This window comes from Cervus elaphus, chromosome 32, assembly GCF_910594005.1.
Source record: "Cervus elaphus chromosome 32, mCerEla1.1, whole genome shotgun sequence".
Lineage (NCBI taxonomy): Eukaryota > Metazoa > Chordata > Mammalia > Artiodactyla > Cervidae > Cervus > Cervus elaphus.
Genome location: NC_057846.1, coordinates 2,832,076 through 2,903,996, shown reverse-complemented (window position 1 = coordinate 2,903,996; position 71,921 = coordinate 2,832,076).

The window sequence follows — 71,921 nt, the reverse complement described above, 5'->3', positions numbered from 1 at the left end:
GGACACCGCGATGCCCTGACTCGAAATAAGGCCGGATATCCCTGCAGTGACTTCAATGCAGGCTCGTCTTGCATCTCCCAGGACGAAAGGATGTCTGAATCCCCTGTGGAGACAACAGAGAAAGACCTAGTTCCCCACCTCATCGCGACCGGAGGCCTCACATCCTTTGAAAAATCCAGAGGTACGGGGAGATCAGTGCCTCCAAAGGAGACGATGCCTGACTCCTCGTGAAACTTGATAGGAGTCCCAGGATTCCTGTGGCACGTGGAAAGGGACCCTTGGTCTCCCGTCTCAGGTGGAGAGGCGTCCCTATTGCCTTGCCAAGCCTCGAGGAGAATCCCGAGTTGTGTCTCGCAACTAGGCAAGAGTCCTGACATGGCTGAACAAACACGTGGGTGGAAGGCCCATCCCCGTCGTAACTCGAGAATATACCCCAGGTTCCCGCCGCAACTCGAGAAAAACCATGAGACTTCCCCCTCGCCGCGAGATGAGGCCCGATTCCCCTGCACTGTGTGCAGAGCAATTCTGTGTTGCACATCACACATGAAAGGAGCCTTGATTTCCTTCATGGCACTCCAGAGAAACCCCAAGAACACTGTTTCAAGGCTAGAGGGATCCTGAGGTCACTGTAGCAACACGAAAGAGCTCCGTGGACCAAAAATCAACTCGAGATGAGAGGTTAGTCCCTGGATTCGACTCCAGAGGAATACCACCTTACCACAAGCACCTCAAGAGGAGGCTTCTCTCAGCTCTAGGTATGTGAGAGGGACCCTGAGTTTGCGGCCTCAAGTGGAATGGACACCGCGATGCCCTGACTCGAAATAAGGCTGGATATCCCTGCAGTGACTGGAATGCAGGCTCGTCTTGCATCTCCCAAGAAGAAAGGGTGTCTGAATCCCCTGTGGAGACCACAGAGAAAGACCTAGTTCCCCACCTCATCGCGACCGGAGGCCTCACATCCTTTGAAAACTCCAGAGGTATGCGGAGATCAGTGCCTCCAAAGGAGACGATGCCTGACTCCTCGTGAAACTTGATAGGAGTCCCAGGATTCTTGTGGCACGTGGAAAGGGACCCTTGGTCTCCCGTCTCAGCTGGAGAGGCGTCCCAATTGCCCTGCAAAGCCTCGAGGAGAATCCCGAGTTATCCCTCGCAACTAGGCAGGAGTCCTGACATGGCTGAACACACACGTGTGTGGAAGGGCCATCCCCGTCGTAACTCGAGAATATACCCCAGGTTCCCGCCGCAACTCGAGAAAAACCATGAGACTTCCCCCTCGATGTGAGACGAGGCCTGATTCCCCTGTCCTGCGTGTAGAGCAATTCCGTCTTGCACATCACACATGAATGGAGCCTTGATTTCCTTGATGGCACTCCAGAGAAACCCCAAGAACACTGTTTCAAGGATAGAGGGATCCTGAGGTCACTGTAGCAACACGAAAGAATTCTGCGGACCAAAAATCAACTCGAAAAGAGAGGTTAGTCCCTGGATTCGTCTCCAGAGGAATACAACCTTACCACAAGCACCTCAAGAGGAGGCTTCTCTCAGCTCTAGGTATGTGAGAGGGACCCTGAGTTTGCGGCCTCAAGTGGAATGGACACCGCGATGCCCTGACTCGAAATAAGGCCGGATATCCCTGCAGTGACTTCAATGGAGGCTCGTCTTGCATCTCCCAGGATGAAAGGATGTCTGAATCCCCTGTGGAAAGCACAGAGAAAGACTTAGTTCCCCACCTCATCGCGACCGATAGCCTCACATCCTTTGAAAACTCCAGAGGTACGCGGAGATCAGTGCCTCCAAAGGAGACGATGCCTGACTCCTCGTGAGACTTGATAGGAGTCCCAGGATTCCTGTGGCACTTGGAAAGGGACACTTGGTCTCCCGCCTCAGCTGGAGAGGCGTCCCAATTGCCCTGCCAAGCCTCGAGGAGAATCCCGAGTTGTCCCTCGCAACTAGGCAGGAGTCCTGACGTGGCTGAACAAACACGTGGGTGGAAGGGCCATCCCCGTCGTAACTCGAGAATATACCCCAGGTTCCCGCCGCAACTCGAGAAAAACCATGAGACTTCCCCCTCACCGCGAGATGAGGCCCGATTCCCCTGCACTGCGTGCAGAGCAATTCCGTGTTGCACATCACACATGAAAGGAGCCTTGATTTCCTTCATGGCACTCCAGAGAAACCCCAAGAACACTGTTTCAAGGCTAGAGGGATCCTGAGGTCACTGTAGCAACACGAAAGAGCTCTGTGGGCCAAAAATCAACTCGAGATGAGAGGTTAGTCCCTGGCTTCGACTCCAGAGGAATACCACCTTACCACAAGCACCTCAAGAGGAGGCTTCTCTCAGCTTTAGGTATGTGAGAGGGACCCTGAGTTTGCGGCCTCAAGTGGAATGGACACCGCGATGCCCTGACGCGAAATAAGGCTGGATATCCCTGCAGTGACTTGAATGCAGGCTCGTCTTGCATCTCCCAAGATGAAAGGATGTCTCAATCCCCTGTGGAGACCACAGAGAAAGACCTAGTTCCCCACCTCATCGCGACCTGAGGCCTCACATCCTTTGAAAACTCCAGAGGTACGCGGAGATCAGTGCCTCCAAAGGAGACGATGCCTGACTCCTCGTGAAACTTGATAGGAGTCCCAGGATTCCTGTGGCACGTGGAAAGGGACCCTTGGTCTCCCGCCTCAGCTGGAGAGGCGTCCCAATTGCCTTGCCAAGCCTCGAGGAGAATCCCGAGTTGTGTCTCGCAACTAGGCAAGAGTCCTGACGTGGCTGAACAAACACATGTTTGGAAGGGCCATCCCCGTCGTAACTCGAGAATATACCCCAGGTTCCCGCCGCAACTCGAGAAAAACCATGAGACTTCCCCCTCGCCGCGAGATGAGGCCCGATTCCCCTGCACTGCGTGCAGAGCAATTCTGTGTTGCACATCACACATGAAAGGAGCCTTGATTTCCTTGATGGCACTCCAGAGAAACCCCAAGAACACTGTTTCAAGGCTAGAGGGATCCTGAGGTCACTGTAGCAACACAAAAGAGCTCCGTGGGCCAAAAATCAACTTGAGATGAGAGGTTAGTCCCTGGCTTCGACTCCAGAGGAATACCACCTTACCACAAGCACCTCAAGAGGAGGCTTCTCTCAGCTCTAGGTATGTGAGAGGGACCCTGAGTTTGGGGCCTCAAGTGGAATGGACACCGCGATGCCCTGACTCGAAATAAGGCTGGATATCCCTGCAGTGACTGGAATGCAGGCTCGTCTTGCATCTCCCAAGACGAAAGGGTGTCTGAATCCCCTGTGGAGACCGCAGAGAAAGACCTAGTTCCCCACCTCATCGCGACAGGAGGCCTCAAATCCTTTGAAAACTCCAGAGGTATGCGGAGATCAGTGCCTCCAAAGGAGACGATGCCTGACTCCTCGTGAAACTTGATAGGAGACCCAGGATTCCTCTGGCACGTGGAAAGGGACCCTTCGTCTCCCGTCTCAGCTGGAGAGGCGTCCCAATTGTCCTGCCAAGCCTCGAGGAGAATCCCGAGTTGTCCCTCGCAACTAGGCAGGAGTAGTGACATGGCTGAACACACACGTGTGTGGAAGGGCCATCCCCATCGTAACTCGAGAATATAGCCCAGGTTCCCGCCGCAACTCGAGAAAAACCATGAGACTTCCCCCTCGCCGCGAGATGAGGCCCGATTCCCCTGCACTGCTTGCAGAGCAATTCCGTGTTGCAAATCACACATGAAAGGAGCCTTGATTTCCTTGATGGCACTCCAGAGAAACCCCAAGAACACTGTTTCAAGGCTAGAGGGATCCTGAGGTCACTGTAGCAACACGAAAGAGCTCCGTGGACCAAGAATCAACACGAGATGAGAGGTTAGTCCCTGGCTTCGACTCCTGAGGAATACCACCTTACCACAAGCACCTCAAGAGGAGGCTTCTGTCAGCTCTAGGTATGTGAGAGGGATCCTGAGTTTGCGGCCTCAAGTGGAATGGACACCGCGATGCCCTGACTCGAAATAAGCAAGGATATCCCTGCAGTGACTTGAATGCAGGCTCGTCTTGCATCTCCCAAGAAGAAAGGATGTCTTAATCCCCTGTGGAGATCACAGAGAAACACCTAGTTCCCCACCTCATCGCGACCGGAGGCCTCACATCCTTTGAAAACTCCAGAGGTACGCGGAGATCAGTGCCTCTAAAGGAGACGATGCCTGACTCCTCGTGAAACTTGATAGGAGTCCCAGGATTCTTGTGGCACGTGGAAAGGGACCCTTGGTCTCCCGCCTCAGCTGGAGAGACGTCCCAATTGCCCTGCCAAGCCTCGAGGAGAATCCCGAGTTGTCCCTCGCAACTAGGCAGGAGTCCTGACGTGGCTGAACAAACACGTGGGTGGAAGGGCCATCCCCGTCGTAACTCGAGAATATACCCCAGGTTCCCGCCGCAACTCGAGAAAAACCATGAGACTTCCCACTCGCCGCGAGATGAGGCCCGATTCCCCTGCACTGCGTGCAGAGCAATTCCGTGTTGCACATCACACATGAATGGAGCCTTGATTTCCTTGATGGCACTCCAGAGAAACCCCAAGAACACTGTTTCAAGGATAGAGGGATCCTGAGGTCACTGTAGCAACACGAAAGAGCTCTGTGGGCCAAAAATCAACTCGAGATGAGAGGTTAGTCCCTGGCTTCGACTCCAGAGGAATACCACCTTACCACAAGCACCTCAAGAGGAGGCTTCTCTCAGCTCTAGGTATGTGAGAGGGACCCTGAGTTTGCGGCCTCAAGTGGAATGGACACCGCGATGCCCTGACTCGAAATAAGGCTGGATATCCCTGCAGTGACTTCAATGCAGGCTCGTCTTGCATCTCCCAGGTCGAAAGGATGTCTGAATCCCCTGTGGAAAGCACAGAGAAAGACTTAGTTCCCCACCTCATCGCGACTGGAGGCCTCACATCCTTTGAAAACTCCAGAGGTACACGGAGATCAGTGCCTCCAAAGGAGACGATGCCTGACTCCTCGTGAAACTTGATAGGAGTCCCAGGATTCCTGTGGCACGTGGAAAGGGACCCTTGGTCTCCCGCCTCAGCTGGAGAGGCGTCCCAATTGCCCTGCCAAGCCTCGAGGAGAATCCCGAGTTGTCCCTCGCAACTAGGCAGGAGTCCTGACATGGCTGAACACACACGTGTGTGGAAGGGCCATCCCCGTCGTAACTCGAGAATATACCCCAGGTTCCCGCCGCAACTCGAGAAAAACCATGAGACTTCCCCCTCGCCGCGAGATGAGGCCCGATTCCCCTGCACTGCGTGCAGAGCAATTCCGTCTTGCACATCACACATGAAAGGAGCCTTGATTTCCTTGATGGCACTCCAGAGAAACCCCAAGAACACTGTTTCAAGGCTAGAGGGATCCTGAGGTCACTGTAGCAACACGAAAGAGCTCCGTGGGCCAAAAATCAACTTGAGATGAGAGGTTCGTCCCTGGCTTCGACTCCTGAGGAATACCACCTTACCACAAGCACCTCAAGAGGAGGCTTCTCTCAGCTCTAGGTATGTGAGAGGGACCCTGAGTTTGCGGCCTCAAGTGCAATGGACACCGCGATGCCCTGACTCGAAATAAGTCCGGATATCCCTGCAGTGACTTGAATGCAGGCTCGTCTTGCATCTCCCAAGATGAAAGGATGTCTTAATCCCCTGTGGAGACCACAGAGAAACACCTAGTTCCCCACCTCATCGCGACCGGAGGCCTCACATCCTTTGAAAACTCCAGAGGTACGCGGAGATCAGTGCCTCCAAAGGAGACGATGCCTGACTCCTCGTGAAACTTGATAGGAGTCCCAGGATTCTTGTGGCACGTGGAAAGGGACCCTCGGTCTCCCGCCTCAGCTGGAGAGGCGTTCCAATTGCCCTGCCAAGCCTCGAGGAGTATGCCGAGTTGTCCCTCGCAACTAGGCAGGAGTCCTGACGTGGCTGAACAAACACGTGGGTGGAAGGGCCCTCCCCGTCGTAACTGGAGAATATATCCCAGGTTCCCGCCGCAACTCGAGAAAAACCATGAGACTTCCCCCTCGCCGCGAGATAAGGCCCGATTCCCCTGCACTGCGTGCAGAGCAATTCCGTGTTGCACATCACACATGAAAGGAGCCTTGATTTCCTTGATGGCACTCCAGAGAAACCCCAAGAACACTGTTTCAAGGCTAGAGGGATCCTGAGGTCACTGTAGCAACACAAAAGAGCTCCGTGGGCCAAAAATCAACTCGAGATGAGAGGTTAGTCCCTGGCTTTGACTCCAGAGGAATACCACCTTACCACAAGCACCTCAAGAGGAGGCTTCTCTCAGCTCTAGGTATGTGAGAGGGACCCTGAGTTTGCGGCCTCAAGTGGAATGGACACCGCGATGCCCTGACGCGAAATAAGGCTGGATATCCCTGCAGTGACTTGAATGCAGGCTCGTCTTGCATCTCCCAAGATGAAAGGATGTCTGAATCCCCTGTGGAGACCACAGAGAAAGACCTAGTTCCCCACGTCATCGCGACCGGAGGCCTCAAATCCTTTGAAAACTCCAGAGGTACGCGGAGATCAGTGCCTCCAAAGGAGACGATGCCTGACTCCTCGTGAAACTTGATTGGAGTCCCAGGATTCCTGTGGCACGTGGAAAGGGACCCTTGGTCTCCCGCCTCAGCTGGAGAGCCGTCCCAATTGCCTTGCCAAGCCTCGAGGAGAATCCCGAGTTGTGTCTCGCAACTAGGCAAGAGTCCTGACGTGGCTGAACAAACACGTGGGTGGAAGGGCCATCCCCGTCGTATCTCGAGAATATACCCCAGGTTCCCGCCGCAACTCGAGAAAAACCATGAGACTTCCCCCTCGCCGCGAGATGAGGCCCGATTCCCCTGCACTGCGTGCAGAGCAATTCTGTGTTGCACATCACACATGAAAGGAGCCTTGATTTCCTTGATGGCACTCCAGAGAAACCCCAAGAACACTGTTTCAAGGCTAGAGGGATCCTGAGGTCACTGTAGCAACACGAAAGAGCTCCGTGGACCAAAAATCAACTCGAGATGAGAGGTTAGTCCCTGGCTTCGACTCCTGAGGAATACCACCTTACCACAAGCACCTCAAGAGGAGGCTTCTCTCAGCTCTAGGTATGTGAGAGGGACCCTGAGTTTGCGGCCTCAAGTGGAATGGACACCGCGATGCCCTGACTCGAAATAAGGCCGGATATCCCTGCAGTGACTTCAATGCAGGCGCGTCTTGCATCTCCCAGGACGAAAGGATGTCTGAATCCCCTGTGGAGACCACAGAGAAAGACCTAGTTCCCCACCTCATCGCGACCGGAGGCCTCACATCCTTTGAAAACTCCAGAGGTACGCGGAGATCAGTGCCTCCAAAGGAGACGATGCCTGACTCCTCGTGAAACTTGATAGGAGTCCCAGGATTCCTGTGGCACGTGGAAAAGGACCCTTGGTCTCCCGCCTCAGCTGGAGAGGCGTCCCAATTGCCTTGCCAAGCCTCGAGGAGAATCCCGAGTTGTGTCTCGCAACTAGGCAAGAGTCCTGACATGGCTGAACAAACACGTGTGTGGAGGGGCCATCCCCTTCGTAACTCGAGAATATACCCCAGGTTCCCGCCGCAACTCGAGAAAAACCATGAGACTTCCCCCTCGCCGCGAGATGAGGCCCGATTCCCCTGCACTGCGTGCAGAGCAATTCTGTGTTGCACATCACACATGAAAGTAGCCTTGATTTCCTTCATGGCACTCCAGAGAAACCCCAAGAACACTGTTTCAAGGCTAGAGGGATCCTGAGGTCACTGTAGCAACACGAAAGAGCTCCGTCGGCCAAAAATTAACTCGAGATGAAAGGTTAGTCACTGACTTCGACTCTAGAGGAATACCACCTTACCACAAGCACCTGAAGAGGAGGCTTCTCTCAGGTCTAGGTATGTGAGAGGGACCCTGAGTTTGCGGCCTCAAGTGGAATGGACACCGCGATGCCCTGACTCGAAATAAGGCCGGATATCCCTGCAGTGACTTGAATGCAGGCTCGTCTTGCATCTCCCAAGAAAAAAGGATGTCTGAATCCCCTGTGGAGACCACAGAGAAACACCTAGTTCCCCACCTCAACGCGACCGGAGGCCTCACATCCTTTGAAAACTCCAGAGGTACGCGGAGATCAGTGCCTCCAAAGGAGACAATGCCTGACTCCTCGTGAAACTTGATAGGAGTCCCAGGATTCTTGTGGCACGTGGAAAGGGACACTTGGTCTCCCGCCTCAGCTGGAGAGGCGTTCCAATTGCCCTGCCAAGCCTCGAGGAGAATCCCGAGTTGTCCCTCGCAACTAGGCAGGAGTCCTGACGTGGCTGAACAAACACGTGGGTGGAAGGGCCATCCCCGTCGTAACTCGAGAATATACCCCAGGTTCCCGCCGCAACTCGAGAAAAACCATGAGACTTCCCCCTCGCCGCGAGATGAGGCCCGATTCCCCTGCACTGCGTGCAGAGCAATTCCGTGTTGCACATCACACATGAAAGGAGCCTTGATTTCCTTGATGGCACTCCAGAGAAACCCCAAGAACACTGTTTCAAGGCTAGAGGGATCCTGAGGTCACTGTAGCAACACGAAAGAGCTCCGTGGACCAAGAATCAACACGAGATGAGAGGTTAGTCCCTGGCTTCGACTCCTGAGGAATACCACCTTACCACAAGCACCTCAAGAGGATGCTTCTCTCAGCTCTAGGTATGTGAGAGGGATCCTGAGTTTGCCGCCTCAAGTGGAATGGACACCGCGATGCCCTGACTCGAAATAAGTCCGGATATCCCTGCAGTGACTTGAATGCAGGCTCGTCTTGCATCTCCCAAGATGAAAGGATGTCTGAATCCCCTGTGGAGACCACAGAGAAACACCTAGTTCCCCACCTCATCGCGACCGGAGGCCTCACATCCTTTGAAAACTCCAGAGGTACGCGGAGATCAGTGTCTCCAAAGGAGACGATGCCTGACTCCTCGTGAAACTTGATAGGAGTCCCAGGATTCTTGTGGCACGTGGAAAGGGACCCTTGGTCTCCCGCCTCAGCTGGAGAGGCGTTCCAATTGCCCTGCCAAGCCTCCAGGAGAATCCCGAGTTGTCCCTCGCAACTAGGCTGGAGTCCTGACGTGGCTGAACAAACACGTGGGTGGAAGGGCCATCGCCGTCGTAACTCGAGAATATACCCCAGGTTCCCGCCGCAACTCGAGAAAAACCATGAGACTTCCCCCTCGATGCGAGATGAGGCCTGATTCCCCTGTACTGCGTGCAGAGCAATTCCGTGTTGCACATCACACATGAAAGGAGCCTTGATTTCCTTGATGGCACTCCAGAGAAACCCCAAGAACACTGTTTCAAGGCTAGAGGGATCCTGAGGTCACTGTAGCAACACGAAAGAGCTCCGTGGGCCAAAAATCAACTCGAGATGAGAGGTTAGTCCCTGGCTTCGACTCCAGAGGAATACCACCTTACCACAAGCACCTCAAGAGGAGGCTTCTCTCAGCTCTAGGTATGTGAGAGGGACCCTGAGTTTGCGGCCTCAAGTGGAATGGACACCGCGATGCCCTGACGCGAAATAAGGCTGGATATCCCTGCAGTGACTTGAATGCAGGCTCGTCTTGCATCTCCCAAGATGAAAGGATGTCTGAATCCCCTGTGGAGACCACAGAGAAAGACCTAATTCCCCACCTCATCGCGACCGGAGGCCTCACATCCTTTGAAAACTCCAGAGGTACGCGGAGAGCAGTGCCTCCAAAGGAGACGATGCCTGACTCCTCGTGAAAATTGATAGGAGACCCAGGATTCCTGTGGCACGTGGAAAGGGACCCTTGGTCTCCCGTCTCAGCTGGAGAGGCGTCCCAATTGCCCTGCAAAGCCTCGAGGAGAATCCCGAGTTGTCCCTCGCAACTAGGCAGGAGTCCTGACGTGGCTGAACAAACACGTGGGTGGAAGGGCCATCCCCATCGTAACTCGAGAATATACCCCAGGTTCCCGCCGCAACTCGAGAAAAACCATGAGACTTCCCCCTCGCCGCGAGATGAGGCCCGATTCCCCTGCACTGGGTGCAGAGCAATTCCGTGTTGCACATCACACATGAAAGGAGCCTTGATTTCCTTCATGGCACTCCAGAGAAACCCCAAGAACACTGTTTCAAGGCTAGAGGGATCCTGAGGTCACTGTAGCAACACGAAAGAGCTCCGTGGGCCAAAAATCAACTCGAGATGAGAGGTTAGTCCCTGGCTTCGACTCCAGAGGAATACCACCTTACCACAAGCACTTCAAGAGGAGGCTTTTCTCAGCTCTAGGTATGTGAGAGGGACCCTGAGTTTGCGGCCTCAAGTGGAATGGACACCGCGATGCCCTGACGCGAAATAAGGCTGGATATCCCTGCAGTGACTTGAATGCAGGCTCGTCTTGCATCTCCCAAGATGAAAGGATGTCTGAATCCCCTGTGGAGACCACAGAGAAAGACCTAGTTCCCCACCTCATCGCGACCGGAGGCCTCACATCCTTTGAAAACTGCAGATTTACGCGGAGATCAGTGCCTCCAAAGGAGACGATGCCTGACTCCTCGTGAAACTTGATAGGAGTCCCAGGATTCCTGTGGCACGTGGAAAGGGACCCTTGGTCTCCCGCCTCAGCTGGAGAGGCGTCCCAATTGCCTTGCCAAGCCTCGAGGAGAATCCTGAGTTGTGTCTCGCAACTAGGCAAGAGTCCTGACGTGGCTGAACAAACACGTGTGTTGAAGGGCCATCCCCGTCGTAACTCGAGAATATACCCCTGGTTCCCGCCGCAACTCGAGAAAAACCATGAGACTTCCCCCTCGCCGCGAGATGAGGCCCGATTCCCCTGCACTGCGTGCAGAGCAATTCTGTGTTGCACATCACACATGAAAGGAGCCTTGATTTCCTTCATGGCACTCCAGAGAAACCCCAAGAACACTGTTTCAAGGCTAGAGGGATCCTGAGGTCACTGTAGCAACACGAAAGAGCTCCGTGGACCAAAAATCAACTCGAGATGAGAGGTTAGTCCCTGGCTTCGACTCCAGAGGAATACCACCTTACCACAAGCACCTCAAGAGGAGGCTTCTCTCAGCTCTAGGTATGTGAGAGGGACCCTGAGTTTGCGGCCTCAAGTGGAATGGACACCGCGATGCCCTGACTCGAAATAAGGCCGGATATCCCTGCAGTGACTGGAATGCAGGCTTGTCTTGCATCTCCCAAGACGAAACGGTGTCTGAATCCCCTGTGGAGACCACAGAGAAAGACCTAGTTCCTCACCTCATCGCGACAGGAGGCCTCAAATCCTTTGAAAACTCCAGAGGTATGCGGAGATCAGTGCCTCCAAAGGAGACGATGCCTGACTCCTCGTGAAACTTGATAGGAGTCCCAGGATTCCTGTGGCACATGGAAAGGGACCCTTGGTCTCCCGTCTCAGCTTGGGAGGCATCCCAATTGCTCTGCAAAGCCTCGAGGAGAATCCCGAGTTGTCCCTCGCAACTAGGCAGGAGTCCTGACGTGGCTGAACAAACACGTGGGTGGAAGGGCCCTCCCCGTCGTAACTGGAGAATATATCCCAGGTTCCCGCCGCAACTCGAGAAAAACCATGAGACTTCCCCCTCGCCGCGAGATAAGGCCCGATTCCCCTGCACTGCGTGCAGAGCAATTCCGTGTTGCACATCACACATGAAAGGAGCCTTGATTTCCTTCATGGCACTCCAGAGAAACCCCAAGAACACTGTTTCAAGGCTAGAGGGATCCTGAGGTCACTGTAGCAACACAAAAGAGCTCCGTGGGCCAAAAATCAACTCGAGATGAGAGGTTAGTCCCTGGCTTTGACTCCAGAGGAATACCACCTTACCACAAGCACCTCAAGAGGAGGCTTCTCTCAGCTCTAGGTATGTGAGAGGGACCCTGAGTTTGCGGCCTCAAGTGGAATGGACACCGCGATGCCCTGACGCGAAATAAGGCCGGATATCCCTGCAGTGACTTGAATGCAGGCTCGTCTTGCATCTCCCAAGATGAAAGGATGTCTGAATCCCCTGTGGAGACCACAGAGAAAGACCTAGTTCCCCACGTCATCGCGACCGGAGGCCTCAAATCCTTTGAAAACTCCAGAGGTACGCGGAGATCAGTGCCTCCAAAGGAGACGATGCCTGACTCCTCGTGAAACTTGATTGGAGTCCCAGGATTCCTGTGGCACGTGGAAAGGGACCCTTGGTCTCCCGCCTCAGCTGGAGAGCCGTCCCAATTGCCTTGCTAAGCCTCGAGGAAAATCCCGAGTTGTGTCTCGCAACTAGGCAAGAGTCCTGACGTGGCTGAACAAACACGTGGGTGGAAGGGCCATCCCCGTCGTATCTCGAGAATATACCCCAGGTTCCCGCCGCAACTCGAGAAAAACCATGAGACTTCCCCCTCGCCGCGAGATGAGGCCCGATTCCCCTGCACTGCGTGCAGAGCAATTCTGTGTTGCACATCACACATGAAAGGAGCCTTGATTTCCTTGATGGCACTCCAGAGAAACCCCAAGAACACTGTTTCAAGGCTAGAGGGATCCTGAGGTCACTGTAGCAACACGAAAGAGCTCCGTGGACCAAAAATCAACTCGAGATGAGAGGTTAGTCCCTGGCTTCGACTCCTGAGGAATACCACCTTACCACAAGCACCTCAAGAGGAGGCTTCTCTCAGCTCTAGGTATGTGAGAGGGATCCTGAGTTTGCGGCCTCAAGTGGAATGGACACCGCGATGCCCTGACTCGAAATAAGGCTGGATATCCCTGCAGTGACTTGAATGCAGGCTCGTCTTGCATCTCCCAAGAAGAAAGGATGTCTGAATCCCCTGTGGAGACCACAGAGAAAGACCTAGTTCCCCACCTCATCGCGACCGGAGGCCTCACATCCTTTGAAAACTCCAGAGGTACGCGGAGATCAGTGCCTCCAAAGGAGACGATGCCTGACTCCTCGTGAAACTTGATAGGAGTCCCAGGATTCCTGTGGCACGTGAAAAGGGACCCTTGGTCTCCCGCCTCAGCTGGAGAGGCGTTCCAATTGCCCTGCCAAGGCTCGAGGAGAATCCCGAGTTGTCCCTCGCAACTAGGCAGGAGTCCTGACGTGGCTGAACAAACACGTGGGTGGAAGGGCCATCCCCGTCGTAACTCGAGAATATACCCCAGGTTCCCGCCGCAACTCGAGAAAAACCATGAGACTTCCCTCTCGATGCGAGATGAGGCCCGATTCCCCTGTACTGCGTGCAGAGCAATTCCGTCTTGCACATCACACATGAAAGGAGCCTTGATTTCCTTGATGGCACTCCAGAGAAACCCCAAGAACACTGTTTCAAGGATAGAGGGATCCTGAGGTCACTGTAGCAACACGAAAGAACTCTGTGGACCAAAAATCAACTCGAAAAGAGAGGTTAGTCCCTGGATTCGTCTCCAGAGGAATACCACCTTACCACAAGCACCTCAAGAGGAGGCTTCTCTCAGCTCTAGGTATGTGAGAGGGACCCTGAGTTTGCGGCCTCAAGTGGAATGGACACCGCGATGCCCTGACTCGAAATAAGGCCGGATATCCCTGCAGTGACTTCAATGCAGGCGCGTCTTGCATCTCCCAGGACGAAAGGATGTCTGAATCCCCTGTGGAGACCACAGAGAAAGACCTAGTTCCCCACCTCATCGCGACCGGAGGCCTCACATCCTTTGAAAACTCCAGAGGTACGCGGAGATCAGTGCCTCCAAAGGAGACGATGCCTGACTCCTCGTGAAACTTGATAGGAGTCCCAGGATTCCTGTGGCACGTGGAAAAGGACCCTTGGTCTCCCGCCTCAGCTGGAGAGGCGTCCCAATTGCCTTGCCAAGCCTCGAGGAGAATCCCGAGTTGTGTCTCGCAACTAGGCAAGAGTCCTGACATGGCTGAACAAACACGTGTGTGGAGGGGCCATCCCCTTCGTAACTCGAGAATATACCCCAGGTTCCCGCCGCAACTCGAGAAAAACCATGAGACTTCCCCCTCGCCGCGAGATGAGGCCCGATTCCCCTGCACTGCGTGCAGAGCAATTCTGTGTTGCACATCACACTTGAAAGGAGCCTTGATTTCCTTCATGGCACTCCAGAGAAACCCCAAGAACACTGTTTCAAGGCTAGAGGGATCCTGAGGTCACTGTAGCAACACGAAAGAGCTCCGTGGACCAAAAATCAACTCGAGATGAGAGGTTAGTCCCTGGCTTCGACTCAAGAGGAATACCACCTTACCACAAGCACCTCAAGAGGAGGCTTCTCTCAGCTCTAGGTATGTGAGAGGGACCCTGAGTTTGCGGCCTCAAGTGGAATGGACACCGCGATGCCCTGACTCGAAGTAAGGCCGGATATCCCTGCAGTGACTGGAATGCAGGCTTATCTTGCATCTCCCAAGACGAAAGGGTGTCTGAATCCCCTGTGGAGACCACAGAGAAAGACCTAGTTCCCCACCTCATCGCGACAGGAGGCCTCATATCCTTTGAAAACTCCAGAGGTATGCGGAGATCAGTGCTTCCAAAGGAGAGGATGCCTGACTCCTCGTGAAACTTGATAGGAGACCCAGGATTCCTGTGGCACTTGGAAAGGGACCCTTGGTCTCCCGTCTCAGCTGGAGAGGCGTCCCAATTGCTCTGCAAAGCCTCGAGGAGAATCCCGAGTTGTCCCTCGCAACTAGGCAGGAGTCCTGACATGGCTGAACACACACGTGTGTGGAAGGGCCATCCCCGTCGTAACTCGAGAATATACCCCATGTTCCCGCCGCAACTCGAGAAAAACCATGAGACTTCCCCCTCGCCGCGAGATGAGGCCCGATTCCCCTGCACTGGGTGCAGAGCAATTCCGTGTTGCACATCACACATGAAAGGAGCCTTGATTTCCTTGATGGCACTCCAGAGAAACCCCAAGAACACTGTTTCAAGGCTAGAGGGATCCTGAGGTCACTGTAGCAACACGAAAGAGCTCCGTGGACCAAGAATCAACACGAGATGAGAGGTTAGTCCCTGGCTTCGACTCCTGAGGAATACCACCTTACCACAAGCACCTCAAGAGGATGCTTCTCTCAGCTCTAGGTATGTGAGAGGGATCCTGAGTTTGCCGCCTCAAGTGGAATGGACACCGCGATGCCCTGACTCGAAATAAGTCCGGATATCCCTGCAGTGACTTGAATGCAGGCTCGTCTTGCATCTCCCAAGATGAAAGGATGTCTGAATCCCCTGTGGAGACCACAGAGAAACACCTAGTTCCCCACCTCATCGCGACCGGAGGCCTCACATCCTTTGAAAACTCCAGAGGTACGCGGAGATCAGTGCCTCCAAAGGAGACGATGCCTGACTCCTCGTGAAACTTGATAGGAGTCCCAGGATTCTTGTGGCACGTGGAAAGGGACCCTTGGTCTCCCGCCTCAGTTGGAGAGGCGTTCCAATTGCCCTGCCAAGCCTCGAGGAGAATCCCGAGTTGTCCCTCGCAACTAGGCTGGAGTCCTGACGTGGCTGAACAAACACGTGGGTGGAAGGGCCATCGCCGTCGTAACTCGAGAATATACCCCAGGTTCCCGCCGCAACTCGAGAAAAACCATGAGACTTCCCCCTCGATGCGAGATGAGGCCTGATTCCCCTGTACTGCGTGCAGAGCAATTCCGTGTTGCACATCACACATGAAAGGAGCCTTGATTTCCTTGATGGCACTCCAGAGAAACCCCAAGAACACTGTTTCAAGGCTAGAGGGATCCTGAGGTCACTGTAGCAACACGAAAAAACTCTATGGACCACAAATCAACTCGAAAAGAGAGGTTAGTCCCTGGATTCGTCTCCAGAGGAATACCACCTTACCACAAGCACCTCAAGAGGAGGCTTCTCTCATCTCTAGGTATGTGAGAGGGACCCTGAGATTGCGGCCTCAAGTGGAATGGACACCGCGATGCCCTGACTCGAAATAAGGCTGGATATCCCTGCAGTGACTTGAATGCAGGCTCGTCTTCCATCTCCCAAGATGAAAGGATGTCTGAATCCCCTGTGGAGACCACAGAGAAAGACCTAGTTCCCCACCTCATCGCGACCGGAGGCCTCAAATCCTTTGAAAACTCCAGAGGTACGCGGAGATCAGTGCCTCCAAAGGAGACGATGCCTGACTCCTTGTGAAACTTGATAGGAGTCCCAGGATTCCTGTGGCACTTGGAAAGGGACCCTTGGTCTCCCGCCTCAGCTGGAGAGGCGTCCCAATTTCCTTGCCAAGCCTCGAGGAGAATCCAGAGTTGTCCCTCGCAAGTAGGCAGGAGTCCTGACGTGGCTGAAGAAACACGTGGGTGGAAGGGCCATCCCCGTCGTAACTCGAGAATATACCCCAGGTTCCCGCCGCAACTCGAGAAAAACCATGAGACTTCCCCCTCGCCGCGAGATGAGGCCCGATTCCCCTGCACTGCGTGCAGAGCAATTCCGTGTTGCACATCACACATGAAAGAAGCCTTGATTTCCTTTATGGCACTCCAGAGAAACCCCAAGAACACTGTTTCAAGGCTAGAGGGATCCTGAGGTCACTGTAGCAACACGAAAGAGCTCCGTGGGCCAAAAATCAACTCGAGATGAGAGGTTAGTCCCTGGCTTCGACTCCAGAGGAATACCACCTTACCACAAGCACCTCAAGAGGAGGCTTCTCTCAGCTCTAGGTATGTGAGAGGGACCCTGAGTTTGCGGCCTCAAGTGGAATGGACACCGCGATGCCCTGACGCGAAATAAGGCTGGATATCCCTGCAGTGACTTGAATGCAGGCTCGTCTTGCATCTCCCAAGATGAAAGGATGTCTGAATCCCCTGTGGAGACCACAGAGAAAGACCTAGTTCCCCACCTCATCGCGACCGGAGGCCTCACATCCTTTGAAAACTCCAGAGGTACGCGGAGAGCAGTGCCTCCAAAGGAGACGATGCCTGACTCCTCGTGAAAATTGATAGGAGACCCAGGATTCCTGTGGCACGTGGAAAGGGACCCTTGGTCTCCCGTCTCAGCTGGAGAGGCGTCCCAATTGCCCTGCAAAGCCTCGAGGAGAATCCCGAGTTGTCCCTCGCAACTAGGCAGGAGTCCTGACGTGGCTGAACAAACACGTGGGTGGAAGGGCCATCCCCGTCGTAACTCGAGAATATACCCCAGGTTCCCGCCGCAACTCGAGAAAAACCATGAGACTTCCCCCTCGCCGCGAGATGAGGCCCGATTCCCCTGCACTGGGTGCAGAGCAATTCCGTGTTGCACATCACACATGAAAGGAGCCTTGATTTCCTTCATGGCACTCCAGAGAAACCCCAAGAACACTGTTTCAAGGCTAGAGGGATCCTGAGGTCACTGTAGCAACACGAAAGAGCTCCGTGGGCCAAAAATCAACTCGAGATGAGAGGTTAGTCCCTGGCTTCGACTCCAGAGGAATACCACCTTACCACAAGCACTTCAAGAGGAGGCTTTTCTCAGCTCTAGGTATGTGAGAGGGACCCTGAGTTTGCGGCCTCAAGTGGAATGGACACCGCGATGCCCTGACGCGAAATAAGGCTGGATATCCCTGCAGTGACTTGAATGCAGGCTCGTCTTGCATCTCCCAAGATGAAAGGATGTCTGAATCCCCTGTGGAGACCACAGAGAAAGACCTAGTTCCCCACCTCATCGCGACCGGAGGCCTCACATCCTTTGAAAACTGCAGAGGTACGCGGAGATCAGTGCCTCCAAAGGAGACGATGCCTGACTCCTCGTGAAACTTGATAGGAGTCCCAGGATTCCTGTGGCACGTGGAAAGGGACCCTTGGTCTCCCGCCTCAGCTGGAGAGGCGTCCCAATTGCCTTGCCAAGCCTCGAGGAGAATCCTGAGTTGTGTCTCGCAACTAGGCAAGAGTCCTGACGTGGCTGAACAAACACGTGTTTTGAAGGGCCATCCCCGTCGTAACTCGAGAATATACCCCAGGTTCCCGCCGCAACTCGAGAAAAACCATGAGACTTCCCCCTCGCCGCGAGATGAGGCCCGATTCCCCTGCACTGCGTGCAGAGCAATTCTGTGTTGCACATCACACATGAAAGGAGCCTTGATTTCCTTCATGGCACTCCAGAGAAACCCCAAGAACACTGTTTCAAGGCTAGAGGGATCCTGAGGTCACTGTAGCAACACGAAAGAGCTCCGTGGACCAAAAATCAACTCGAGATGAGAGGTTAGTCCCTGGCTTCGACTCCAGAGGAATACCACCTTACCACAAGCACCTCAAGAGGAGGCTTCTCTCAGCTCTAGGTATGTGAGAGGGACCCTGAGTTTGCGGCCTCAAGTGGAATGGACACCGCGATGCCCTGACTCGAAATAAGGCCGGATATCCCTGCAGTGACTGGAATGCAGGCTTGTCTTGCATCTCCCAAGACGAAAGGGTGTCTGAATCCCCTGTGGAGACCACAGAGAAAGACCTAGTTCCTCACCTCATCGCGACAGGAGGCCTCAAATCCTTTGAAAACTCCAGAGGTATGCGGAGATCAGTGCCTCCAAAGGAGACGATGCCTGACTCCTCGTGAAACTTGATAGGAGACCCAGGATTCCTGTGGCACGTGGAAAGGGACCCTTGGTCTCCCGTCTCAGCTGGAGAGGCGTCCCAATTGCTCTGCAAAGCCTCGAGGAGAATCCCGAGTTGTCCCTCGCAACTAGGCAGGAGTCCTGACATGGCTGAACACACACGTGTGTGGAAGGGCCATCCCCGTCGTAACTCGAGAATATACCCCAGGTTCCCGCCGCAACTCGAGAAAAACCATGAGACTTCCCCCTCGCCGCGAGATGAGGCCCGATTCCCCTGCACTGCGTGCAGAGCAATTCCGTGTTGCACATCACACATGAAAGAAGCCTTGATTTCCTTAATGGCACTCCAGAGAAACCCCAAGAACACTGTTTCAAGGCTAGAGGGATCCTGAGGTCACTGTAGCAACACGAAAGAGCTCCGTGGACCAAGAATCAACACGAGATGAGAGGTTAGTCCCTGGCTTCGACTCCTGAGGAATACCACCTTACCACAAGCACCTCAAGAGGATGCTTCTCTCAGCTCTAGGTATGTGAGAGGGATCCTGAGTATGCCGCCTCAAGTGGAATGGACACCGCGATGCCCTGACTCGAAATAAGTCCGGATATCCCTGCAGTGACTTGAATGCAGGCTCGTCTTGCATCTCCCAAGATGAAAGGATGTCTGAATCCCGTGTGGAGACCACAGAGAAACACCTAGTTCCCCACCTCATCGCGACCGGAGGCCTCACATCCTTTGAAAACTCCAGAGGTACGCGGAGATCAGTGCCTCCAAAGGAGACGATGCCTGACTCCTCGTGAAACTTGATAGGAGTCCCAGGATTCCTGTGGCACGTGGAAAGGGACCCTTGGTCTCCCGCCTCAGCTGGAGAGGCGTTCCAATTGCCCTGCCAAGCCTCGAGGAGTATGCCGAGTTGTCCCTCGCAACTAGGCAGGAGTCCTGACGTGGCTGAACAAACACGTGGGTGGAAGGGCCCTCCCCGTCGTAACTGGAGAATATATCCCAGGTTCCCGCCGCAACTCGAGAAAAACCATGAGACTTCCCCCTCGCCGCGAGATAAGGCCCGATTCCCCTGCACTGCGTGCAGAGCAATTCCGTGTTGCACATCACACATGAAAGGAGCCTTGATTTCCTTCATGGCACTCCAGAGAAACCCCAAGAACACTGTTTCAAGGCTAGAGGGATCCTGAGGTCACTGTAGCAACACGAAAGAGCTCCGTGGGCCAAAAATCAACTCGAGATGAGAGGTTAGTCCCTGGCTTCGACTCCAGAGGAATACCACCTTACCACAAGCACTTCAAGAGGAGGCTTTTCTCAGCTCTAGGTATGTGAGAGGGACCCTGAGTTTGCGGTCTCAAGTGGAATGGACACCGCGATGCCCTGACGCGAAATAAGGCTGGATATCCCTGCAGTGACTTGAATGCAGGCTCGTCTTGCATCTCCCAAGATGAAAGGATGTCTGAGTCCCCTGTGGAGACCACAGAGAAAGACCTAGTTCCCCACCTCATCGCGACAGGAGGCCTCATATCCTTTGAAAACTCCAGAGGTATGCGGAGATCAGTGCTTCCAAAGGAGACGATGCCTGACTCCTCGTGAAACTTGATAGGAGACCCAGGATTCCTGTGGCACTTGGAAAGGGACCCTTTGTCTCCCGTCTCAGCTGGAGAGGCGTCCCAATTGCTCTGCAAAGCCTCGAGGAGAATCCCGAGTTGTCCCTCGCAACTAGGCAGGAGTCCTGACATGGCTGAACACACACGTGTGTGGAAGGGCCATCCCCGTCGTAACTCGAGAATATACCCCATGTTCCCGCCGCAACTCGAGAAAAACCATGAGACTTCCCCCTCGCCGCGAGATGAGGCCCGATTCCCCTGCACTGGGTGCAGAGCAATTCCGTGTTGCACATCACACATGAAAGGAGCCTTGATTTCCTTGATGGCACTCCAGAGAAACCCCAAGAACACTGTTTCAAGGCTAGAGGGATCCTGAGGTCACTGTAGCAACACGAAAGAGCTCCGTGGACCAAGAATCAACACGAGATGAGAGGTTAGTCCCTGGCTTCGACTCCTGAGGAATACCACCTTACCACAAGCACCTCAAGAGGATGCTTCTCTCAGCTCTAGGTATGTGAGAGGGATCCTGAGTTTGCCGCCTCAAGTGGAATGGACACCGCGATGCCCTGACTCGAAATAAGTCCGGATATCCCTGCAGTGACTTGAATGCAGGCTCGTCTTGCATCTCCCAAGATGAAAGGATGTCTGAATCCCCTGTGGAGACCACAGAGAAACACCTAGTTCCCCACCTCATCGCGACCGGAGGCCTCACATCCTTTGAAAACTCCAGAGGTACGCGGAGATCAGTGCCTCCAAAGGAGACGATGCCTGACTCCTCGTGAAACTTGATAGGAGTCCCAGGATTCTTGTGGCACGTGGAAAGGGACCCTTGGTCTCCCGCCTCAGTTGGAGAGGCGTTCCAATTGCCCTGCCAAGCCTCGAGGAGAATCCCGAGTTGTCCCTCGCAACTAGGCTGGAGTCCTGACGTGGCTGAACAAACACGTGGGTGGAAGGGCCATCGCCGTCGTAACTCGAGAATATACCCCAGGTTCCCGCCGCAACTCGAGAAAAACCATGAGACTTCCCCCTCGATGCGAGATGAGGCCTGATTCCCCTGTACTGCGTGCAGAGCAATTCCGTGTTGCACATCACACATGAAAGGAGCCTTGATTTCCTTGATGGCACTCCAGAGAAACCCCAAGAACACTGTTTCAAGGCTAGAGGGATCCTGAGGTCACTGTAGCAACACGAAAAACTCTATGGACCACAAATCAACTCGAAAAGAGAGGTTAGTCCCTGGATTCGTCTCCAGAGGAATACCACCTTACCACAAGCACCTCAAGAGGAGGCTTCTCTCATCTCTAGGTATGTGAGAGGGACCCTGAGATTGCGGCCTCAAGTGGAATGGACACCGCGATGCCCTGACTCGAAATAAGGCTGGATATCCCTGCAGTGACTTGAATGCAGGCTCGTCTTCCATCTCGCAAGATGAAAGGATGTCTGAATCCCCTGTGGAGACCACAGAGAAAGACCTAGTTCCCCACCTCATCGCGACCGGAGGCCTCAAATCCTTTGAAAACTCCAGAGGTACGCGGAGATCAGTGCCTCCAAAGGAGACGATGCCTGACTCCTCGTGAAACTTGATAGGAGTCCCAGGATTCCTGTGGCACTTGGAAAGGGACCCTTGGTCTCCCGCCTCAGCTGGAGAGGCGTCCCAATTTCCTTGCCAAGCCTCGAGGAGAATCCAGAGTTGTCCCTCGCAAGTAGGCAGGAGTCCTGACGTGGCTGAAGAAACACGTGGGTGGAAGGGCCATCCCCGTCGTAACTCGAGAATATACCCCAGGTTCCCGCCGCAACTCGAGAAAAACCATGAGACTTCCCCCTCGCCGCGAGATGAGGCCCGATTCCCCTGCACTGCGTGCAGAGCAATTCCGTGTTGCACATCACACATGAAAGAAGCCTTGATTTCCTTTATGGCACTCCAGAGAAACCCCAAGAACACTGTTTCAAGGCTAGAGGGATCCTGAGGTCACTGTAGCAACACGAAAGAGCTCCGTGGGCCAAAAATCAACTCGAGATGAGAGGTTAGTCCCTGGCTTCGACTCCAGAGGAATACCACCTTACCACAAGCACCTCAAGAGGAGGCTTCTCTCAGCTCTAGGTATGTGAGAGGGACCCTGAGTTTGCGGCCTCAAGTGGAATGGACACCGCGATGCCCTGACGCGAAATAAGGCTGGATATCCCTGCAGTGACTTGAATGCAGGCTCGTCTTGCATCTCCCAAGATGAAAGGATGTCTGAATCCCCTGTGGAGACCACAGAGAAAGACCTAATTCCCCACCTCATCGCGACCGGAGGCCTCACATCCTTTGAAAACTCCAGAGGTACGCGGAGAGCAGTGCCTCCAAAGGAGACGATGCCTGACTCCTCGTGAAAATTGATAGGAGACCCAGGATTCCTGTGGCACGTGGAAAGGGACCCTTGGTCTCCCGTCTCAGCTGGAGAGGCGTCCCAATTGCCCTGCAAAGCCTCGAGGAGAATCCCGAGTTGTCCCTCGCAACTAGGCAGGAGTCCTGACGTGGCTGAACAAACACGTGGGTGGAAGGGCCATCCCCGTCGTAACTCGAGAATATACCCCAGGTTCCCGCCGCAACTCGAGAAAAACCATGAGACTTCCCCCTCGCCGCGAGATGAGGCCCGATTCCCCTGCACTGGGTGCAGAGCAATTCCGTGTTGCACATCACACATGAAAGGAGCCTTGATTTCCTTCATGGCACTCCAGAGAAACCCCAAGAACACTGTTTCAAGGCTAGAGGGATCCTGAGGTCACTGTAGCAACACGAAAGAGCTCCGTGGGCCAAAAATCAACTCGAGATGAGAGGTTAGTCCCTGGCTTCGACTCCAGAGGAATACCACCTTACCACAAGCACTTCAAGAGGAGGCTTTTCTCAGCTCTAGGTATGTGAGAGGGACCCTGAGTTTGCGGTCTCAAGTGGAATGGACACCGCGATGCCCTGACGCGAAATAAGGCTGGATATCCCTGCAGTGACTTGAATGCAGGCTCGTCTTGCATCTCCCAAGATGAAAGGATGTCTGAGTCCCCTGTGGAGACCACAGAGAAAGACCTAGTTCCCCACCTCATCGCGACCGGAGGCCTCACATCCTTTGAAAACTGCAGAGGTACGCGGAGATCAGTGCCTCCAAAGGAGACGATGCCTGACTCCTCGTGAAACTTGATAGGAGTCCCAGGATTCCTGTGGCACGTGGAAAGGGACCCTTGGTCTCCCGCCTCAGCTGGAGAGGCGTCCCAATTGCCTTGCCAAGCCTCGAGGAGAATCCTGAGTTGTGTCTCGCAACTAGGCAAGAGTCCTGACGTGGCTGAACAAACACGTGTTTTGAAGGGCCATCCCCGTCGTAACTCGAGAATATACCCCAGGTTCCCGCCGCAACTCGAGAAAAACCATGAGACTTCCCCCTCGCCGCGAGATGAGGCCCGATTCCCCTGCACTGCGTGCAGAGCAATTCTGTGTTGCACATCACACATGAAAGGAGCCTTGATTTCCTTCATGGCACTCCAGAGAAACCCCAAGAACACTGTTTCAAGGCTAGAGGGATCCTGAGGTCACTGTAGCAACACGAAAGAGCTCCGTGGACCAAAAATCAACTCGAGATGAGAGGTTAGTCCCTGGCTTCGACTCCAGAGGAATACCACCTTACCACAAGCACCTCAAGAGGAGTCTTCTCTCAGCTCTAGGTATGTGAGAGGGACCCTGAGTTTGCGGCCTCAAGTGGAATGGACACCGCGATGCCCTGACTCGAAATAAGGCCGGATATCCCTGCAGTGACTGGAATGCAGGCTTGTCTTGCATCTCCCAAGACGAAAGGGTGTCTGAATCCCCTGTGGAGACCACAGAGAAAGACCTAGTTCCTCACCTCATCGCGACAGGAGGCCTCAAATCCTTTGAAAACTCCAGAGGTATGCGGAGATCAGTGCCTCCAAAGGAGACGATGCCTGACTCCTCGTGAAACTTGATAGGAGACCCAGGATTCCTGTGGCACGTGGAAAGGGACCCTTGGTCTCCCGTCTCAGCTGGAGAGGCGTCCCAATTGCTCTGCAAAGCCTCGAGGAGAATCCCGAGTTGTCCCTCGCAACTAGGCAGGAGTCCTGACATGGCTGAACACACACGTGTGTGGAAGGGCCATCCCCGTCGTAACTCGAGAATATACCCCAGGTTCCCGCCGCAACTCGAGAAAAACCATGAGACTTCCCCCTCGCCGCGAGATGAGGCCCGATTCCCCTGCACTGCGTGCAGAGCAATTCCGTGTTGCACATCACACATGAAAGAAGCCTTGATTTCCTTAATGGCACTCCAGAGAAACCCCAAGAACACTGTTTCAAGGCTAGAGGGATCCTGAGGTCACTGTAGCAACACGAAAGAGCTCCGTGGACCAAGAATCAACACGAGATGAGAGGTTAGTCCCTGGCTTCGACTCCTGAGGAATACCACCTTACCACAAGCACCTCAAGAGGATGCTTCTCTCAGCTCTAGGTATGTGAGAGGGATCCTGAGTTTGCCGCCTCAAGTGGAATGGACACCGCGATGCCCTGACTCGAAATAAGTCCGGATATCCCTGCAGTGACTTGAATGCAGGCTCGTCTTGCATCTCCCAAGATGAAAGGATGTCTGAATCCCGTGTGGAGACCACAGAGAAACACCTAGTTCCCCACCTCATCGCGACCGGAGGCCTCACATCCTTTGAAAACTCCAGAGGTACGCGGAGATCAGTGCCTCCAAAGGAGACGATGCCTGACTCCTCGTGAAACTTGATAGGAGTCCCAGGATTCTTGTGGCACGTGGAAAGGGACCCTTGGTCTCCCGCCTCAGCTGGAGAGGCGTTCCAATTGCCCTGCCAAGCCTCGAGGAGTATGCCGAGTTGTCCCTCGCAACTAGGCAGGAGTCCTGACGTGGCTGAACAAACACGTGGGTGGAAGGGCCCTCCCCGTCGTAACTGGAGAATATATCCCAGGTTCCCGCCGCAACTCGAGAAAAACCATGAGACTTCCCCCTCGCCGCGAGATAAGGCCCGATTCCCCTGCACTGCGTGCAGAGCAATTCCGTGTTGCACATCACACATGAAAGGAGCCTTGATTTCCTTGATGGCACTCCAGAGAAACCCCAAGAACACTGTTTCAAGGCTAGAGGGATCCTGAGGTCACTGTAGCAACACGAAAGAGCTCCGTGGACCAAAAATCAACTCGAGATGAGAGGTTAGTCCCTGGCTTCGACTCCTGAGGAATACCACCTTACCACAAGCACGTTAAGAGGAGGCTTCTCTCAGCTCTAGGTATGTGAGAGAGACCCTAAGTTTGCGGCCTCAAGTGGAATGGACACCGCGATGCCCTGACTCGAAATAAGGCTGGATATCCCTGCAGTGACTTGAATGCAGGCTCGTCTTGCATCTCCCAAGAAGAAAGGATGTCTGAATCCCCTGTGGAGACCACAGAGAAAGACCTAGTTCCCCACCTCATCGCGACCGGAGGCCTCACATCCTTTGAAAACTCCAGAGGTACGCGGAGATCAGTGCCTCCAAAGGAGACGATGCCTGACTCCTCGTGAAATTTGATAGGAGTCCCAGGATTCCTGTGGCACGTGAAAAGGGACCCTTGGTCTCCCGCCTCAGCTGGAGAGGCGTTCCAATTGCCCTGCCAAGGCTCGAGGAGAATCCCGAGTTGTCCCTCGCAACTAGGCAGGAGTCCTGACGTGGCTGAACAAACACGTGGGTGGAAGGGCCATCCCCGTCGTAACTCGAGAATATACCCCAGGTTCCCGCCGCAACTCGAGAAAAACCATGAGACTTCCCTCTCGATGCGAGATGAGGCCCGATTCCCCTGTACTGCGTGCAGAGCAATTCCATCTTGCACATCACACATGAAAGGAGCCTTGATTTCCTTGATGGCACTCCAGAGAAACCCCAAGAACACTGTTTCAAGGATAGAGGGATCCTGAGGTCACTGTAGCAACACGAAAGAACTCTGTGGATCAAAAATCAACTCGAAAAGAGAGGTTAGTCCCTGGATTCGTCTCCAGAGGAATACCACCTTACCACAAGCACCTCAAGAGGAGGCTTCTCTCAGCTCTAGGTATGTGAGAGGGACCCTGAGTTTGCGGCCTCAAGTGGAATGGACACCGCGATGCCCTGACTCGAAATAAGGCCGGATATCCCTGCAGTGACTTCAATGCAGGCGTGTCTTGCATCTCCCAGGACGAAAGGATGTCTGAATCCCCTGTGGAGACCACAGAGAAAGACCTAGTTCCCGACCTCATCGCGACCGGAGGCCTCACATCCTTTGAAAACTCCAGAGGTACGCGGAGATCAGTGCCTCCAAAGGAGACGATGCCTGACTCCTCGTGAAACTTGATAGGAGTCCCAGGATTCCTGTGGCACGTGGAAAAGGACCCTTGGTCTCCCGCCTCAGCTGGAGAGGCGTCCCAATTGCCTTGCCAAGCCTCGAGGAGAATCCCGAGTTGTGTCTCGCAACTAGGCAAGAGTCCTGACATGGTTGAACAAACACGTGTGTGGAGGGGCCATCCCCTTCGTAACTCGAGAATATACCCCAGGTTCCCGCCGCAACTCGAGAAAAACCATGAGACTTCCCCCTCGCCGCGAGATGAGGCCCGATTCCCCTGCACTGCGTGCAGAGCAATTCTGTGTTGCACATCACACATGAAAGGAGCCTTGATTTCCTTCATGGCACTCCAGAGAAACCCCAAGAACACTGTTTCAAGGCTAGAGGGATCCTGAGGTCACTGTAGCAACACGAAAGTGCTCCGTCGGCCAAAAATTAACTCGAGATGAGAGGTTAGTCACTGGCTTCGACTCTAGAGGAATACCACCTTACCACAAGCACCTGAAGAGGAGGCTTCTCTCAGGTCTAGGTATGTGAGAGGGACCCTGAGTTTGGGGCTTCAAGTGGAATGGACACCGCGATGCCCTGACTCGAAATAAGGCCGGATATCCCTGCAGTGACTGGAATGCAGGCTCGTCTTGCATCTCCCAAGACGAAAGGGTGTCTGAATCCCCTGTGAAGACCACAGAGAAAGACCGAGTTCCCCACCTCATCGCGACAGGAGGCCTCAAATCCTTTGAAAACTCCAGAGGTATGCGGAGATCAGTGCCTCCAAAGGAGACGATGCCTGACTCCTCGTGAAACTTGATAGGAGACCCAGGATTCCTGTGGCACGTGGAAAGGGACCCTTCGTCTCCCGTCTCAGCTGGAGAGGCGTCCCAATTGTCCTGCCAAGCCTCGAGGAGAATCCCGAGTTGTCCCTCGCAACTAGGCAGGAGTCCTGACATGGCTGAACCAACACGTGTGTGGAAGGGCCATCCCCGTCGTAACTCGAGAATATACCCCAGGTTCCCGCCGCAACTCGAGAAAAACCATGAGACTTCCCCCTCGCCGCAAGATTAGGCCCGATTCCCCTGCACTGCGTGCAGAGCAATTCCGTGTTGCACATCACACATGAAAGGAGCCTTGATTTCCTTGATGGCACTCCAGAGAAACCCCAAGAACACTGTTTCAAGGCTAGAGGGATCCTGAGGTCACTGTAGCAACACGAAAGAGCTCCGTGGACCAAGAATCAACACGAGATGAGAGGTTAGTTCCTGGCTTCGACTCCTGAGGAATACCACCTTACCACAAGCACCTCAAGAGGAGGCTTCTCTCAGCTCTAGGTATGTGAGAGGGATCCTGAGTTTGCGGCCTCAAGTGGAATGGACACCGCGATGCCCTGACTCGAAATAAGGCCGGATATCCCTGCAGTGACTTGAATGCAGGCTCGTCTTGCATCTCCCAAGAAGAAAGGATGTCTGAATCCCCTGTGGAGACCACAGAGAAACACCTAGTTCCCCACCTCAACGCGACCGGAGGCCTCACATCCTTTGAAAACTCCAGAGGTACGCGGAGATCAGTGCCTCCAAAGGAGACAATGCCTGACTCCTCGTGAAACTTGATAGGAGTCCCAGAATTCTTGTGGCACGTGGAAAGGGACACTTGGTCTCCCGACTCAGCTGGAGAGGCGTTCCAATTGCCCTGCCAAGCCTCGAGGAGAATCCCGATTTGTCCCTCGCAACTAGGCAGGAGTCCTGACGTGGCTGAACAAACACGTGGGTGGAAGGGCCATCCCCGTCGTAACTCGAGAATATACCCCAGGTTCCCGCCGCAACTCGAGAAAAACCATGAGACTTCCCCCTCGATGCGAGATGAGGCCCGATTCCCCTGCACTGCGTGCAGAGCAATTCCGTGTTGCACATCACACATGAAAGGAGCCTTGATTTCCTTGATGGCACTCCAGAGAATCCCCAAGAACACTGTTTCAAGGCTAGAGGGATCCTGAGGTCACTGTAGCAACACGAAAGAACTCTGTGGACCAAAAATCAACTCGAGATGAGAGGTTAGTCCCTGGATTCGTCTCCAGAGGAATACCACCTTACCAGAAGCACCTCAAGAGGAGGCTTCTCTCAGCTCTAGGTATGTGAGAGGGACCCTGAGTTTGCGGCCTCAAGTGGAATGGACACCGCGATGCCCTGACTCGAAATAAGGCCGGATATCCCTGCAGTGACTTCAATGCAGGCTCGTCTTGCATCTCCCAGGACGAAAGGATGTCTGAATCCCCTGTGGAGACAACAGAGAAAGACCTAGTTCCCCACCTCATCGCGACCGGAGGCCTCACATCCTTTGAAAAATCCAGAGGTACGCGGAGATCAGTGCCTCCAAAGGAGACGATGCCTGACTCCTCGTGAAACTTGATAGGAGTCCCAGGATTCCTGTGGCACGTGGAAAGGGACCCTTGGTCTCCCGTCTCAGGTGGAGAGGCGTCCCTATTGCCTTGCCAAGCCTCGAAGAGAATCCCGAGTTGTGTCTCGCAACTAGGCAAGAGTCCTGACATGGCTGAACAAACACGTGGGTGGAAGGCCCATCCCCGTCGTAACTCGAGAATATACCCCAGGTTCCCGCCGCAACTCGAGAAAAACCATGAGACTTCCCCCTCGCCGCGAGATGAGGCCCGATTCCCCTGCACTGTGTGCAGAGCAATTCTGTGTTGCACATCACACATGAAAGGAGCCTTGATTTCCTTCATGGCACTCCAGAGAAACCCCAAGAACACTGTTTCAAGGCTAGAGGGATCCTGAGGTCACTGTAGCAACACGAAAGAGCTCTGTGGGCCAAAAATCAACTCGAGATGAGAGGTTAGTCCCTGGCTTCGACTCCAGAGGAATACCACCTTACCACAAGCACCTCAAGAGGAGGCTTCTCTCAGCTCTAGGTATGTGAGAGGGACCCTGAGTTTGCGGCCTCAAGTGGAATGGACACCGCGATGCCCTGACGCGAAATAAGGCTGGATATCCCTGCAGTGACTTGAATGCAGGCTCGTCTTGCATCTCCCAAGATGAAAGGATGTCTCAATCCCCTGTGGAGACCACAGAGAAAGACCTAGTTCCCCACCTCATCGCGACCTGAGGCCTCACATCCTTTGAAAACTCCAGAGGTACGCGGAGATCAGTGCCTCCAAAGGAGACGATGCCTGACTCCTCGTGAAACTTGATAGGAGTCCCAGGATTCCTGTGGCACGTGGAAAGGGGCCCTTGGTCTCCCGCCTCAGCTGGAGAGGCGTCCCAATTGCCTTGCCAAGCCTCGAGGAGAATCCCGAGTTGTGTCTCGCAACTAGGGAAGAGTCCTGACGTGGCTGAACAAACACATGTTTGGAAGGGCCATCCCCGTCGTAACTCGAGAATATACCCCAGGTTCCCGCCGCAACTCGAGAAAAACCATGAGACTTCCCCCTCGCTGCGAGATGAGGCCCGATTCCCCTGCACTGCGTGCAGAGCAATTCTGTGTTGCACATCACACATGAAAGGAGCCTTGATTTCCTTGATGGCACTCCAGAGAAACCCCAAGAACACTGTTTCAAGGCTAGAGGGATCCTGAGGTCACTGTAGCAACACGAAAGAGCTCCGTGGGCCAAAAATCAACTTGAGATGAGAGGTTAGTCCCTGGCTTCGACTCCAGAGGAATACCACCTTACCACAAGCACCTCAAGAGGAGGCTTCTCTCAGCTCTAGGTATGTGAGAGGGCCCCTGAGTTTGGGGCCTCAAGTGGAATGGACACCGCGATGCCCTGACTCGAAATAAGGCTGGATATCCCTGCAGTGACTGGAATGCAGGCTCGTCTTGCATCTCCCAAGACGAAAGGGTGTCTGAATCCCCTGTGGAGACCACAGAGAAAGACCTAGTTCCCCACCTCATCGCGACAGGAGGCCTCAAATCCTTTGAAAACTCCAGAGGTATGCGGAGATCAGTACCTCCAAAGGAGACGATGCCTGACTCCTCGTGAAACTTGATAGGAGACCCAGGATTCCTCTGGCACGTGGAAAGGGACCCTTCGTCTCCCGTCTCAGCTGGAGAGGCGTCCCAATTGTCCTGCCAAGCCTCGAGGAGAATCCCGAGTTGTCCCTCGCAACTAGGCAGGAGTAGTGACATGGCTGAACACACACGTGTGTGGAAGGGCCATCCCCATCGCAACTCGAGAATATACCCCAGGTTCCCGCCGCAACTCGAGAAAAACCATGAGACTTCCCCCTCGCCGCGAGATGAGGCCCGATTCCCCTGCACTGCGTGCAGAGCAATTCCGTGTTGCACATCACACATGAAAGGAGCCTTGATTTCCTTGATGGCACTCCAGAGAAACCCCAAGAACACTGTTTCAAGGCTAGAGGGATCCTGAGGTCACTGTAGCAACACGAAAGAGCTCCGTGGACCAAGAATCAACACGAGATGAGAGGTTAGTCCCTGGCTTCGACTCCTGAGGAATACCACCTTACCACAAGCACCTCAAGAGGAGGCTTCTGTCAGCTCTAGGTATGTGAGAGGGATCCTGAGTTTGCGGCCTCAAGTGGAATGGACACCGCGATGCCCTGACTCGAAATAAGCAAGGATATCCCTGCAGTGACTTGAATGCAGGCTCGTCTTGCATCTCCCAAGAAGAAAGGATGTCTTAATCCCCTGTGGAGATCACAGAGAAACACCTAGTTCCCCACCTCATCGCGACCGGAGGCCTCACATCCTTTGAAAACTCCAGAGGTACGCGGAGATCAGTGCCTCTAAAGGAGACGATGCCTGACTCCTCGTGAAACTTGATAGGAGTCCCAGGATTCTTGTGGCACGTGGAAAGGGACCCTTAGTCTCCCGCCTCAGCTGGAGAGACGTCCCAATTGCCCTGCCAAGCATCGAGGAGAATCCCGAGTTGTCCCTCGCAACTAGGCAGGAGTCCTGACGTGGCTGAACAAACACGTGTGTGGAAGGGCCATCCCCGTCGTAACTCGAGAATATACCCCAGGTTCCCGCCGCAACTCGAGAAAAACCATGAGACTTCCCACTCGCCGCGAGATGAGGCCCGATTCCCCTGCACTGCGTGCAGAGCAATTCCGTGTTGCACATCACACATGAATGGAGCCTTGATTTCCTTGATGGCACTCCAGAGAAACCCCAAGAACACTGTTTCAAGGCTAGAGGGATCCTGAGGTCACTGTAGCAACACGAAAGAGCTCTGTGGGCCAAAAATCAACTCGAGATGAGAGGTTAGTCCCTGGCTTCGACTCCAGAGGAATACCACCTTACCACAAGCACCTCAAGAGGAGGCTTCTCTCAGCTCTAGGTATGTGAGAGGGACCCTGAGTTTGCGGCCTCAAGTGGAATGGACACCGCGATGCCCTGACTCGAAATAAGGCTGGATATCCCTGCAGTGACTTCAATGCAGGCTCGTCTTGCATCTCCCAGGACGAAAGGATGTCTGAATCCCCTGTGGAAAGCACAGAGAAAGACTTAGTTCCCCACCTCATCGCGACTGGAGGCCTCACATCCTTTGAAAACTCCAGAGGTACGCGGAGATCAGTGCCTCCAAAGGAGACGATGCCTGACTCCTCGTGAAACTTGATAGGAGTCCCAGGATTCCTGTGGCACGTGGAAAGGGACCCTTGGTCTCCCGCCTCAGCTGGAGAGGCGTCCCAATTGCCCTGCAAAGCCTCGAGGAGAATCCCGAGTTGTCCCTCGCAACTAGGCAGGAGTCCTGACGTGGCTGAACACACAGGTGTGTGGAAGGGCCATCCCCGTCGTAACTCGAGAATATACCCCAGGTTCCCGCCGCAACTCGAGAAAAACCATGAGACTTCCCCCTCGCCGCGAGATGAGGCCCGATTCCCCTGCACTGCGTGCAGAGCAATTCCGTGTTGCACATCACACATGAAAGGAGCCTTGATTTCCTTGATGGCACTCCAGAGAAACCCCAAGAACACTGTTTCAAGGCTAGAGGGATCCTGAGGTCACTGTAGCAACACGAAAGAGCTCCGTGGGCCAAAAATCAACACGAGATGAGAGGTTAGTCCCTGGCTTCGACTCCAGAGGAATACCACCTTACCACAAGCACCTCAAGAGGAGGCTTCTCTCAGCTCTAGGTATGTGAGAGGGATCCTGAGTTTGCGGCCTCAAGTGGAATGGACACCGCGATGCCCTGACTCGAAATAAGGCCGGATATCCCTGCAGTGACTTGAATGCAGGCTCGTCTTGCATCTCCCAAGAAGAAAGGATGTCTGAATCCCCTGTGGAGACCACAGAGAAACACCTAGTTCCCCACCTCAACGCGACCGGAGGCCTCACATCCTTTGAAAACTCCAGAGGTACGCGGAGATCAGTGCCTCCAAAGGAGACGATGCCTGACTCCTCGTGAAACTTGATAGGAGTCCCAGGATTCTTGTGGCACGTGGAAAGGGACACTTGGTCTCCCGCCTCAGCTGGAGAGGCGTTCCAATTGCCCTGCCAAGCCTCGAGGAGAATCCCGAGTTGTCCCTCGCAACTAGGCAGGAGTCCTGACGTGGCTGAACAAACACGTGGGTGGAAGGGCCATCCCCGTCGTAACTCGAGAATATACCCCAGGTTCCCGCCGCAACTCGAGAAAAACCATGAGACTTCCCCTTCGATGCGAGATGAGGCCCGATTCCCCTGCACTGCGTGCAGAGCAATTCCGTGTTGCACATCACACATGAAAGGAGCCTTGATTTCCTTGATGGCACTCCAGAGAAACCCCAAGAACACTGTTTCAAGGCTAGAGGGATCCTGAGGTCACTGTAGCAACACGAAAGAACTCTGTGGACCAAAAATCAACTCGAGATGAGAGGTTAGTCCCTGGATTCGTCTCCAGAGGAATACCACCTTACCACAAGCACCTCAAGAGGAGGCTTCTCTCAGCTCTAGGTATGTGAGAGGGACCCTGAGTTTGCGGCCTCAAGTGGAATGGACACCGCGATGCCCTGACTCGAAATAAGGCCGGATATCCCTGTAGTGACTTCAATGCAGGCTCGTCTTGCATCTCCCAGGACGAAAGGATGTCTGAATCCCCTGTGGAGACAACAGAGAAAGACCTAGTTCCCCACCTCATCGCGACCGGAGGCCTCACATCCTTTGAAAACTCCAGAGGTACGCGGAGATCAGTGCCTCCAAAGGAGACGATGCCTGACTCCTCATGAAACTTGATAGGAGTCCCAGGATTCCTGTGGCACGTGGAAAGGGACCCTTGGTCTCCCGTCTCAGGTGGAGAGGCGTCCCAATTGCCTTGCCAAGCCTCGAGGAGAATCCCGAGTTGTGTCTCGCAACTAGGCAAGAGTCCTGACATGGCTGAACAAACACGTGGGTGGAAGGGCCATCCCCGTCGTAACTCGAGAATATACCCCAGGTTCCCGCCGCAACTCGAGAAAAACCATGAGACTTCCCCCTCGCCGCGAGATGAGGCCCGATTCCCCTGCACTGTGTGCAGAGCAATTCTGTGTTGCACATCACACATGAAAGGAGCCTTGATTTCCTTCATGGCACTCCAGAGAAACCCCAAGAACACTGTTTCAAGGCTAGAGGGATCCTGAGGTCACTGTAGCAACACGAAAGAGCTCCGTGGACCAAAAATCAACTCGAGATGAGAGGTTAGTCCCTGGCTTCGACTCCAGAGAAATACCACCTTACCACAAGCACCTCAAGAGGAGGCTTCTCTCAGCTCTAGGTATGTGAGAGGGACCCTGAGTTTGCGGCCTCAAGTGGAATGGACACCGCGATGCCCTGACTCGAAATAAGGCTGGATATCCCTGCAGTGACTGGAATGCAGGCTCGTCTTGCATCTCCCAAGACGAAAGGGTGTCTGAATCCCCTGTGGAGACCACAGAGAAAGACCTAGTTCCCCACCTCATCGCGACCGGAGGCCTCACATCCTTTGAAAACTCCAGAGGTATGCAGAGATCAGTGCCTCCAAAGGAGACGATGCCTGACTCCTCGTGAAACTTGATAGGAGTCCCAGGATTCCTGTGGCACGTGGAAAGGGACCCTTGGTCTCCCGTCTCAGCTGGAGAGGCGTCCCAATTGCCCTGCCAAGCCTCGAGGAGAATCCCGAGTTATCCCTCGCAACTAGGCAGGAGTCCTGACATGGCTGAACACACACGTGTGTGGAAGGGCCATCCCCGTCGTAACTCGAGAATATACCCCAGGTTCCCGCTGCAACTCGAGAAAAACCATGAGACTTCCCCCTCGCCGCGAGATGAGGCCCGATTCCCCTGCACTGCGTGCAGAGCAATTCCGTGTTGCACATCACACATGAAAGGAGCCTTGATTTCCTTCATGGCACTCCAGAGAAACCCCAAGAACACTGTTTCAAGGCTAGAGGGATCCTGAGGTCACTGTAGCAACACGAAAGAGCTCCGTGGACCAAGAATCAACACGAGATGAGAGGTTAGTCCCTGGCTTCGACTCCTGAGGAATACCACCTTACCACAAGCACCTCAAGAGGAGGCTTCTCTCAGCTCTAGGTATGTGAGAGGGATCCTGAGTTTGCGGCCTCAAGTGGAATGGACACCGCGATGCCCTGACTCGAAATAAGCAAGGATATCCCTGCAGTGACTTGAATGCAGGCTCGTCTTGCATCTCCCAAGAAGAAAGGATGTCTTAATCCCCTGTGGAGATCACAGAGAAACACCTAGTTCCCCACCTCATCGCGACCGGAGGCCTCACATCCTTTGAAAACTCCAGAGGTACGCGGAGATCAGTGCCTCTAAAGGAGACGATGCCTGACTCCTCGTGAAACTTGATAGGAGTCCCAGGATTCTTGTGGCACGTGGAAAGGGACTCTTGGTCTCCCGCCTCAGCTGGAGAGACGTCCCAATTGCCCTGCCAAGCCTCGAGGAGAATCCCGAGTTGTCCCTCGCAACTAGGCAGGAGTCCTGACGTGGCTGAACAAACACGTGGGTGGAAGGGCCATCCCCGTCGTAACTCGAGAATATACCCCAGGTTCCCGCCGCAACTCGAGAAAAACCATGAGACTTCCCCCTCGCCGCGAGATGAGGCCCGATTCCCCTGCACTGTGTGCAGAGCAATTCTGTGTTGCACATCACACATGAAAGGAGCCTTGATTTCCTTCATGGCACTCCAGAGAAACCCCAAGAACACTGTTTCAAGGCTAGAGGGATCCTGAGGTCACTGTAGCAACACGAAAGAGCTCCGTGGACCAAAAATCAACTCGAGATGAGAGGTTAGTCCCTGGCTTCGACTCCAGAGAAATACCACCTTACCACAAGCACCTCAAGAGGAGGCTTCTCTCAGCTCTAGGTATGTGAGAGGGACCCTGAGTTTGCGGCCTCAAGTGGAATGGACACCGCGATGCCCTGACTCGAAATAAGGCTGGATATTCCTGCAGTGACTGGAATGCAGGCTCGTCTTGCATCTCCCAAGACGAAAGGGTGTCTGAATCCCCTGTGGAGACCACAGAGAAAGACCTAGTTCCCCACCTCATCGCGACCGGAGGCCTCACATCCTTTGAAAACTCCAGAGGTATGCAGAGATCAGTGCCTCCAAAGGAGACGATGCCTGACTCCTCGTGAAACTTGATAGGAGTCCCAGGATTCCTGTGGCACGTGGAAAGGGACCCTTGGTCTCCCGTCTCAGCTGGAGAGGCGTCCCAATTGCCCTGCCAAGCCTCGAGGAGAATCCCGAGTTATCCCTCGCAACTAGGCAGGAGTCCTGACATGGCTGAACACACACGTGTGTGGAAGGGCCATCCCCGTCGTAACTCGAGAATATACCCCAGGTTCCCGCTGCAACTCGAGAAAAACCATGAGACTTCCCCCTCGCCGCGAGATGAGGCCCGATTCCCCTGCACTGCGTGCAGAGCAATTCCGTGTTGCACATCACACATGAAAGGAGCCTTGATTTCCTTGATGGCACTCCAGAGAAACCCCAAGAACACTGTTTCAAGGCTAGAGGGATCCTGAGGTCACTGTAGCAACACGAAAGAGCTCCGTGGACCAAGAATCAACACGAGATGAGAGGTTAGTCCCTGGCTTCGACTCCTGAGGAATACCACCTTACCACAAGCACCTCAAGAGGAGGCTTCTCTCAGCTCTAGGTATGTGAGAGGGATCCTGAGTTTGCGGCCTCAAGTGGAATGGACACCGCGATGCCCTGACTCGAAATAAGCAAGGATATCCCTGCAGTGACTTGAATGCAGGCTCGTCTTGCATCTCCCAAGAAGAAAGGATGTCTTAATCCCCTGTGGAGATCACAGAGAAACACCTAGTTCCCCACCTCATCGCGACCGGAGGCCTCACATCCTTTGAAAACTCCAGAGGTACGCGGAGATCAGTGCCTCTAAAGGAGACGATGCCTGACTCCTCGTGAAACTTGATAGGAGTCCCAGGATTCTTGTGGCACGTGGAAAGGGACTCTTGGTCTCCCGCCTCAGCTGGAGAGACGTCCCAATTGCCCTGCCAAGCCTCGAGGAGAATCCCGAGTTGTCCCTCGCAACTAGGCAGGAGTCCTGACGTGGCTGAACAAACACGTGGGTGGAAGGGCCATCCCCGTCGTAACTCGAGAATATACCCCAGGTTCCCGCCGCAACTCGAGAAAAACCATGAGACTTCCCACTCGCCGCGAGATGAGGCCCGATTCCCCTGCACTGCGTGCAGAGCAATTCCGTGTTGCACATCACACATAAATGGAGCCTTGATTTCCTTGATGGCACTCCAGAGAAACCCCAAGAACACTGTTTCAAGGATAGAGGGATCCTGAGGTCACTGTAGCAACACGAAAGAGCTCTGTGGGCCAAAAATCAACTCGAGATGAGAGGTTAGTCCCTGGCTTCGACTCCAGAGGAATACCACTTTACCACAAGCACCTCAAGAGGAGGCTTCTCTCAGCTCTAGGTATGTGAGAGGGACCCTGAGTTTGCGGCCTCAAGTGGAATGGACACCGCGATGCCCTGACTCGAAATAAGGCTGGATATCCCTGCAGTGACTTCAATGCAGGCTCGTCTTGCATCTCCCAGGACGAAAGGATGTCTGAATCCCCTGTGGAAAGCACAGAGAAAGACTTAGTTCCCCACCTCATCGCGACTGGAGGCCTCACATCCTTTGAAAACTCCAGAGGTATGCGGAGATCAGTGCCTCCAAAGGAGACGATGCCTGACTCCTCGTGAAACTTGATAGGAGTCCCAGGATTCCTGTGGCACGTGGAAAGGGACCCTTGGTCTCCCGCCTCAGCTGGAGAGGCGTCCCAATTGCCCTGCCAAGCCTCGAGGAGAATCCCGAGTTGTCCCTCGCAACTAGGCAGGAGTCCTGACATGGCTGAACACACACGTGTGTGGAAGGGCCATCCCCGTCGTAACTCGAGAATATACCCCAGGTTCCCGCCGCAACTCGAGAAAAACCATGAGACTTCCCCCTCGCCGCGAGATGAGGCCCGATTCCACTGCACTGCGTGCAGAGCAATTCCGTCTTGCACATCACACATGAAAGGAGCCTTGATTTCCTTGATGGCACTCCAGAGAAACCCCAAGAACACTGTTTCAAGGCTACAGGGATCCTGAGGTCACTGTAGCAACACGAAAGAGCTCCGTGGGCCAAAAATCAACTTGAGATGAGAGGTTAGTCCCTGGCTTCGACTCCAGAGGAATACCACCTTACCACAAGCACCTCAAGAGGAGGCTTCTCTCAGCTCTAGGTATGTGAGAGGGACCCTGAGTTTGCGGCCTCAAGTGCAATGGACACCGCGATGCCCTGACGCGAAATAAGGCTGGATATCCCTGCAGTGACTTGAATGCAGGCTCGTCTTGCATCTCCCAAGATGAAAGGATGTCTGAATCCCCTGTGGAGACCACAGAGAAAGACCTAGTTCCCCACCTCATCGCGACCGGAGGCCTCACATCCTTTGAAAACTCCAGAGGTACGCGGAGATCAGTGCCTCCAAAGGAGACGATGCCTGACTCCTCGTGAAACTTGATAGGAGTCCCAGGATTCCTGTGGCACGTGGAAAGGGACCCTTGGTCTCTCGCCTCAGCTGGAGAGGCGTCCCAATTGCCCTGCAAAGCCTCGAGGAGAATCCCGAGTTGTCCCTCGCAACTAGGCAGGAGTCCTGACGTGGCTGAACACACAGGTGTGTGGAAGGGCCATCCCCGTCGTAACTCGAGAATATACCCCAGGTTCCCGCTGCAACTCGAGAAAAACCATGAGACTTCCCCCTCGCCGCGAGATGAGGCCCGATTCCCCTGCACTGCGTGCAGAGCAATTCCGTGTTGCACATCACACATGAAAGGAGCCTTGATTTCCTTGATGGCACTCCAGAGAAACCCCAAGAACACTGTTTCAAGGCTAGAGGGATCCTGAGGTCACTGTAGCAACACGAAAGAGCTCCATGGACCAAGAATCAACACGAGATGAGAGGTTAGTCCCTGGCTTCGACTCCAGAGGAATACCACCTTACCACAAGCACCTCAAGAGGAGGCTTCTCTCAGCTCTAGGTATGTGAGAGGGATCCTGAGTTTGCGGCCTCAAGTGGAATGGACACCGCGATGCCCTGACTCGAAATAAGGCCGGATATCCCTGCAGTGACTTGAATGCAGGCTCGTCTTGCATCTCCCAAGAAGAAAGGATGTCTGAATCCCCTGTGGAGACCACAGAGAAACACCTAGTTCCCCACCTCATGGCGACCGGAGGCCTCACATCCTTTGAAAACTCCAGAGGTACGCGGAGATCAGTGCCTCCAAAGGAGACGATGCCTGACTCCTCGTGAAACTTGATAGGAGTCCCAGGATTCTTGTGGCACGTGGAAAGGGACCCTTGGTCTCCCGCCTCAGCTGGAGAGGCGTTGCAATTGCCCTGCAAAGCCTCGAGGAGAATCCCGAGTTGTCCCTCGCAACTAGGCAGGAGTCCTGACGTGGCTGAACAAACACGTGGGTGGAAGGGCCATCCCCGTCGTAACTCGAGAATATACCCCAGGTTCCCGCCGCAACTCAAGAAAAACCATGAGACTTCCCCCTCGATGCGAGATGAGGCCCGATTCCCCTGTACTGCGTGCAGAGCAATTCCGTCTTGCACATCACACATGAAAGGAGCCTTGATTTCCTTGATGGCACTCCAGAGAAACCCCAAGAACACTGTTTCAAGGATAGAGGGATCTTGAGGTCACAGTAGCAACACGAAAAACTCTGTGGACCAAAAATCAACTCGAAAAGAGAGGTTAGTCCCTGGATTCGTCTCCAGAGGAATACCACCTTACCACAAGCACCTCAAGAGGAGGCTTCTCTCAGCTCTACGTATGTGAGAGGGACCCTGAGTTTGCGGCCTCAAGTGGAATGGACACCGCGATGCCCTGACTCGAAATAAGGCCGGATATCCCTGCAGTGATTTCAATGCAGGCTCGTCTTGCATCTCCCAGGATGAAAGGATGTCTGAATCCCCTGTGGAGACCACAGAGAAAGACCTAGTTCCCCACCTCATCGCGAGCGGAGGCCTCACATCCTTTGAAAACTCCAGAGGTACGCGGAGATCAGTGCCTCCAAAGGAGACGATGCCTGACTCCTCGTGAAACTTGATAGGAGACCCAGGATTCCTGTGGCACGTGGAAAAGGACACTTGGTCTCCCGTCTCAGCTGGAGAGGCGTCCCAATTGCCCTGCAAAGCCTCGAGGAGAATCCCGAGTTGTCCCTCGCAACTAGGCAGGAGTCCTGACATGGCTGAACACACACGTGTGTGGAAGGGCCATCCCCATCGTAACTCGAGAATATATCCCAGGTTCCCGCCGCAACTCGAGAAAAACCATGAGACTTCCCCCTCGCCGCGAGATGAGGCCCGATTCCCCTGCACTGCGTGCAGAGCAATTCCGTGTTGCACATCACACATGAAAGGAGCCTTGATTTCCTTGATGGCACTCCAGAGAAACCCCAAGAACACTGTTTCAAGGCTAGAGGGATCCTGAGGTCACTGTAGCAACACGAAAGAGCTCCGTGGACCAAGAATCAACACGAGATGAGAGGTTAGTCCCTGGCTTCGACTCCTGAGGAATACCACCTTACCACAAGCACCTCAAGAGGAGGCTTCTCTCAGCTCTAGGTTTGTGAGAGGGATCCTGAGTTTGCGGCCTCAAGTGGAATGGACACCGCGATGCCCTGACTCGAAATAAGGCCGGATATCCCTGCAGTGACTTGAATGCAGGCTCGTCTTGCATCTCCCAAGAAGAAAGGATGTCTGAATCCCCTGTGGAGACCACAGAGAAACACCTAGTTCCCCACCTCAACGCGACCGGAGGCCTCACATCCTTTGAAAACTCCAGAGGTACGCGGAGATCAGTGCCTCCAAAGGAGACAATGCCTGACTCCTCGTGAAACTTGATAGGAGTCCCAGGATTCTTGTGGCACGTGGAAAGGGACACTTGGTCTCCCGCCTCAGCTGGAGAGGCGTTCCAATTGCCCTGCCAAGCCTCGAGGAGAATCCCGAGTTGTCCCTCGCAACTAGGCAGGAGTCCTGACGTGGCTGAACAAACACGTGGGTGGAAGGGCCATCCCCGTCGTAACTCGAGAATATACCCCAGGTTCCCGCCGCAACTCGAGAAAAACCATGAGACTTCCCCCTCGATGCGAGATGAGGCCCGATTCCCCTGCACTGCGTGCAGAGCAATTCCGTGTTGCACATCACACATGAAAGGAGCCTTGATTTCCTTGATGGCACTCCAGAGAAACCCCAAGAACACTGTTTCAAGGCTAGAGGGATCCTGAGGTCACTGTAGCAACACGAAAGAACTCTGTGGACCAAAAATCAACTCGAGATGAGAGGTTAGTCCCTGGATTCGTCTCCAGAGGAATACCACCTTACCACAAGCACCTCAAGAGGAGGCTTCTCTCAGCTCTAGGTATGTGAGAGGGACCCTGAGTTTGCGGCCTCAAGTGGAATGGACACCGCGATGCCCTGACTCGAAATAAGGCCGGATGTCCCTGCAGTGACTTCAATGCAGGCTCGTCTTGCATCTCCCAGGACGAAAGGATGTCTGAATCCCCTGTGGAGACAACAGAGAAAGACCTAGTTCCCCACCTCATCGCGACCGGAGGCCTCACATCCTTTGAAAACTCCAGAGGTACGCGGAGATCAGTGCCTCCAAAGGAGACGATGCCTGACTCCTCGTGAAACTTGATAGGAGTCCCAGGATTCCTGTGGCACGTGGAAAGGGACCCTTGGTCTCCCGTCTCAGGTGGAGAGGCGTCCCAATTGCCTTGCCAAGCCTCGAGGAGAATCCCGAGTTGTGTCTCGCAACTAGGCAAGAGTCCTGACATGGCTGAACAAACACGTGGGTGGAAGGACCATCCCCGTCGTAACTCGAGAATATACCCCAGGTTCCCGCCGCAACTCGAGAAAAACCATGAGACTTCCCCCTCGCCGCGAGATGAGGCCCGATTCCCCTGCACTGTGTGCAGAGCAATTCTGTGTTGCACATCACACATGAAAGGAGCCTTGATTTCCTTCATGGCACTCCAGAGAAACCCCAAGAACACTGTTTCAAGGCTAGAGGGATCCTGAGGTCACTGTAGCAACACGAAAGAGCTCCGTGGACCAAAAATCAACTCGAGATGAGAGGTTAGTCCCTGGATTCGACTCCAGAGTAATACCACCTTACCACAAGCACCTCAAGAGGAGGCTTCTCTCAGCTCTAGGTATGTGAGAGGGACCCTGAGTTTGCGGCCTCAAGTGGAATGGACACCGCGATGCCCTGACGCGAGATAAGACTGGATATCCCTGCAGTGACTGGAATGTAGGCTCGTCTTGCATCTCCCAAGAAGAAAGGATGTCTGAATCCCCTGTGGAGACCACAGAGAAACACCTAGTTCCCCACCTCATGGCGACCGGAGGCCTCACATCCTTTGAAAACTCCAGAGGTATGCGGAGATCAGTGCCTCCAAAGGAGACGATGCCTGACTCCTCGTGAAACTTGATAGGAGTCCCAGGATTCCTGTGGCACGTGGAAAGGGACCCTTGGTCTCCCGCCTCAGCTGGAGAGGCATTCCAATTGCCCTGCCAAGCCTCGAGGAGAATCCCGAGTTGTCCCTCGCAACTAGGCAGGAGTCCTGACGTGGCTGAACAAACACGTGGGTGGAAGGACCATCCCCGTCGTAACTCGAGAATATACCCCAGGTTCCCGCCGCAACTCGAGAAAAACCATGAGACTTCCCCCTCGATGCGAGATGAGGCCCGATTCCCCTTTCTTGCGTGCAGAGCAATTCCGTCTTGCACATCACACATGAAAGGAGCCTTGATTTCCTTGATGGCACTCCAGAGAAACCCCAAGAACACTGTTTCAAGGCTAGAGGGATCCTGAGGTCACTGTAGCAACACGAAAGAACTCTGTGGACCAAAAATCAACTCGAAAAGAGAGGTTAGTCCCTGGATTCGTCTCCAGAGGAATACCACCTTACCACAAGCACCTCAAGAGGAGGCTTCTCTCAGCTCTAGGTATGTGAGAGGGACCCTGAGTTTGCGGCCTCAAGTGGAATGGACACCGCGATGCCCTGACTCGAAATAAGGCCGGATATCCCTGCAGTGACTTCAATGCAGGCTCCTCTTGCATCTCCCAGGACGAAAGGATGTCTGAATCCCCTGTGGAAAGCACAGAGAAAGACTTAGTTCCCCACCTCATCGCGACCGATAGCCTCACATCCTTTGAAAACTCCAGAGGTACGCGGAGATCAGTGCCTCCAAAGGAGACGATGCCTGACTCCTCGTGAAACTTGATAGGAGTCCCAGGATTCCTGTGGCACTTGGAAAGCGACCCTTGGTCTCCCGCCTCAGCTGGAGAGGCGTCCCAATTGCCCTGCCAAGCCTCGAGGAGAATCCCGAGTTGTCCCTCGCAAGTAGGCAGGAGTCCTGACGTGGCTGAACAAACACGTGTGTGGAAGGGCCATCCCCGTCGTAACTCGAGAATATACCCCAGGTTCCCGCCGCAACTCGAGAAAAACCATGAGACTTCCCCCTCGCCGCGAGATGAGGCCCGATTCCCCTGCACTGCGTGCAGAGCAATTCCGTCTTGCACATCACACATGAAAGGAGCCTTGATTTCCTTGATGGCACTCCAGAGAAACCCCAAGAACACTGTTTCAAGGATAGAGGGATCCTGAGGTCACTGTAGCAACACGAAAGAGCTCCGTGGGCCAAAAATCAACTCGAGATGAGAGGTTAGTCCCTGGCTTCGACTCCAAAGGAATACCACCTTACCACAAGCACCTCAAGAGGAGGCTTCTCTCAGCTCTAGGTATGTGAGAGGGACCCTGAGTTTGCGGCCTCAAGTGGAATGGACACCGCGATGCCCTAACGCGAAATAAGGCTGGATATCCCTGCAGTGACTTGAATGCAGTCTCGTCTTGCATCTCCCAAGATGAAAGGATGTCTGTATCCCCTGTGGAGACCCAGAGAAACACCTAGTTCCCCACCTCATCGCGACCAGAGGCCTCACATCCTTTGAAAACTCCAGAGGTACGCGGAGATCAGTGCCTCCAAAGGAGACGATGCCTGACTCCTCGTGAAACTTGATAAGAGTCCCAGGATTCCTGTGGCACGTGGAAAGGGACCCTTGGTCTCCCGCCTCAGCTGGAGAGGCGTCCCAATTGCCTTGCCAAGCCTCGAGGAGAATGCCCAGTTGTGTCTCGCAACTAGGCAAGAGTCCTGACGTGGCTGAACAAACACGTGTGTGGAAGGGCCATCCCCGTCGTAACTCGAGAATATACCCCAGGTTCCCGCCGCAACTCGAGAAAAACCATGAGACTTCCCCCTCGCCGCGATATGAGGCCCGATTCCCCTGCACTGCGTGCAGAGCAATTCTGTGTTGCACATCACACATGAAAGGAGCCTTGATTTCCTTCATGGCACTCCAGAGAAACCCCAAGAACACTGTTTCAAGGCTAGAGGGATCCTGAGGTCACTGTAGCAACACGAAAGATCTCCGTGGACCAAAAATCAACTCGAGATGAGAGGTTAGTCCCTGGCTTCGACTCCAGAGGAATACCACCTTACCACAAGCAACTCAAGAGGAGGCTTCTCTCAGCTCTAGGTATGTGAGAGGGACCCTGAGTTTGCGGCCTCAAGTGGAATGGACACCGCGATGCCCTGACTCGAAATAAGGCCGGATATCCCTGCAGTGACTGGAATGCAGGCTCGTCTTTCATCTCCCAAGACGAAAGGGTGTCTGAATCCCCTGTGGAGACCACAGAGAAAGACCTAGTTCCCCTCCTCATCGCGACAGGAGGCCTCAAATCCTTTGGAAACTCCAGAGGTATGCGGAGATCAGTGCCTCCAAAGGAGACGATGCCTGACTCCTTGTGAAACTTGATAGGAGACCCAGGATTCCTGTGGCACGTGGAAAGGGACACTTGGTCTCCCGTCTCAGCTGGAGAGGCGTCCCAATTGCCCTGCAAAGCCTCGAGGAGAATCCCGAGTTGTCCCTCGCAACTAGGCAGGAGTCCTGACATGGCTGAACACACACGTGTGTGGAAGGGCCATCCCCGTCGTAACTCGAGAATATACCCCAGGTTCCCGCTGCAACTCGAGAAAAACCATGAGACTTCCCCCTCGCCGCGAGATGAGGCCCGATTCCCCTGCACTGCGTGCAGAGCAATTCTGTGTTGCACATCACACATGAAAGCAGCCTTGATTTCCTTGATGGCACTCCAGAGAAACCCCAAGAACACTGTTTCAAGGCTAGAGGGATCCTGAGGTCACTGAAGCAACACGAAAGAGCTCCGTGGACCAAGAATCAACACGAGATGAGAGGTTAGTCCCTGGCTTCGACTCCAGAGGAATACCACCTTACCACAAGCACCTCAAGAGGAGGCTTCTCTCAGCTCTAGGTATGTGAGAGGGACCCTGAGTTTCCGGCCTCAAGTGGAATGGACACCGCGATGCCCTGACTCGAAATAAGGCCGGATATCCCTGCAGTGACTTCAATGCAGGCTCCTCTTGCATCTCCCAGGACGAAAGGATGTCTGAATCCCCTGTGGAAAGCACAGAGAAAGACTTAGTTCCCCACCTCATCGCGACCGATAGCCTCACATCCTTTGAAAACTCCAGAGGTACGCGGAGATCAGTGCCTCCAAAGGAGACGATGCCTGACTCCTCGTGAAACTTGATAGGAGTCCCAGGATTCCTGTGGCACTTGGAAAGCGACCCTTGGTCTCCCGCCTCAGCTGGAGAGGCGTCCCAATTGCCCTGCCAAGCCTCGAGGAGAATCCAGAGTTGTCCCTCGCAACTAGGCAGGAGTCCTGACGTCGCTGAAGAAACACGTGTGTGGAAGGGCCATCCCCGTCGTAACTCGAGAATATACCCCAGGTTCCCGCCGCAACTCGAGAAAAACCATGAGACTTCCCCCTCGCCGCGAGATGAGGCCCGATTCCCCTGCACTGCGTGCAGAGCAATTCCGTGTTGCACATCACACATGAAAGGAGCCTTGATTTCCTTGATGGCACTCCAGAGAAACCCCAAGAACACTGTTTCAAGGCTAGAGGGATCCTGAGGTCACTGTAGCAACACGAAAGAGCTCCGTGGGCCAAAAATCAACTCGAGATGAGAGGTTAGTCCCTGATTTCGACTCCAAAGGAATACCACCTTAACACAAGCACCTCAAGAGGAGGCTTCTCTCAGCTCTAGGTATGTGAGAGGGACCCTGAGTTTGCGGCCTCAAGTGGAATGGACACCGCGATGCCCTAACGCGAAATAAGGCTGGATATCCCTGCAGTGACTTGAATGCAGTCTCGTCTTGCATCTCCCAAGATGAAAGGATGTCTGTATCCCCTGTGGAGACCCAGAGAAACACCTAGTTCCCCACCTCATCGCGACCGGAGGCCTCACATCCTTTGAAAACTCCAGAGGTACGCGGAGATCAGTGCCTCCAAAGGAGACGATGCCTGACTCCTCGTGAAACTTGATAAGAGTCCCAGGATTCCTGTGGCACGTGGAAAGGGACCCTTGGTCTCCCGCCTCAGCTGGAGAGGCGTCCCAATTGCCTTGCCAAGCCTCGAGGAGAATGCCCAGTTGTGTCTCGCAACTAGGCAAGAGTCCTGACGTGGCTGAACACACACGTGTGTGGAAGGGCCATCCCCGTCGTAACTCGAGAATATACCCCAGGTTCCCGCCGCAACTCGAGAAAAACCATGAGACTTCCCCCTCGCCGCGAGATGAGGCCCGATTCCCCTGCACTGCGTGCAGAGCAATTCTGTGTTGCACATCACACATGAAAGGAGCCTTGATTTCCTTCATGGCACTCCAGAGAAACCCCAAGAACACTGTTTCAAGGCTAGAGGGATCCTGAGGTCACTGTAGCAACACGAAAGATCTCCGTGGACCAAAAATCAACTCGAGATGAGAGGTTAGTCCCTGGCTTCGACTCCAGAGGAATACCACCTTACCACAAGCAACTCAAGAGGAGGCTTCTCTCAGCTCTAGGTATGTGAGAGGGACCCTGAGTTTGCGGCCTCAAGTGGAATGGACACCGCGATGCCCTGACTCGAAATAAGGCCGGATATCCCTGCAGTGACTGGAATGCAGGCTCGTCTTGCATCTCCCAAGACGAAAGGGTGTCTGAATCCCCTGTGGAGACCACAGAGAAAGACCTAGTTCCCCTCCTCATCGCGACAGGAGGCCTCAAATCCTTTGGAAACTCCAGAGGTATGCGGAGATCAGTGCCTCCAAAGGAGACGATGCCTGACTCCTCGTGAAACTTGATAGGAGTCCCAGGATTCTTGTGGCACGTGGAAAGGGACCCTAGGTCTCCCGCCTCAGCTGGAGAGGCGTTCCAATTGCCCTGCCAAGCCTCGAGGAGAATCCCGAGTTGTCCCTCGCAACTAGGCAGGAGTCCTGACGTGGCTGAACAAACACGTGGGTGGAAGGGCCATCCCCGTCGTAACTCGAGAATATACCCCAGGTTCCCGCCGCAACTCGAGAAAAACCATGAGACTTCCCCCTCGATGCGAGATGAGGCCCGATTCCCCTGTACTGCGTGCAGAGCAATTCTGTCTTGCACATCACACATGAAAGGAGCCTTGATTTCCTTGATGGCACTCCAGAGAAAACCCAAGAACACTGTTTCAAGGATTGAGGGATCCTGAGGTCACTGTAGCAACACGAAAGAACTCTGTGGACCAAAAATCAATTCGAAAAGAGAGGTTAGTCCCTGGATTCGTCTCCAGAGGAATACCAACTTACCACAAGCACCTCAAGAGGAGGCTTCTCTCAGCTCTAGGTATGTGAGAGGGACCCTGAGTTTGCGGTCTCAAGTGGAATGGACACCGCGATGCCCTGACTCGAAATAAGGCCGGATATCCCTGCAGTGACTGGAATGCAGGCTCGTCTTGCATCTCCCAAGACGAAAGGGTGTCTGAATCCCCTGTGGAGACCACAGAGAAAGACCTAGTTCTCGACCTCATCGCGACAGGAGGCCTCACATCCTTTGAAAACTCCAGAGGTATGTGGAGATCAGTGCCTCCAAAGGAGACGATGCCTGACTCCTCGTGAAACTTGATAGGAGACCCAGGATTCCTGTGGCACGTGGAAAGGGACCCTTGGTCTCCCGCCTCAGCTGGAGAGGCGTCCCAATTGCCCTGCAAAGCCTCGAGGAGAATCCCGAGTTGTCCCTCGCAACTAGGCAGGAGTCCTGACGTGGCTGAACAAACACGTGGGTGGAAGGGCCATCCCCGTCGTAACTCGAGAATATACCCCAGGTTCCCGCCGCAACTCGAGAAAAACCATGAGACTTCCCCCTCGATGCGAGATGAGGCCCGATTCCCCTGTACTGCGTGCAGAGCAATTCCGTGTTGCACATCACACATGAAAGGAGCCTTGATTTCCTTCATGGCACTCCAGAGAAACCCCAAGAACACTGTTTCAAGGCTAGAGGGATCCTGAGGTCACTGTAGCAACACGAAAGAACTCTGTGGACCAAAAATCAACTCGAAAAGAGAGGTTAGTCCCTGGATTCGTCTCCAGAGGAATACCACCTTACCACAAGCACCTCAAGAGGAGGCTTCTCTCAGCTCTAGGTATGTGAGAGGGACCCTGAGTTTGCGGCCTCAAGTGGAATGGACACCGCGATGCCCTGACTCGAAATAAGGCCGGATATCCCTGCAGTGACTTCAATGCAGGCTCCTCTTGCATCTCCCAGGACGAAAGGATGTCTGAATCCCCTGTGGAAAGCACAGAGAAAGACTTAGTTCCCCACCTCATCGCGACCGATAGCCTCACATCCTTTGAAAACTCCAGAGGTACGCGGAGATCAGTGCCTCCAAAGGAGACGATGCCTGACTCCTCGTGAAACTTGATAGGAGTCCCAGGATTCCTGTGGCACGTGGAAAGGGACCCTTGGTCTCCCGCCTCAGCTGGAGAGGCGTCCCAATTGCCTTGCCAAGCCTCGAGGAGAATCCCGAGTTGTGTCTCGCAACTTGGCAAGAGTCCTGACGTGGCTGAACAAACACGTGTGTGGAAGGGCCATCCCCGTCGTAACTCGAGAATATACCCCAGGTTCCCGCCGCAACTCGAGAAAAACCATGAGACTTCCCCCTCGCCGCGAGATGAGGCCCGATTCCCCTGCACTGCGTGCAGAGCAAATCTGTGTTGCACATCACACATGAAAGGAGCCTTGATTTCCTTCATGGCACTCCAGAGAAACCCCAAGAACACTGTTTCAAGGCTAGAGGGATCCTGAGGTCACTGTAGCAACACGAAAGAGCACCGTGGACCAAAAATCAACTCGAGATGAGAGGTTAGTCCCTGGCTTCGACTCCAGAGGAATACCACCTTACCACAAGCACCTCAAGAGGAGGCTTCTCTCAGCTCTAGGTATGTGAGAGGGACCCTGAGTTTGCGGCCTCAAGTGGAATGGACACCGCGATGCCCTGACTCGAAATAAGGCCGGATATCCCTGCAGTAACTGGAATGCAGGCTCGTCTTGCATCTCCCAAGACGAAAGGGTGTCTGAATCCCCTGTGGAGACCACAGAGAAAGACCTAGTTCCCGACCTCATCGCGACAGGAGGCCTCACATCCTTTGAAAACTCCAGAGGTATGCGGAGATCAGTGCCTCCAAAGGAGACGATGCCTGACTCCTCGTGAAACTTGATAGGAGACCCAGGATTCCTGTGGCACGTGGAAAGGGACACTTGGTCTCCCGTCTCAGCTGGAGAGGCGTCCCAATTGCCCTGCAAAGCCTCGAGGAGAATCCCGAGTTGTCCCTCGCAAGTAGGCAGGAGTCCTGACGTCGCTGAAGAAACACGTGGGTGGAAGGGCCATCCCCGTCGTAACTCGAGAATATACCCCAGGTTCCCGACGCAACTCGAGAAAAACCATGAGACTTCCCCCTCGCCGCGAGATGAGACCCGATTCCCCTGCACTGCGTGCAGAGCAATTCCGTGTTGCACATCACACATGAAAGGAGCCTTGATTTCCTTGATGGCACTCCAGAGAAACCCCAAGAACACTGTTTCAAGGCTAGAGGGATCCTGAGGTCACTGTAGCAACACGAAAAAGCTCCGTTGACCAAGAATCAACACAAGATGAGAGGTTAATCCCTGGCTTCGACTCCTGAGGAATACCACCTTACCACAAGCACCTCAAGAGGAGGCTTCTCTCAGCTCTAGGTATGTGAGAGGGATCCTGAGTTTGCGGCCTCAAGTGGAATGGACACCGCGATGCCCTGACTCGAAATAAGGCCGGATATCCCTGCAGTGACTTGAATGCAGGCTCGTCTTGCATCTCCCAAGAAGAAAGGATGTCTGAATCCCCTGTGGAGACCACAGAGAAACACCTAGTTCCCCACCTCATGGCGACCGGAGGCCTCACATCCTTTGAAAACTCCAGAGGTACGCGGAAATCAGTGCCTCCAAAGGAGACGATGCCTGACTCCTCGTGAAACTTGATAGGAGTCCCAGGATTCTTGTGGCACGTGGAAAGGGACCCTTGGTCTCCCGCCTCAGCTGGAGAGGCGTTCCAATTGCCCTGCCAAGCCTCGAGGAGAATCCCGAGTTGTCCCTCGCAAGTAGGCAGGAGTCCTGACGTGGCTGAACAAACACGTGGGTGGAAGGGCCATCCCCGTCGTAACTCGAGAATATACCCCAGGTTCCCGCCGCAACTCGAGAAAAACCATGAGACTTCCCCCTCGATGCGAGATGAGGCCCGATTCCCCTGTACTGCGTGCAGAGCAATTCCGTCTTGCACATCACACATGAAAGGAGCCTTGATTTCCTTGATGGCACTCCAGAGAAACCCCAAGAACACTGATTCAAGGCTAGAGGGATCCTGAGGTCACTGTAGCAACACGAAAGAACTCTGTGGACCAAAAATCAACTCGAAAAGAGAGGTTAGTCCCTGGATTCGTCTCCAGAGGAATACCAACTTACCACAAGCACCTCAAGAGGAGGCTTCTCTCAGCTCTAGGTATGTGAGAGGGACCCTGAGTTTGCGGCCTCAAGTGGAATGGACACCGCGATGCCCTGACTCGAAATAAGGCCGGATATCCCTGCAGTGACTTCAATGCAGGCTCGTCTTGCATCTCCCAGGACGAAAGGATGTCTGAATCTCCTGTGGAAAGCACAGAGAAAGACTTAGTTCCCCACCTCATCGCGACCGATAGCCTCACATCCTTTGAAAACTCCAGAGGTACGCGGAGATCAGTGCCTCCAAAGGAGACGATGCCTGACTCCTCGTGAAACTTGATAGGAGTCCCAGGATTCCTGTGGCACGTGGAAAGGGACCCTTGGTCTCCCGCCTCAGCTGGAGAGGCGTTCCAATTTCCCTGCCAAGCCTCGAGGAGAATCCCGAGTTGTTCCTCGCAAGTAGGCAGGAGTCCTGACGTCGCTGAAGAAACACGTGGGTGGAAGGGCCATCCCCGTCGTAACTCGAGAATATACCCCAGGTTCCCGCCGCAACTCGAGAAAAACCATGAGACTTCCCCCTCGCCGCGAGATGAGGCCCGATTCCCCTGCACTGCGTGCAGAGCAATTCCGTGTTGCACATCACACATGAAAGGAGCCTTGATTTCCTTGATGGCACTCCAGAGAAACCCCAAGAACACTGTTTCAAGGCTAGAGGGATCCTGAGGTCACTGTAGCAACACGAAAGAGCTCCGTGGGCCAAAAATCAACTCGAGATGAGAGGTTAGTCCCTGGCTTCGACTCCAGAGGAATACCACCTTACCACAAGCACCTCAAGAGGAGGCTTCTCTCAGCTCTAGGTATGTGAGAGGGACCCTGAGTTTGCGGCCTCAAGTGGAATGGACACCGCGATGCCCTGACTCGAAATAAGGCTGGATATCCCTGCAGTGACTTGAATGCAGGCTCGTCTTGCATCTCCCAAGATGAAAGGATGTCTGAATCCCCTGTGGAGACCACAGAGAAACACCTAGTTCCCCACCTCATCGCGACCGAAGGCCTCACATCCTTTGAGAACTCCAGAGGTACGCCGAGATCAGTGCCTCCAAAGGAGACGATGCCTGACTCCTCGTGAAACTTGATAGGAGTCCCAGGATTCCTGTGGCACGTGGAAAGGGACCCTTGGTCTCCCGCCTCAGCTGGAGAGGCGTTCCAATTGCCCTGACAAGCCTCGAGGAGAATCCCGAGTTGTTCCTCGCAAGTAGGCAGGAGTCCTGACGTCGCTGAAGAAACACGTGCGTGGAAGGGCCATCCCCGTCGTAACTCGAGAATATACCCCAGGTTCCCGCCGCAACTCGAGAAAAACCATGAGACTTCCCCCTCGATGCGAGATGAAGCCCGATTCCCCTGTACTGCGTGCAGAGCAATTCCGTCTTGCACATCACACATGAAAGGAGCCTTGATTTCCTTGATGGCACTCCAGAGAAAACCCAAGAACACTGTTTCAAGGATAGAGGGATCCTGAGGTCACTGTAGCAACACGAAAGAACTCTGTGGACCAAAAATCAACTCGAAAAGAGAGGTTAGTCCCTGGATTCTTCTCCAGAGGAATACCACCTTACCACAAGCACCTCAAGAGGAGGCTTCTCTCAGCTCTAGGTATGTGAGAGGGATCCTGAGTTTGCGGCCTCAAGTGGAATGGACACCGCGATGCCCTGACTCGAAATAAGGCCGGATATCCCTGCAGTGACTTCAATGCAGGCTCGTCTTGCATCTCCCAGGACGAAAGGATGTCTGAATCCCCTGTGGAAAGCACAGAGAAAAACTTAGTTCCCCACCTCATCGCGACCGATAGCCTCACATCCTTTGAAAACTCCAGAGGTACGCGGAGATCAGTGCCTCCAAATGAGACGATGCCTGACTCCTCGTGAAACTTGATAGGAGTCCCAGGATTCCTGTTGCACTTGGAAAGGGACCTTTGGTCACCCGCCTCAGCTGGAGAGGCGTCCCAATTGCCCTGCAAAGCCTCGAGGAGAATCCAGAGTTGTCCCTCGCAACTAGGCAGGAGTCCTGACGTCGCTGAAGAAACACGTGGGTGGAAGGGCCATCCCCGTCGTAACTCAAGAATATACCCCAGGTTCCCGCCGCAACTCGAGAAAAACCATGAGACTTCCCCCTCGCCGCGAGATGAGGCCCGATTCCCCTGCACTGCGTGCAGAGCAATTCCGTGTTGCACATCACACATGAAAGGAGCCTTGATTTCCTTGATGGCACTCCAGAGAAACCCCAAGAACACTGTTTCAAGGCTAGAGGGATCCTGAGGTCACTGTAGCAACACGAAAGAGCTCCGTGGGCCAAAAATCAACTCGAGATGAGAGGTTAGTCCCTGGCTTCGACTCCAGAGGAATACCACCTTACCACAAGCACCTCAAGAGGAGGCTTCTCTCAGCTCTAGGTATGTGAGAGGGACCCTGAGTTTGCGGCCTCAAGTGGAATGGACACCGCGATGCCCTGACGCGAAATAAGGCTGGATATCCCTGCAGTGACTTGAATGCAGGCTCGTCTTGCATCTCCCAAGATGAAAGGATGTCTGAATCCCCTGTGGAGACCACAGAGAAAGACCTAGATCCCCACCTCATCGCGACCGGAGGCCTCACATCCTTTGAAAACTCCAGAGGTACGCGGAGACCGTGCCTCCAAAGGAGGCGATGCCTGACTCCTCGTGAAATTTGATAGGAGTCCCAGGATTCCTGTGGCACGTGGAAAGGGACCCTTGGTCTCCCGCCTCAGCTGGAGAGGCGTCCCAATTGCCTTGCCAAGCCTCGAGGAGAATCCCGAGTTGTGTCTCGCAACTAGGCAAGAGTCCTGACGTGGCTGAACAAACACGTGTGTGGAAGGACCATCCCCGTCGTAACTGGAGAATATACCCCAGGTTCCCGCCGCAACTCGAGAAAAACCATGAGACTTCCCCCTCGCCGCGAGATGAGGCCCGATTCCCCTGAACTGCGTGCAGAGCAATTCCGTGTTGCACATCACACATGAAAGGAGCCTTGATTTCCTTGATGGCACTCCAGAGAAACCCCAAGAACACTGTTTCAAGGCTAGAGGGATCCTGAGGTCACTGTAGCAACACGAAAGAGCTCCGTGGACCAAGAATCAACACGAGATGAGAGGTTAGTCCCTGGCTTCGACTCCTGAGGAATACCACCTTACCATAAGCACCTTAAGAGGAGGCTTCTCTCAGCTCTAGGTATGTGAGAGGGACTCTGAGTTTGCGGCCTCAAGTGGAATGGACACCGCGATGCCCTGACTCGAAATAAGGCCGGATATCCCTGCAGTGACTTGAATGCAGGCTCGTCTTGCATCTCCCAAGAAGAAAGGATGTCTGAATCCCCTGTGGAGACCACAGAGAAAGACCTAGTTCCCCACCTCATCGCGACCGGAGGCCTCACATCCTTTGAAAACTCCAGAGGTACGCGGAGATCAGTGCCTCCAAAGGAGACGATGCCTGACTCCTCGTGAAACTTGATAGGAGTCCCAGGATTCTTGTGGCACGTGGAAAGGGACCCTTGGTCTCCCACCTCAGCTGGAGAGGCGTTCCAATTTCCCTGCCAAGCCTCGAGGAGAATCCCGAGTTGTCCCTTGCAACTAGGCAGGAGTCCTGACGTGGCTGAAGAAACACGTGGGTGGAAAGGCCATCCCCGTCGTAACTCGAGAATATACCCCAGGTTCCCGCCGCAACTCGAGAAAAACCATGAGACTTCCCCCTCGATGCGAGATGAGGCCCGATTCCCCTGTACTGCGTGCAGAGCAATTCCGTGTTGCACATCACACATGAAAGGAGCCTTGATTTCCTTGATGGCACTCCAGAGAAACCCCAAGAACACTGTTTCAAGGATAGAGGGATCCTGAGGTCACTGTAGCAACACGAAAGAGCTCCGTGGGCCAAAAATCAACTCGAAAAGAGAGGTTAGTCCCTGGATTCGTCTCCAGAGGAATACCACCTTACCACAAGCACCTCAAGAGGAGGCTTCTCTCAGCTCTAGGTATGTGAGAGGGACCCTGAGTTTGCGGCCTCAAGTGGAATGGACACCGCGATGCCCTGACTCGAAATAAGGCCGGATATCCCTGCAGTGACTGGAATGCAGGCTCGTCTTGCATCTCCCAGGAAGAAAGGATGTCTGATTCCCCTTTGGAAAGCACAGAGAAAGACTTAGTTCCCCACCTCATCGCGACCGATAGCCTCACATCCTTTGAAAACTCCAGAGGTACGCGGAGATCAGTGCCTCCAAAGGAGACGATGCCTGACTCCTTGTGAAACTTGATAGGAGTCCCAGGATTCCTGTGGCACTTGGAAAGGGACACTTGGTCTCCCGCCTCAGCTGGAGAGGCGTCCCAATTGCCCTGCCAAGCCTCGAGGAGAATCCAGAGTTGTCCCTCACAACTACGCAGGAGTCCTGACGTCGCTGAAGAAACACGTGTGTGGAAGGGCCATCACCGTCGTAACTCGAGAATATACCCCAGGTTCCCGCCGCAACTCGAGAAAAACCATGAGACTTCCCCCTCGCCACGAGATGAGGCCCGATTCCCCTGCACTGCGTGCAGAGCAATTCCGTGTTGCACATCACACATGAAAGGAGCCTTGATTTCCTTGATGGCACTCCAGAGAAACCCCAAGAACACTGTTTCAAGGCTAGAGGGATCCTGAGGTCACTGTAGCAACACGAAAGAGCTCCGTGGGCCAAAAATCAACTCGAGATGAGAGGTTAGTCCCTGGCTTCGACTCCAGAGGAATACCACCTTACCACAAGCACCTCAAGAGGAGGCTTCTCTCAGCTCTAGGTATGTGAGAGGGACCCTGATTTTGCGGCCTCAAGTGGAATGGACACCGCGATGCTCTGACGCGAAATAAGGCTGGATATCCCTGCAGTGACTTGAATGCAGGCTCGTCTTGCATCTCCCAAGATGAAAGGATGTCTGAATCCCCTGTGGAGACCACAGAGAAAGACCTAGTTCCCCACGTCATCGCGACAGGAGGCCTCACATCCTTTGAAAACTCCAGAGGTACGCGGAGATCAGTGCCTCCAAAGGAGACGATGCCTGACTCCTCGTGAAACTTGATAGGAGTCCCAGGATTCCTGTGGCACGTGGAAAGGGACCCTTGGTCTCCCGCCTCAGCTGGAGAGGCGTCCCAATTGCCCTGCAAAGCCTCGAGGAGAATCCCGAGTTGTCCCTCACAAGTAGGCAGGAGTCCTGACGTCGCTGAAGAAACATGTGGGTGGAAGGGCCATCCCCGTCGTAACTCGAGAATATACCCCAGGTTCCCGCCGCAACTCGAGAAAAACCATGAGACTTCCCCCTCGCCGCGAGATGAGGCCCGATTCCCCTGCACTGCGTGCAGAGCAATTCCGTGTTGCACATCACACATGAAAGGAGCCTTGATTTCCTTGATGACACTCCAGAGAAACCCCAAGAACACTGTTTCAAGGCTAGAGGGATCCTGAGGTCACTGTAGCAACACGAAAGAGCTCCGTGGACCAAGAATCAACACGAGATGAGAGGTTAGTCCCTGGCTTCGACTCCTGAGGAATACCACCTTACCACAAGCACCTCAAGAGGAGGCTTCTCTCAGCTCTAGGTATGTGAGAGGGATCCTGAGTTTGCGGCCTCAAGTGGAATGGACACCGCGATGCCCTGACTCGAAATAAGGCCGGATATCCCTGCAGTGACTTGAATCCAGGCTCGTCTTGCATCTCCCAAGAAGAAAGGATGTCTGAATCCCCTGTGGAGACCACAGAGAAACACCTAGTTCCCCACCTCATCGCGACCGGAGGCCTCACATCCTTTGAAAACTCCAGAGGTACGCGGAGATCAGTGCCTCCAAAGGAGACGATGCCTGACTTCTCGTGAAACTTGATAGGAGTCCCAGGATTCTTGTGGCACGTGGAAAGGGACCCTTGGTCTCCCGCCTCAGCTGGAGAGGCGTTCCAATTGCCCTGCCAAGCCTCGAGGCGAATCCCGAGTTGTCCCTCGCAAGTACGCAGGAGTCCTGACGTGGCTGAACAAACACGTGGGTGGAAGGGCCATCCCCGTCGTAACTCGAGAATATACCCCAGGTTCCCGCCGCAACTCGAGAAAAACCAAGAGACTTCCCCCTCGATGCGAGATGAGGCCCGATTCCCCTGTACTGCGTGCAGAGCAATTCCGTCTTGCACATCACACATGAAAGGAGCCTTGATTTCCTTGATGGCACTCCAGAGAAACTCCAAGAACACTGTTTCAAGGATAGAGGGATCCTGAGGTCACTGTAGCAACACGAAAGAACTCTGTGGACCAAAAATCAACTCGAAAAGAGAGGTTAGTCCCTGGATTCGTCTCCAGAGGAATACCACCTTGCCACAAGCACCTCAAGAGGAGGCTTCTCTCAGCTCTAGGTATGTGAGAGGGACCCTGAGTTTGCGGCCTCAAGTGGAATGGACAGCGCGATGCCCTGACTCGAAATAAGGCCGGATATCCCTGCAGTGACTTCAATGCAGGCTCGTCTTGCATCTCCCAGGACGAAAGGATGTCTGAATCCCCTGTGGAAAGCACAGAGAAAGACTTAGTTCCCCACCTCATCGCGACCGATAGCCTCACATCCTTTGAAAACTCCAGAGGTACGCGGAGATCAGTGCCTCCAAAGGAGACGATGCCTGACTCCTCGTGAAACTTGATAGGAGTCCCAGGATTCCTGTGGCACTTGGAAAGGGACACTTGGTCTCCCGCCTCAGCTGGAGAGGCGTCCCAGTTGCCCTGCCAAGCCTCGAGGAGAATCCAGAGTTGTCCCTCGCAACTAGGCAGGAGTCCTGACGTCGCTGAAGAAACACGTGGGTGGAAGGGCCATCCCCGTCGTAACTCGAGAATATACCCCAGGTTCCCGCCGCAACTCGAGAAAAACCATGAGACTTCCCCCTCGCCGCGAGATGAGGCCCGATTCCCCTGCACTGCGTGCAGAGCAATTCCGTGTTGCACATCACACATGAAAGGAGCCTTGATTTCCTTCATGGCACTCCAGAGAAACCCCAAGAACACTGTTTCAAGGCTAGAGGGATCCTGAGGTCACTGTAGCAACACGAAAGAACTCCGTGGACCAAGAATCAACACGAGATGAGAGGTTAGTCCCTGGCTTCGACTCCTGAGGAATACCACCTTACCACAAGCACCTCAGGAGGAGGCTTCTCTCAGCTCTAGGTATGTGAGAGGGACCCTGAGTTTGCGGCCTCAAGTGGAATGGACACCGCGATGCCCTGACGCGAAATAAGGCTGGATATCCCTGCAGTGACTTGAATGCAGGCTCGTCTTGCATCTCCCAAGATGAAAGGATGTCTGAATCCCCTGTGGAGACCACAGAGAAAGACCTAGTTCCCCACCTCATCGCGACCGGAGGCCTCACATCCTTTGAAAACTCCAGAGGTATGCGGAGATCAGTTCCTCCAAAGGAGACGATGCCTGACTCCTCGTGAAACTTGATAGGAGTCCCAGGATTCCTGTGGCACGTGGAAAGGGACCCTTGGTCTCCCGCCTCAGCTGGAGAGGCATCCCAATTGCCTTGCCAAGCCTCGAGGAGAATCCCGAGTTGTGTCTCGCAACTAGGCAAGAGTCCTGACTTGGCTGAACAAACACGTGTTTGGAAGGGCCATCCCCGTGGTAACTGGAGAATATACCCTAGGTTCCCGCCGCAACTCGAGAAAAACCATGAGACTTCCCCCTCGCCACGAGATGAGGCCCGATTCCCCTGCACTGCGTGCAGAGCAATTCCGTGTTGCACATCACACATGAAAGGAGCCTTGATTTCCTTGATGGCACTCCAGAGAAACCCCAAGAACACTGTTTCAAGGCTAGAGGGATCCTGAGGTCACTGTAGCAACACGAAAGAGCTCCGTGGGCCAAAAATCAACTCGAGATGAGAGGTTAGTCCCTGGCTTCGACTCCAGAGGAATACCACCTTACCACAAGCACCTCAAGAGGAGGCTTCTCTCAGCTCTAGGTATGTGAGAGGGACCCTGAGTTTGCGGCCTCAAGTGCAATGGACACCGCGATGCCCTGACGCGAAATAAGGCTGGATATCCCTGCAGTGACTTGAATGCAGGCTCGTCTTGCATCTCCCAAGATGAAAGGATGTCTGAATCCCCTGTGGAGACCACAGACAAAGACCTAGTTCCCCACGTCATCGCGACAGGAGGCCTCACATCCTTTGAAAACTCCAGAGGTACGCGGAGATCAGTGCCTCCAAAGGAGACGATGCCTGACTCCTCGTGAAACTTGATAGGAGTCCCAGGATTCCTGTGGCACGTGGAAAGGGACCCTTGGTCTCCCGCCTCAGCTGGAGAGGCGTCCCAATTGCCCTGCAAAGCCTCGAGGAGAATCCCGAGTTGTCCCTCACAAGTAGGCAGGAGTCCTGACGTCGCTGAAGAAACATGTGGGTGGAAGGGCCATCCCCGTCGTAACTGGAGAATATACCCCAGGTTCCCGCCGCAACTCGAGAAAAACCATGAGACTTCCCCCTCGCCGCGAGATGAGGCCCGATTCCCCTGCACTGCGTGCAGAGCAATTCCGTGTTGCACATCACACATGAAAGGAGCCTTGATTTCCTTGATGGCACTCCAGAGAAACCCCAAGAACACTGTTTCAAGGCTAGAGGGATCCTGAGGTCACTGTAGCAACACGAAAGAGCTCCGTGGACCAAGAATCAACACGAGATGAGAGGTTAGTCCCTGGCTTCGACTCCTGAGGAATACCACCTTACCACAAGCACCTCAAGAGGAGGCTTCTCTCAGCTCTAGGTATGTGAGAGGGATCCTGAGTTTGCGGCCTCAAGTGGAATGGACACCGCGATGCCCTGACTCGAAATAAGGCCGGATATCCCTGCAGTGACTTGAATGCAGGCTCGTCATGCATCTCCCAAGAAGAAAGGATGTCTGAATCCCCTGTGGAGACCACAGAGAAACACCTAGTTCCCCACGTCATCGCGACCGGAGGCCTCACATCCTTTGAAAACTCCAGAGGTACGCGGAGATCAGTGCCTCCAAAGGAGACGATGCCTGACTCCTCGTGAAACTTGATAGGAGTCCCAGGATTCCTGTGGCACGTGGAAAGGGACCCTTGGTCTCCCGCCTCAGCTGGAGAGGCGTCCCAATTGCCCTGCAAAGCCTCGAGGAGAATCCCGAGTTGTCCCTCACAAGTAGGCAGGAGTCCTGACGTCGCTGAAGAAACATGTGGGTGGAAGGGCCATCCCCGTCGTAACTCGAGAATATACCCCAGGTTCCCGCCGCAACTCGAGAAAAACCATGAGACTTCCCCCTCGCCGCGAGATGAGGCCCGATTCCCCTGCACTGCGTGCAGAGCAATTCCGTGTTGCACATCACACATGAAAGGAGCCTTGATTTCCTTGATGACACTCCAGAGAAACCCCAAGAACACTGTTTCAAGGCTAGAGGGATCCTGAGGTCACTGTAGCAACACGAAAGAGCTCCGTGGACCAAGAATCAACACGAGATGAGAGGTTAGTCCCTGGCTTCGACTCCTGAGGAATACCACCTTACCACAAGCACCTCAAGAGGAGGCTTCTCTCAGCTCTAGGTATGTGAGAGGGATCCTGAGTTTGCGGCCTCAAGTGGAATGGACACCGCGATGCCCTGACTCGAAATAAGGCCGGATATCCCTGCAGTGACTTGAATCCAGGCTCGTCTTGCATCTCCCAAGAAGAAAGGATGTCTGAATCCCCTGTGGAGACCACAGAGAAACACCTAGTTCCCCACCTCATCGCGACCGGAGGCCTCACATCCTTTGAAAACTCCAGAGGTACGCGGAGATCAGTGCCTCCAAAGGAGACGATGCCTGACTCCTCGTGAAACTTGATAGGAGTCCCAGGATTCTTGTGGCACGTGGAAAGGGACCCTTGGTCTCCCGCCTCAGCTGGAGAGGCGTTCCAATTGCCCTGCCAAGCCTCGAGGAGAATCCCGAGTTGTCCCTCGCAAGTAGGCAGGAGTCCTGACGTGGCTGAACAAACACGTGGGTGGAAGGGCCATCCCCGTCGTAACTCGAGAATATACCCCAGGTTCCCGCCGCAACTCGAGAAAAACCAAGAGACTTCCCCCTCGATGCGAGATGAGGCCCGATTCCCCTGTACTGCGTGCAGAGCAATTCCGTCTTGCACATCACACATGAAAGGAGCCTTGATTTCCTTGATGGCACTCCAGAGAAACTCCAAGAACACTGTTTCAAGGATAGAGGGATCCTGAGGTCACTGTAGCAACACGAAAGAACTCTGTGGACCAAAAATCAACTCGAAAAGAGAGGTTAGTCCCTGGCTTCGTCTCCAGAGGAATACCACCTTGCCACAAGCACCTCAAGAGGAGGCTTCTCTCAGCTCTAGGTATGTGAGAGGGACCCTGAGTTTGCGGCCTCAAGTGGAATGGACAGCGCGATGCCCTGACTCGAAATAAGGCCGGATATCCCTGCAGTGACTTCAATGCAGGCTCGTCTTGCATCTCCCAGGACGAAAGGATGTCTGAATCCCCTGTGGAAAGCACAGAGAAAGACTTAGTTCCCCACCTCATCGCGACCGATAGCCTCACATCCTTTGAAAACTCCAGAGGTACGCGGAGATCAGTGCCTCCAAAGGAGACGATGCCTGACTCCTCGTGAAACTTGATAGGAGTCCCAGGATTCCTGTGGCACTTGGAAAGGGACACTTGGTCTCCCGCCTCAGCTGGAGAGGCGTCCCAGTTGCCCTGCCAAGCCTCGAGGAGAATCCAGAGTTGTCCCTCGCAACTAGGCAGGAGTCATGACGTCGCTGAAGAAACACGTGGGTGGAAGGGCCATCCCCGTCGTAACTCGAGAATATACCCCAGGTTCCCGCCGCAACTCGAGAAAAACCATGAGACTTCCCCCTCGCCGGGAGATGAGGCCCGATTCCCCTGCACTGCGTGCAGAGCAATTCCGTGTTGCACATCACACATGAAAGGAGCCTTGATTTCCTTGATGGCACTCCAGAGAAACCCCAAGAACACTGTTTCAAGGCTAGAGGGATCCTGAGGTCACTGTAGCAACACGAAAGAGCTCCGTGGACCAAGAATCAACACGAGATGAGAGGTTAGTCCCTGGCTTCGACTCCTGAGGAATACCACCTTACCACAAGCACCTCAAGAGGAGGCTTCTCTCAGCTCTAGGTATGTGAGAGGGACCCTGAGTTTGCGGCCTCAAGTGGAATGGACACCGCGATGCCCTGACGCGAAATAAGGCTGGATATCCCTGCAGTGACTTGAATGCAGGCTCGTCTTGCATCTCCCAAGATGAAAGGATGTCTGAATCCCCTGTGGAGACCACAGAGAAAGACCTAGTTCCCCACCTCATCGCGACCGGAGGCCTCACATCCTTTGAAAACTCCAGAGGTATGCGGAGATCAGTGCCTCCAAAGGAGACGATGCCTGACTCCTCGTGAAACTTGATAGGAGTCCCAGGATTCCTGTGGCACGTGGAAAGGGACCCTTGGTCTCCCGCCTCAGCTGGAGAGGCATCCCAATTGCCTTGCCAAGCCTCGAGGAGAATCCCGAGTTGTGTCTCGCAACTAGGCAAGAGTCCTGACTTGGCTGAACAAACACGTGTTTGGAAGGGCCATCCCCGTGGTAACTGGAGAATATACCCTAGGTTCCCGCCGCAACTCGAGAAAAACTATGAGACTTCCCCCTCGCCACGAGATGAGGCCCGATTCCCCTGCACTGCGTGCAGAGCAATTCCGTGTTGCACATCACACATGAAAGGAGCCTTGATTTCCTTGATGGCACTCCAGAGAAACCCCAAGAACACTGTTTCAAGGCTAGAGGGATCCTGAGGTCACTGTAGCAACACGAAAGAGCTCCGTGGGCCAAAAATCAACTCGAGATGAGAGGTTAGTCCCTGGCTTCGACTCCAGAGGAATACCACCTTACCACAAGCACCTCAAGAGGAGGCTTCTCTCAGCTCTAGGTATGTGAGAGGGACCCTGAGTTTGCGGCCTCAAGTGCAATGGACACCGCGATGCCCTGACGCGAAATAAGGCTGGATATCCCTGCAGTGACTTGAATGCAGGCTCGTCTTGCATCTCCCAAGATGAAAGGATGTCTGAATCCCCTGTGGAGACCACAGAGAAAGACCTAGTTCCCCACGTCATCGCGACAGGAGGCCTCACATCCTTTGAAAACTCCAGAGGTACGCGGAGATCAGTGCCTCCAAAGGAGACGATGCCTGACTCCTCGTGAAACTTGATAGGAGTCCCAGGATTCTTGTGGCACGTGGAAAGGGACCCTTGGTCTCCCGCCTCAGCTGGAGAGGCGTTCCAATTGCCCTGCCAAGCCTCGAGGAGAATCCCGAGTTGTTCCTCGCAACTAGGCAGGAGTCCTGACGTGGCTGAACAAACACGTGGGTGGAAGGGCCATCCCCGTCGTAACTCGAGAATATACCCCAGGTTCCCACCGCAACTCGAGAAAAACCATGAGACTTCCCCCTCGATGCGAGATGAGGCCCGATTCCCCTGTACTGCGTGCAGAGCAATTCCGTCTTGCACATCACACATGAAAGGAGCCTTGATTTCCTTGATGGCACTCCAGAGAAACTCCAAGAACACTGTTTCAAGGATAGAGGGATCCTGAGGTCACTGTAGCAACACGAAAGAACTCTGTGGACCAAAAATCAACTCGAAAAGAGAGGTTAGTCCCTGGCTTCGTCTCCAGAGGAATACCACCTTAACACAAGCACCTCAAGAGGAGGCTTCTCTCAGCTCTAAGTATGTGAGAGGGACCCTGAGTTTGCGGCCTCAAGTGGAATGGACACCGCGATGCCCTGACTCGAAATAAGGCCGGATATCCCTGCAGTGACTTCAATGCAGGCTCGTCTTGCATCTCCCAGGACGAAAGGATGTCTGAATCCCCTGTGGAAAGCACAGAGAAAGACTTAGTTCCCCACCTCATCGCGACCGATAGCCTCACATCCTTTGAAAACTCCAGAGGTACGCGGAGATCAGTGCCTCCAAAGGAGACGATGCCTGACTCCTCGTGAAACTTGATAGGAGTCCCAGGATTCCTGTGGCACTTGGAAAGGGACACTTGGTCTCCCGCCTCAGCTGGAGAGGCGTCCCAGTTGCCCTGCCAAGCCTCGAGGAGAATCCAGAGTTGTCCCTCGCAACTAGGCAGGAGTCCTGACGTCGCTGAAGAAACACGTGGGTGGAAGGGCCATCCCCGTCGTAACTCGAGAATATACCCCAGGTTCCCGCCGCAACTCGAGAAAAACCATGAAACTTCCCCCTCGCCGCGAGATGAGGCCCGATTCCCCTGCACTGCGTGCAGAGCAATTCCGTGTTGCACATCACACATGAAAGGAGCCTTGATTTCCTTGATGGCACTCCAGAGAAACCCCAAGAACACAGTTTCAAGGCTAGCGGGATCCTGAGGTCACTGTAGCAACACGAAAGAGCTCCGTGGACCAAGAATCAACACGAGATGAGAGGTTAGTCCCTGGCTTCGACTCCTGAGGAATACCACTTTGCCACAAGCACCTCAAGAGGAGGCTTCTCTCAGCTCTAGGTATGTGAGAGGGACCCTGAGTTTGCGGCCTCAAGTGGAATGGACACCGCGATGCCCTGACTCGAAATAAGGCCGGATATCCCTGCAGTGACTTCAATGCAGGCTCGTCTTGCATCTCCCAGGACGAAAGGATGTCTGAATCCCCTGTGGAAAGCACAGAGAAAGACTTAGTTCCCCAGCTCATCACGACCGGAGGCCTCACATCCTTTGAAAACTCCAGAGGTACGCGGAGATCAGTGCCTCCAAAGGAGACGATGCCTGACTCCTCGTGAAACTTGATAGGAGTCCCAGGATTCCTGTGGCACTTGGAAAGGGACACTTGGTCTCCCGCCTCAGCTGGAGAGGCGTCCCAATTGTCCTGCCAAGCCTCGAGCAGAATCCAGAGTTGTCCCTCGCAACTAGGCAGGAGTCCTGACGTCGCTGAAGAAACATGTGGGTGGAAGGGCCATCCCCGTCGTAACTCGAGAATATACCCCAGGTTCCCGCCGCAACTCGAGAAAAACCATGAGACTTCCCCCTCGCCGCGAGATGAGGCCCGATTCCCCTGCACTGCGTGCAGAGCAATTCCGTGTTGCACATCACACATGAAAGGAGCCTTGATTTCCTTGATGGCACTCCAGAGAAACCCCAAGAACACTGTTTCAAGGCTAGAGGGATCCTGAGGTCACTGTAGCAACACGAAAGAGCTCCGTGGGCCAAAAATCAACTCGAGATGAGAGGTTAGTCCCTGGCTTCGACTCCTGAGGAATACCACCTTACCACAGGCACCTCAAGAGGAGGCTTCTCTCAGCTCTAGGTATGTGAGAGGGACCCTGAGTTTGCGGACTCAAGTGGAATGGACACCGCGATGCCCTGACGCGAAATAAGGCTGGATATCCCTGCAGTGACATGAATGCAGGATCGTCTTGCATCTCCCATGATGAAAGGATGTCTGAATCCCCTGTGGAGACCACAGAGAAAGACCTAGTTCCCCACCTCATCGCGACCGGAGACGTCAGATCCTTTGAAAACTCCAGAGGTACGCGGAGATCAGTGCCTCCAAAGGAGACGATGCCTGACTCCTCGTGAAACTTGATAGGAGTCCCAGGATTCCTGTGGCACGTTGAAAGGGACCCTTGGTCTCCCGCCTCAGCTGGAGAGGCGTCCCAATTGCCTTGCCAAGCCTCGAGGAGAATCCCGAGTTGTGTCTCGCAACTAGGCAAGAGTCCTGACGTGGCTGAACAAACACGTGTGTGGAAGGGCCATCCCCGTCGTAACTCGAGAATATACCCCAGGTTCCCGCCGCAACTCGAGAAAAACCATGAGACTTCCCCCTCGCCGCGAGATGAGGCCCGATTCCCCTGCACTGCGTGCAGAGCAATTCTGTGTTGCACATCACACATGAAAGGAGCCTTGATTTCCTTCATGGCACTCCAGAGAAACCCCAAGAACACTGTTTCAAGGCTAGAGGGATCCTGAGGTCACTGTAGCAACACGAAAGAGCTCCGTGGACCAAGAATCAACACGAGATGAGAGGTTAGTCCCTGGCTTCGACTCCTGAGGAATACCACCTTACCACAAGCACCTCAAGAGGAGGCTTCTCTCAGCTCTAGGTATGTGAGAGGGATCCTGAGTTTGCGGCCTCAAGTGGAATGGACACCGCGATGCCCTGACTCGAAATAAGGCCGGATATCCCTGCAGTGACTGGAATGCAGGCTCGTCTTGCGTCTCCCAAGACGAAAGGGTGTCTGAATCCCCTGTGGAGACACAGAGAAAGACCTAGTTCCCCACCTCATCGCGACAGGAGGCCTCACATCCTTTGAAAACTCCAGAGGTATGCGGAGATCAGTGCCTCCAAAGGAGACGATGCCTGACTCCTCGTGAAACTTGATAGGAGTCCCAGGATTCCTGTGGCACGTGGAAAGGGATCCTTGGTCTCCCGCCTCAGCTGGAGAGGCGTTCCAATTGCCCTGCCAAGCCTCGAGGAGAATCCCGAGTTGTCCCTCGCAACTAGGCAGGAGTCCTGACGTGGCTGAACAAACACGTGGGTGGAAGGGCCATCCCCGTCGTAACTCGAGATTATACCCCAGGTTCCCGCCGCAACTCGAGAAAAACCATGAGACTTCCCCCTCGCCGCGAGATGAGGCCCGATTCCCCTGCACTGCGTTCAGAGCAATTCCGTGTTGCACATCACACATGAAAGGAGCCTTGATTTCCTTGATGGCACTCCAGAGAAACCCCAAGAACACTGTTTCTAGGCTAGAGGGATCCTGAGGTCACTGTAGCAACACGAAAGAGCTCCGTGGGCCAAAAATCAACTCGAGATGAGAGCTTAGTCCTTGGCTTCGACTCCAGAGGAATACCACCTTACCACAAGCACCTCAAGAGGAGGCTTCTCTAAGCTCTAGGTATGTGAGAGGGACCCTGAGTTTGCGGCCTCAAGTGGAATGGACACCGCGATGCCCTGACGCGAAATAAGGCCGGATATCCCTGCAGTGACTTGAATGCAGGCTCGTCTTGCATCTCCCAAGATGAAAGGATGTCTGAATCCCCTGTGGAGACCACAGAGAAAGACCTAGTTCCCCACCTCATCGCGACCGGAGGCCTCACATCCTTTGAAAACTCCAGAGGTACGCGGAGATCAGTGCCTCCAAAGGAGACGATGCCTGACTCCTCGTGAAACTTGATAGGAGTCCCAGGATTCCTGTGGCACGTGGAAAGGGACCCTAGGTCTCCCGCCGCAGCTGGAGAGGCGTCCCAATTGCCTTGCCAAGCCTCGAGGAGAATCCCGAGTTGTGTCTCGCAACTAGGCAAGAGTCCTGACGTGGCTGAACAAACACGTGTGTGGAAGGGCCATCCCCGTCGTAACTCGAGAATATACCCCAGGTTCCCGCCGCAACTCGAGAAAAACCATGAGACTTCCCCCTCGCCGCGAGATGAGGCCCGATTCCCCTGCACTGCGTGCAGAGCAATTCCGTGTTGCACATCACACATGAAAGGAGCCTTGATTTCCTTCATGGCACTCCAGAGAAACCCCAAGAACACTGTTTCAAGGCTAGAGGGATCCTGAGGTCACTGTAGCAACACGAAAGAGCTCCGTGGACCAAAAATCAACTCGAGATGAGAGGTTAGTCCCTGGCTTCGACTCCAGAGGAATACCACCTTACCACAAGCACCTCAAGAGGAGGCTTCTCTCAGCTCTAGGTATGTGAGAGGGACCCTGAGTTTGCGGCCTCAAGTGGAATGGACACCGCGATGCCCTGACTCGAAATAAGGCCGGATATCCCTGCAGTGACTGGAATGCAGGCTCGTCTTGCATCTCCCAAGACGAAAGGGTGTCTGAATCCCCTGTGGAGACCACAGAGAAAGACCTAGTTCCCCACCTCATCGCGACAGGAGGCCTCAAATCCTTTGAAAACTCCAGAGGTATGCGGAGATCAGTGCCTCCAAAGGAGACGATGCCTGACTCCTCGTGAAACTTGATAGGAGACCCAGGATTCCTGTGGCACGTGGAAAGGGACCCTTGGTCTCCCGTCTCAGCTGGAGAGGCGTCCCAATTGCCCTGCCAAGCCTCGAGGAGAATCCCGAGTTGTCCCTCGCAACTAGGCAGGAGTCCTGACGTCGCTGAAGAAACACGTGGGTGGAAGGGCCATCCCCGTCGTAACTCTAGAATATACCCCAGGTTCCCGCCGCAACTCGAGAAAAACCATGAGACTTCCCCCTCGCCGCGAGATGAGGCCCGATTCCCCTGCACTGCGTGCAGAGCAATTCCGTCTTGCACATCACACATGAAAGGAGCCTTGATTTCCTTGATGGCACTCCAGAGAAACCCCAAGAACACTGTTTCAAGGCTAGAGGGATCCTGAGGTCACTGTAGCAACACGAAAGAGCTCCGTGGGCCAAAAATCAACTCGAGATGAGAGGTTAGTCCCTGGCTTCGACTCCAGAGGAATACCACCTTACCACAAGCACCTCAAGAGGAGGCTTCTCTCAGCTCTAGGTATGTGAGAGGGACCCTGAGTTTGCGGCCTCAAGTGGAATGGACACCACAATGCCCTGACTCGAAATAAGGCCGGATATCCCTGCAGTGACTGGAATGCAGGCTCGTCTTGCATCTCCCAAGATGAAAGGATGTCTGAATCCCCTGTGGAGACCACAGAGAAAGACCTAGTTCCCCACCTCATCGCGACCGGAGGCCTCAGATCCTTTGAAAACTGCAGAGGTACGCGGAGATCAGTGCCTCCAAAGGAGACGATGCCTGACTCCTCGTGAAACTTGATAGGAGTCCCAGGATTCTTGTGGCACGTGGAAAGGGACCCTTGGTCTCCCGCCTCAGCTGGAGAGGCGTCCCAATTGCCTTGCCAAGCCTCGAGGAGAATCCCGAGTTGTGTCTCACAACTAGGCAAGAGTCCTGACGTGGCTGAACAAACACGTGTGTGGAAGGGCCATCCCCGTCTTAACTCGAGAATATACCCCAGGTTCCCGCCGCAACTCGAGAAAAACCATGAGACTTCCCCCTCGCCGCGAGATGAGGCCCGATTCCCCTGCACTGCGTGCAGAGCAATTCCGTGTTGCACATCACACATGAAAGGAACCTTGATTTCCTTGATGGCACTCCAGAGAAACCCCAAGAACACTGTTTCAAGGCTAGAGGGATCCTGAGGTCACTGTAGCAACACAAAAGAGCTCCGTGGACCAAGAATCAACACGAGATGAGAGGTTAGTCCCTGGCTTCGACTCCTGAGGAATACCACCTTACCACAAGCACCTCAAGAGGAGGCTTCTCTCAGCTCTAGGTATGTGAGAGGGATCCTGAGTTTGCGGCCTCAAGTGGAATGGACACCGCGATGCCCTGACTCGAAATAAGGCCGGATATCCCTGCAGTGACTTGAATGCAGGCTCGTCTTGCATCTCCCAAGAAGAAAGGATGTCTGAATCCCCTGTGGAGACCACAGAGAAACACCTAGTTCCCCACCTCATCGCGACCGGAGGCCTCACATCCTTTGAAAACTCCAGAGGTACGCGGAGATCAGTGCCTCCAAAGGAGACGATGCCTGACTCCTCGTGTAACTTGATAGGAGTCCCAGGATTCCTGTGGCACGTGGAAAGGGACCCTTGGTCTCCCGCCTCAGCTGGAGAGGCGTCCCAATTGCCTTGCCAAGCCTCGAGGAGAATCCCGAGTTGTGTCTCGCAACTAGGCAAGAGTCCTGACGTGGCTGAACAAACACGTGTGTGGAAGGGCCATCCCCGTCGTAACTCGAGAATATACCCCAGGTTCCCGCCGCAACTCGAGAAAAACCATGAGACTTCCCCCTCGCCGCGAGATGAGGCCCGATTCCCCTGCACTGCGTGCAGAGCAATTCTGTGTTGCACATCACACATGAAAGGAGCCTTGATTTCCTTCATGGCACTCCAGAGAAACCCCAAGAACACTGTTTCAAGGCTAGAGGGATCCTGAGGTCACTGCAGCAACACGAAAGAGCTCCAGGGACAAAAAATCAACTCGAGATGAGAGGTTAGTCCCTGGCTTCGACTCCAGAGGAATACCACCTTACCACAAGCACCTCAAGAGGAGGCTTCTCTCAGCTCTAGGTATGTGAGAGGGACCCTGAGTTTGCGGCCTCAAGTGGAATGGACACCGCGATGCCCTGACTCGAAATAAGGCCGGATATCCCTGCAGTGACTGGAATGCAGGCTCGTCTTGCATCTCCCAAGACGAAAGGGTGTCTGAATCCCCTGTGGAGACCACAGAGAAAGACCTAGTTCCCCACCTCATCGCGACAGGAGGCCTCAAATCCTTTGAAAACTCCAGAGGTATGTGGCGATCAGTGCCTCCAAAGGAGACGATGCCTGACTCCTCGTGAAACTTGATAGGAAACCCAGGATTCCTGTGGCACGTGGAAACGGACCCTTGGTCTCCGGTCTCAGCTGGAGAGGCGTCCCGATTGCACTGCAAAGCCTCGAGGAGAATCCCGAGTTGTCCCTCGCAACTAGGCAGGAGTCCTGACATGGCTGAACACACACGTGGGTGGAAGGCCCATCCCCGTCGTAACTCGAGAATATACCCCAGGTTCCCGCCGCAACTCGAGAAAAACCATGAGACTTCCCCCTCGCCGCGAGATGAGGCCCGATTCCCCTGCACTGCGTTCAGAGCAATTCCGTGTTGCACATCACACATGAAAGGAGCCTTGATTTCCTTGATGGCACTCCAGAGAAACCCCAAGAACACTGTTTCTAGGCTAGAGGGATCCTGAGGTCACTGTAGCAACACGAAAGAGCTCCGTGGGCCAAAAATCAACTCGAGATGAGAGCTTAGTCCTTGGCTTCGACTCCAGAGGAATACCACCTTACCACAAGCACCTCAAGAGGAGGCTTCTCTAAGCTCTAGGTATGTGAGAGGGACCCTGAGTTTGCGGCCTCAAGTGGAATGGACACCGCGATGCCCTGACGCGAAATAAGGCTGGATATCCCTGCAGTGACTTGAATGCAGGCTCGTCTTGCATCTCCCAAGATGAAAGAATGTCTGAATCCCCTGTGGAGACAACAGAGAAAGACCTAGTTCCCCACCTCATCGCGACCGGAGGCCTCACATCCTTTGAAAACTCCAGAGGTACGCGGAGATCAGTGCCTCCAAAGGAGACGATGCCTGACTCCTCGTGAAACTTGATAGGAGTCCCAGGATTCCTGTGGCACGTGGAAAGGGACCCTAGGTCTCCCGCCTCAGCTGGAGAGGCGTCCCAATTGCCTTGCCAAGCCTCGAGGAGAATCCCGAGTTGTGTCTCGCAACTAGGCAAGAGTCCTGACGTGGCTGAACAAACACGTGTGTGGAAGGGCCATCCCCGTCGTAACTCGAGAATATACCCCAGGTTCCCGCCGCAACTCGAGAAAAACCATGAGACTTCCCCCTCGCCGCGAGATGAGGCACGATTCCCCTGCACTGCGTGCAGAGCAATTCCGTGTTGCACATCACACATGAAAGGAGCCTTGATTTCCTTCATGGCACTCCAGAGAAACCCCAAGAACACTGTTTCAAGGCTAGAGGGATCCTGAGGTCACTGTAGCAACACGAAAGAGCTCCGTGGACCAAAAATCAACTCGAGATGAGATGTTAGTCCCTGGCTTCGACTCCAGAGGAATACCACCTTACCACAAGCACCTCAAGAGGAGGCTTCTCTCAGCTCTAGGTATGTGAGAGGGACCCTGAGTTTGCGGCCTCAAGTGGAATGGACACCGCGATGCCCTGACTCGAAATAAGGCCGGATATCCCTGCAGTGACTTGAATGCAGGCTCGTCTTGCATCTCCCAAGAAGAAAGGATGTCTGAATCCCCTGTGGAGACCACAGAGAAACACCTAGTTCCCCACCTCATCGCGACCGGAGGCCTCACATCCTTTGAAAACTCCAGAGGTACGCGGAGATCAGTGCCTCCAAAGGAGACGATGCCTGACTCCTCGTGTAACTTGATAGGAGTCCCAGGATTCCTGTGGCACGTGGAAAGGGACCCTAGGTCTCC